The sequence below is a fragment of the Arachis hypogaea genome, chromosome 13, assembly GCF_003086295.3.
Source record: "Arachis hypogaea cultivar Tifrunner chromosome 13, arahy.Tifrunner.gnm2.J5K5, whole genome shotgun sequence".
NCBI lineage: Eukaryota > Viridiplantae > Streptophyta > Magnoliopsida > Fabales > Fabaceae > Arachis > Arachis hypogaea.
The window spans coordinates 59256442-59328530 of NC_092048.1; the positions used below are offsets into that span (position 1 = coordinate 59256442).

At 31.7% G+C, this 72089-nt stretch overlaps 3 protein-coding genes across 28 annotated transcripts in view; 1 reads left to right on the forward strand and 2 right to left on the reverse strand.

Annotated features, from left to right (window-relative positions):
• Window positions 1–13284: 13284 nt before the first annotated feature.
• Window positions 13285–26378, reverse strand: LOC112738425 (protein YLS7). 24 transcript variants are annotated; one of them, XR_011869764.1, is made up of 11 exons: window positions 26086–26362; window positions 25826–26006; window positions 25689–25724; window positions 25324–25408; window positions 24897–25039; window positions 24568–24691; window positions 23894–24079; window positions 22816–23065; window positions 14714–14779; window positions 14567–14607; window positions 14169–14449 (listed from the first exon to the last, which is right to left on the reverse strand). XR_011869764.1 is itself a non-coding variant. In XM_072211995.1 (7 exons), the coding sequence occupies exons 1-6, from the start codon at window positions 25771–25773 to the stop codon at window positions 14755–14757; spliced, it is 573 nt and encodes a 190-aa protein (XP_072068096.1). In that variant the 5' UTR covers window positions 25774–25922; the 3' UTR covers window positions 14513–14607; window positions 14714–14754. The 24 variants fall into 24 exon arrangements, 4 of the variants coding, with proteins under 4 accessions (XP_072068095.1, XP_072068096.1, XP_072068097.1 ...); XR_011869769.1 differs by adding an exon at window positions 13285–13563 and having other exon boundaries at window positions 14107–14779; window positions 22998–23065; XR_011869765.1 differs by lacking the exon at window positions 25689–25724.
• Window positions 26379–30841: 4463 nt separating this feature from the next.
• LOC112734695 (pentatricopeptide repeat-containing protein At3g26782, mitochondrial-like) lies at window positions 30842–31717 on the forward strand. The gene has a single exon (XM_025784126.1). It carries the CDS (start codon window positions 30842–30844, stop codon window positions 31715–31717), a length of 876 nt encoding a protein of 291 aa, XP_025639911.1.
• A 37831-nt stretch (window positions 31718–69548) lies between these two features.
• The window catches only part of LOC112738428 (uncharacterized), a 4393-nt gene continuing 1852 nt past the window's right edge, over window positions 69549–72089 (reverse strand). The window contains exons 3-4 of one of the 3 annotated variants that reach the window (XM_025788892.3): window positions 71596–71745; window positions 69549–70212 (exon numbers count right to left, since the gene is read on the reverse strand). In XM_025788892.3, the coding sequence (XP_025644677.1) occupies window positions 70102–70212; window positions 71596–71745 (261 nt within the window). In that variant the 3' untranslated portion in view covers window positions 69549–70101. Of the gene's footprint in view, window positions 70222–70450; window positions 71063–71595; window positions 71746–72089 lie in introns of those variants that run through there. The other 2 variants (XR_011869771.1, XR_011869770.1) reach the window with 2 other exon arrangements.

Below are 72089 nucleotides of genomic sequence, written 5' to 3' on the forward strand. Positions count from 1 at the left end.
TTATTTTTATAACCGGTTAAAAATTAATTTTTAAATTTTCTAACCGGTTAATAACCAGTTTTATCTTATAAAACTAATTTGGTTAATTAACCAAATTATATTTTTGGCTAGCCCAAAAACAGGTTCGGTTTTAAGATTAACCAAACCATGAATAGCTCTAGTTTCAGGTTACCACTCTCAGCAATGACAGTTGCTTATGTTTTCCAGTCTTTGGTAAGGTTTCTCAGTATTTTCTTCATTAGCACTTGTTCAGTGTGAGTCATCCCCATAGCATCCAAGCTATTTATGATGACAGAAAACCTCTCAAATATTTCATCAATTGTTTCTCCTTCCTTCATGGCAAACATCTCATATTCTTTTCTCAGCATGCCGATCATTGTTTCCTTCACTTGTCTTATACCCTCATGTGTGACTTGGAGTTTATCCTAAATCTCTTTTGCTATTTTGCACCTTGATACCTTCCAGTACTACTCAAAACTAAGTGAGCAGTGCATCATGTTGATTACTTTAACGTTCAGCTCCACCTTTTTCTCGTCTTCATCATTCCATTCAGCTTTTTCTTTAACTGTCACAACTCTTTCTGCACTTGTTTTGGTTGAAACTTGTGGACTATGCATGATTATTTTCCAAATGTTGTAGTTAACAGATTAGACAAATATCTGCATTCCTTTCTTCCACTAATTGTAGTTCTTGCCGTTGAAGAAGGGAGGTCCATTGTTGGATTGTCCTTCTATGAGAGTGTAAGCCACGACATTTGAACCCATGTTCTTGGGCATTTAGATCTTTTCTCCAAGCTGTGAAGCTTGATTTCTTGAGACCAAAGCTCTGATACCAATTGAAGGTTTGTGAATGGCCTAGAGAAGAGAGGGTTGAATTTATGGCCTTCTTTTTTTAACCTCTTTTTGCTTTTGCTTTTTGCTTCAAACTGGAATAGGAACTTAGTTGTTGATATGTCTGTTAAGTTAAACTTCAGGAGACAAATTTATTTTGTCTCTTCACGATACGTTCAGGAACAGAGGAACTCTTCTTTTTTGAATAGTTGTGACTTTTGAGAAATATACAATGCAGGAGACATTTATTTTGTCTCTTAACAAAATGAAACAAAAAAATAGTAGAGAAAAAAAATTACAAATCGTGTATCTTGGTTCAGCCACCATGTGCAATGTGACCTACATCCAGTCTCTCCCACAACAATGGAGGAATTTGCACTATCTTTCACAAAGATTAAAAACACCAATTTCTCTAGGATTCAACTCAATTTTATCTGGGACAAACCCATCTTATACCTAAGCTAGATTTGGCTACGTTCAATCCCTAGACTTTCAACCACTAAGTGCTCACCCAACTTAGTAAGGGAATCCCCCCAAAATCATGTGTACAAAACAAAAAAACATATAAAAGAGTTTTGACATAATTTTTTGGTTTTTTCTTATAACTCTCTTTGCCTTTTCTCTCAATGGCTTTATTGATTCGTCACTTAATGCTTTTTTTTCATTGAAAAGAAACAAAGAAAAGTGAACAATGAAGAACAAAAAATTTAATGTAAACTCATGAAGGAGAAGAAGGATAGCTTAAATGCTGTGAAAATCTAAACTCGTGTACTCACTCCTTGATTCAATCTCTGCCTGTTTACCCTTTTAACAGAGGAGTAAAGCTTCCAAATCTTGAAGCTTGGCTTGAATAGTTGACTTCTTCTTTTGTAAATACAGCTGCAGCAGCACAGAAGAGAGATGAGACAGTAAAAGTGAATAAAGCTTACATGCATTCTTACCTAGCTATTTCTCTTTCTTCCTTTTTCAAATTTCTTCAAAGATCTGAGTCATTCATCAATACTTTAGCTCCAAGTTTGATTCTTGACCCTTGATCTATAGCAGAACTTCATAACTTCCAATTTCCTCAATTTTTCAGTTCGATGCTTGAGGGAAGATAGCATATTCAATAAGCTACTTAATGAAGCACAAAAAAGGAAATTATTTTATGAATCACATTTGATTTTATTGTTGCTTTTTGTTGCCCTAGCCTCTGACTTTCTTCTTCTTTTCCTTTTGTTTCTTAATTTTTGTAATCACTTTTTCTTTTTGACTTGAACCATAATCAGAACTTCCTTTTTCTTGCTTGTTCTTGGAAGTAATCACGTGGGTGAAGAAGAGAGAAGAGAGAGAGTTAGTTGAGTTACTTTGGCTTGGTTCAAATGGAAATGTATTGTTATGGTTAGAGATCAACAACTATTCCCTTGGGCCATGATTGATTAGAATGAGTGTTTATGGGCCTGAACCATTTTAGGACTTTTGTTAGCTTATTATTGGGCCTGTTTTAATTTCAATAATCTCCTACACAATAAACAAACTAATCAAACACTGATAAATCCATATTTTATGGTATTTATTTGCTTTAATTGGATGGATTTTATTGATTTTTCTTGCATTTATTTATTGAAATAGCATAGTTTTGTGAATTTCTCCTAATTGTGCTTAGTGATGAAAACGATGCTTTTTATGCATAAAATTACTAATTTTAATTTCACTTTTATTTCATTCGATACCTTGATGTGTTTGTTTAAGTGATTGAAGTTTTAGAAGACAAGGATGGCTTGGAAGGATGAAGGAAAAGCATGCAAAAGTGGAGAATTAATGAAGAAGTGAAGGATTTGTAGAGTTGTCAATCCTGACCTCTTCGTACTCAAGTGATCATAACTTGAGTTATAGAGCTCCAAATGAGGCAGTTCTAGTGGCATTAGAAAGCTAACGCCCGGGGCTTCAAAATGATATGCAATTGTCTATAGTGGAAGTGAGTTAAAATGTCCATGTACACAGTCAAATGGTCATGTACGCAAGACACCAAAAACATGCTTCATTAAAGAAACACGTGAGGGGCGATTTCTGGAGCATTTTGGACCCAATCCAACTCATTTTTTATGCTATTGAACCAGGGATTGAAGAGAGAATGAACCAAGTAGAGTTATTTTAGGTTTTTATCATATTTTAGGAAAAAATTTTAGAGAGAAAATCTAACTTCTCTCTAGAATTATAGGTTTCTTAGTTTAATTTTTCTCTAATTTTAGGTTTTGATCTTATTTTGGTTTACTTTTCTTTATATTTTCTTGTTCTAGTATCTTGATTTATCTAGTTTCTCTTGTTAATTTCTCTATTTTACCACTTTTAGTTTATGAACTCTCTCAATTTCCTTTAATACAATTTGATGTTTTATGTTTTTTTTATGCTTAATTGAGTTGTTGTTATCAATTTCTTGCATTTAGGAGCTATAGATTTTACTAATCCTTGCAATTTTGATGCTTTTCTTTTATGCCTACCATGTGTTTGATAAAATGCCTCTTTCAATTTTAGATTAGAATTTTGTATTCTTGGTTTGGGTTGATAACTTAGGTGACCTTGAGTTACTAATGTCCAAGTTAATTGATAATTTGGAGATCTTAATCACTCTTGTTTCCATTGATGCTGATCTTTTACTAATTCAATTAGTAAGTTGATAGGACTTATGGATTAGGATTAATTAAGCCCATTTGACTTTCCTCCAATATTGGGGATGACAAAGTGGGATTGCTCTTTATAATTATCATGTTATGGTTAGTAACAAGGATAATGATCCTTAACCACCAAGCCTTGCCAAAACCTTTCTTAGTTGATCTCTTTAATTGTTTTAGTTTAATTGCTTTTGATATTTAGTTATTATTTGCTTCTTTATTTTCTTGTCATTTACATTCCTTGTTATTGCTATCTCACCCCCGATTTTCCTAATAGTCAATAATTGAGCACTTGATTATAATTCCTAAGGAGAATGACTCGGGATTCTACTCCTGATTATTTTGGTTTGTATTATGACAACCTTTTTAAACTTTGATTAGGGTCATTTGTTGGTTTGGAGCTATACTTGCAACGCAATTCTTTTGAGAAAAATTCCTAATCGACGTTTGGCCTTTGTCAAACACATAATTGAGTTTTTAACCCAAAATAATAATGTTTGGTCATCATCCATTAATTATTATTATTTTCTTAAACTCAACAATTGAAAATGCTAAAACAAAGTTATTAGCAAACCATAAGGCTCCGTTGCTCATACTGATGTCCAATAGATTGGAGTGAAGTGTTCTAATGAAGCAATCCTACATTGATGGTTGTCTTCAACTCTGAAAGTTTCCCTGACACCTGACAAGTTTGTAATGTACAATAATTATTATAAGTGGTTTATCCACTGTAAGGCTATAAAGATCATGAACGAATTTTATAAGTCAATTTTTTCTAACAAATATGCATCTTGACAGTAAGTAATGTACCTCTGTTATCATCTGAAATTGTTTGCCTAGGTCATCTGAGAAAAGATAGCAATTTGCCAAAGGTAGTTTGTTATTTGCCAACCAAGAATTAGTTTTGGAAGCTTGAATAACCTAATGTGTTTGTCAATAATAGGTTGATTGCACAATATGTTACGAATCAAGGTAAGTACGAATGAACTTTAAGTGACAAATTAAAGGGCTATGGATATAAATTTTTTGATTTTGGTCCAGAAGAAATTACAACACTCTGCACAAGGGCATAAGATTTCCTCTTCTTACGGATTTTCAATAGAGTAAGCAAAGTTTAAGAAGTCATTAACATCGTTACTAAATTCATCTTTATCTCTCGGTAAACTCATCAAATCTTTCTCTAAGTCTTAGAAAAACCTAATTTTTCATATATTGTTACTACTATTTAAGTAAGCATGTAAATAATAATGTTCATGCATATTCAGTATATAAATTCATCAAATAACACACAACAATATCATTATTAAAATTAAGAAAAAATTATATTAGTTATTCAAAAGTATACTAGACATCAAAAGACTATCAATATGAAAAAAATGCACAAAGGTACATAATATACGTATGAAAGCAAACAAGTATAAGCAAGATAAAAGAAAAAACTTACGGGGTCATGGCTCAACAAATTGCAATCTTCAAGTCCTAGAGTATTCACCAATGTTTCTCAAACTCTTCTGAAGCAATTTCTCTCTATAAAGAAGTAAAAAATAAAGTTTACATTATTCTCTATGAGCTATTTAACTCAATCAAAATGGCCAACAGAACAAACAAATAAAAAATAATAATCAATTCTCTATGAACTAGTTAACTCAGCAAATTACAGAAATCAATCATTTTGTAATTTACATTGAAAATGAATAAATCAAAGAGAAAAAATACTAGAATCAGCGTGGAGAACCAGAGATTTCTTAATCAGTAACAACTAGCATCAAGAAGCACACCTCAGTCGAGAAGCCATAGAGAACCTAAAATTCAATAGAAAATCAATCAAGCTAGTCCAAACAAATTGAAATTTCAGACCTAAGAATTATAATAGAATGCTTAATTACTATGAACTAAGAAAAATGCGGCAAAGAAAATTCTAATTTTAATCTAAATTAACTTAATCAGCAAAAACAAGTTTGACTAAAGAAAATTACTAAGTATGAATTAAAATCTAACTAAACTGTAATGAATTGAAACACAGAAGATCAAAACGAGTTTCCAAAAATCTGAAAACTGAAGAACAGAGAAATAAGAAGGCAAGGGAGAGGAGATTGCAGCTGGGGTGGTCATCAGAATGCGTCAGAGCTCACCAACAGAACAGGGGTTGCTACGGTTCTGCAGTCTCTGGTTTGCAAAGATGAGGAGGTGAGAAAAGAGAAGAAGAGGAAGAAGGAGAAGAGAAGGGAGAGAGGGGTTGCTCACCGGTGGTGGTTCGGCAATGGTGGAGGAGAAAATAAGTGGTTCAGAACAGAATAAAGAGCGCACCACATGCAGTGTAGAAGCGTGTGTGGAGAAGAGCATCGTTGCATGGAGGAACGCACCGCGCCGTGGAGAAGTGCACTACACAGTGGAGAAGAGTCGTCGAGCTACGCTGTCGCTATTAGGTTCATTGATTGGAGCTGTGCAGTGGAAAATTGTAAACTCCGGATAATTGGTAAATAATTAATCAATAAATTAATTATTATTTAAAGAAATTAGAAAATTAAATTTTATAATTGGAAGAAGTAGAAATAATTAAAATATAAATTTTAACACTAATTTTAAAAATTTTGACCCAAAAAGGGCTACAGGCCGAACCAGTTAGACCGGCCCCAAACCGGACCCAAGGCCCAATATATAAATGTTAGCACTCACCCTTCTCCTCCCCAAAATCAAATGAAAGACACTGCAATTGGGGAAAAGGAGCCGTGGAACCCTAACTCAAATCACCTCCAAACTTCAATCTTCCATAACTTTCAATCCAGAGCTCTGATTGACAAGTCATCAGTGGCCATGCGTTCTTCTTAGAATTCTCTACGAAACCATCTAAACAATGAGGTAAGGGACTCACATTTTTTCATCCAGCTCTCCCCTTTTCAGTTTCTAAAATCTTATGTTTTGATATTGAGAAATTGAATAATTTTGGTAGTTTAGGTGAACTCTAGCAGCGGGTAATCATTAGATTTTTGCCCGTTTGACTCATGGGTAAGGTAAGAACTTGTTAAACCCTAGTGAATCATTGAATTAGTGAGCCCTATAATGATTATAATGATGTTGTGTGAAGTAGATTGTATTCTTTTTTATTTGGAGTTCAATTTGGCGGTTTGAAACGAAATTCGGGTGATTGGGCTTGCAGAAATGGAAATTGGAGCTTTGAAGCTTATGGAACGAAGGAATTTTGAGGTGTCCGAGCATTCAGGAGAAATCGGCCAAGGTATGATTTTGGTTTCTCGTAGATAATATAAAAACGTAGGCTAGTTGACCATAGGTTAAGTTGCACTATGAGGACTTGTTAAAGCTTAGTGACTTTGGTGAAAATGTTGAAATTGATTATGAGCATGTGTTGAATAGCGATGATTGTGATGTTTGATGATAACAATGAGTTGATGAAAGATGATTTTGATAATTGATGATGATAATGAATTAAGATGTTGGTAGCTTGATGAATAATGAGTTATGTCATTTTGAATTTGGATTGTTTAAGGTAAAAATGAATATATTTAGTAAATGGTATAATGTGGAAGAAAGGAAATGGATATAGACTTGTTTTGTACACAATAAGTATTGTTTTGAGGTGTAATACCTTGGTTTTAAAATGAAAGTTTGGTAAAAATAGAGGTTTGGCATTTTTGGTAAAACTTGATTTTTGACCAACTTCGGTGTGCCCCAACTTGGCTTCCGGACTCTCAGATTCTATCAAACTTGTTTCAAACAAAAATTGCATCTGTGAAGTTTATGCCACGGACTAGAAATAATTTCTAACAAAAATGTTATGCGCGGCTAAAGTTTGGTGTACAAAACTGATTTCTGTAGATTTAGAAACTTTTCTGAAAAATGCAGGGCATGCATACGCGGACACATGCATGCGTACGCGAGAATTTTCTCTGTTTTAACACATTCGCGTATGCAAGGAGTGGATGCATACGCGAGTTTGTCGAAATTCCCATCCATGCATATGCATAAGGTGGCATGCCTACCCATGACCACACTGTTTTAGAAAATTATATTTTGTGATTTAAACATGTTTTCTAGCTTCTAAACCTATATAGTTACCTTCTAAAGTCCTTAAATTTAGTTCCTAACCATAGAAAAAGGGGTAAAGCTAAAAAGGGGAGTAACCTGGTAGTGAAAGAGGATGATGAAGCAATGGTTTATGCTTGAGAAGTGCAGATATGCTAAATATGTGATGAATGCAGGTTGTAATGATAATGAAAATGATAATGAATTCTTGAATGTGATACCTAGGTAGTAACAAGGGTTATAGTTCGTCCCACTTGCTCCGGATCAGTGATTGTGATGCCTAGGTAGTAGCAGCAGTAGTAGATTATTCAACTTCCTCCAGGTTGAGTTGATAAATACCTGCCTGGATAGCAGTAGCAATAGTGGTTTATTCCACTTGCTCTAGGTTAAGTGGGTAGTAGTAGGGGATTGTGGCTCAAACCCACTTGCTCTGTAATAGGGTATTTCTGTCCAAGGTTAGCTATCAGGATATTTCGGGTTTAGCTATATAACTGACAGATGATATCATCAGCCATAGGACAGGCATGCATCATATGCATTTGTATGTTTTGTTTGAGTGTGCATTGTTTTGGTTTGCCTAACTGTTTATCTATGCTTATTTGCTACTTGCTTTACTTGCTATACATGTACCCTATTTGTGTTTTATTTGCTTGTCTTGTTTCTCTTTGCAACTGAGAGATCCCTCATGCTGGCGGAGGTGACGCTGAGGGTAGTTCCACCGTTGTTTAAAGGGTTAGAGGAGACGGAAAGTGAAGTGTTAGGTTAAAGATAAATTTAGAACTTGAACACCTTAGATAACTTAGCTAACTTATGGTTTAGAATACTTTCTTAAGTTTAATTCTGAGTGTCAGAGTTCTAAGAATGCCTCTGGCTTTCCTGGGACTTTATACATTATGTATGTTGGCACCTTCACCATACTGAGAACCTCCGGTTCTCATTTCATACATATATTATTGTTCTTCAGATGTAGGTCAGAAGGCACCACACTGATCATTCTAGAGACCTTGTGAAAGCGAAGAGTTATATTTTGGGTTTAGCATTATGTTTCTGCTTGTATATATATGTACATAGTTGTTCTCCGCACTTTGTATTTTGAAGTTTGTCCCTCTTAGAGGTCGAAATGGAGAAGTAGGTGTTCATTCTATAATTCGGGATGTATTTTAGGTTATATATATAAATATGTATATATTTTATACTCTGGCCGGCCTTAACTTCGCAGGTCGAGCTTGGAGCTTGTTATTTGTATCTTTGGAACTCTGATCTTATATATATATTATCTTCCCTTTCAATCTTTATATCTATTTTAAGCTTATCCAATCATGAGTGATGCATTTTTCTGTTGGTATTTGTATTTAACTTCTTTTTCAAGGCTCCTAGTTACAATTTCTTTCAACTACATCATATACGTATCTTTACTTTTAGAGGTCGTAGCGTCTCGCCGCCTCTAATTTACGTCCTAGGCATAAAGCTCTGTGTGGTTGGGTGTTACATTATGGTATTAGAGCAGTTCGTTCCTGTAGAGCCTGATGAATGGACCCACTATGCTTCCGGGCATACTCTATGTTATGTGTATATGCTACTTTGGATATCTGACTGATATGTGTGGCATATTTGTTCATGAGCATGCATTTGGGAGTTTAAGGCTCTAAACCTGAGATATTGAGACTGATCATCTTGATATCACTTGTTTGGTGTGAATAAAAACCAAATGGCATCTCACGGATCTAACCAAGGAATTCAGAGAGTGCTTCCATCTACTTTCCTTAGTAACTGAAATTTTCGAGGGCAAAATTTTTTATTAGGGGGTAGGATGTAAACCCCGGATAATCAGTAAATAATTAATCGACAAATTAATTATAATTTAAAGAAATTAAAAAAATTAAATTTTATAATTGAATGAAGTAGAAATAATTAAAATACGAATTTTAACATTAATTTTAAAAATTATGGGCCAACGGACCAAACCGGTTGGACCGAGTCCAAATTGGGCCCAAGGCCCAACATATAAAAGTTAGAACTCAGCCTTATCCTCCCTCAAATCAAATGAAACACGTTGCAATTGGGGAAAGGAGGCCATGGAACCCTAACCCAAATCACTTCCAAACTTCAATATTTCGTAACTTTCAATCTAGAGCTCTGATTGACAAGCCGTCAGTGGCCACGCATTCGTCTCAAGATTTTCTACAAAACCATTTGAACAATGAGGTAAAGGAATCACATGTATTCACCCAGATCTCCCCTTTTCAATTTAGAAAATCTTAGGTTTGGTATTGAGAAATTGAATAATTTTGATAGTTTAGGTGAACTCTAGCAGCACGTAATCACTGAATTTATGCCCGTTTGACTTGTGGATAAGGTAAGAACTTGTTAAACTCTAGTGAATCATTGAATTAGTGAATCATGTAATGATTATAATGATTTTGTGTGAAGTAGAGTGTATTCTTGTTGATTTGGAGTTTAATTTGGCGGTTTGAAATGAAATTTGGGTGATTGGGCTTGCGAAATTGGAAATTAGAGCCTTGGAGCTTGTGGAAAGGAGGAATTTTGAGGTGTTCGAGCATTAGAGAGAAATTGGCTAAGGTATAGTTTTGGTTTATCGTAGATAATGTGTAATATAATGTGAAAACATAGGCTAGTTGACCCTAGGTTAAGTTGAACTATGAGGACTTGTTAAAGCTTAGTGACTTTGGTAATTATGAGCATGTGTTGAACAGTGATGATTGTGATGTTTGATGATAACAATAAGTTGATGACTGATGATTTTGATGATTGATGATGATAATGAATTAATATGTTGGTAGCTTGATGAATAATGAGTTATGTCATCTTGAATTTGGATTGTTTGAAGTGAAAATGAATATATTTAGTAAATGGTATAATATGGAAGAGAGGGAATGGATATAGACTTGTTTTGTACACAATAAGTGTTTTGTTTTGAGGTGTAATGCCTTGGTTTTAAAATGAAAGTTTGGTAAAAATAGAGGTTTGACATTTTTGGAAAAACATGATTTTTGACCAACTTCGGCGGGCCATAACTTAGCTTTTGGACCATCAAACTTTGTCAAACTTATTTCAAACAAAAATTGGGTCCGTGAAGTTTATGTCGTTTGAAGAACGGACTAGAAATGATTTCTAACAAAAACGTTATGCACACCAAAAGTTTGGTGTCCAAAAGTGATTTCAACAGAGTTAACAGCTTTTCCGAAAAATGCAGGGCATGCGTACGCGAGAACTCCTTCTATTCTAACACATTAGCGCACGCATGACCACCCTGTTTTGAAAAAGTTGTATTTTGTGATTTAAATATATTTTATAATTTCTAAACCTCTATAGTTACCTTCTAAAGTCCTTAAATTTAATTCCTAACCATAGGAAAAGGGGTAAAGCTAAAGAGGGGAGTAACTTGGTAGTGAAGCAAGATGATGAAGCAATGGTTTATGCTTGAGAAGTTCGGATATGTTGAATATGTGTTGAACGCAGGTTGTAATGATAATGAATTCTTGAATGTGATACCCGGGTAGTAGTAGCAGTAGTGGTTTATCCCACTTACTTTGGGTTAGTAATTGAGATACCTGAAAAGTAACAAGGGTCGTGCTTCGTCCCACTTGCTCTGGGTCAGTGATTGTGACGCCTGGGTAGTAGCAGTAGTAGTGAATTATTCCATTTGTTCAAGGTTGAGTTTATAAACACCCGCTTAGGTAGTAGCAGCAGTAGTGGTTTATTCCACTTGCTCTGGGTTAAGCAGGTAGTCGCAAGAGGGTTGTGGCTCAGACACACTTGCTTTGCGATGGGATGTTTTTGTCCAACGTTAGCTACCAGGACATGTCGAGTTTGGCTATATAATCGACATATGATATCATCAGCCATAGGACAGGCATGCAGCATATGCATTTGTATATTTTGTTTTGGGTGTGCATTGTTTTGGTTTTCTTAACTGTTTATCTATGCTTATTTGCTACTTGCTTTACTTGATATACATGTACTCTATCTGCATTTTAATTGCTTGTGTTGTTTGTCTTTGCAATTGAGAGATCCTTCATACTGGCGGAGGTGACGCTGAAGGTAGTTCCATCATTGCTTAAAGGGTTGAAGAAGACGGAAAGTGAATTGTTAGGTTAAAGATAAATTTAGAACTTGAACACCTTATGTAACTTAGCTAACTTATGGTTTAGAATACTTTCTTAAGTTTAATTCTGAGTGTCGGAGTTCTAAAAATGCATCTGGCTTTCCCGGGACCTTATACATTATGTACGTTGGCACCTTTACCATATTGAGAACCTTCAGTTCTCATTCCATACATATATTGTTGTTTTTTAGATGTAGGTCGGGAGGTACCGCACTGAACATTCTGGAGAGATTCTCAAAGTGAAGAGCTATATTTTGGGTTTAGCATTATGTTTATGCTTGTATATATATGTACACAGTTGTTCTCCGCACTTTGTATTTTGAAGTTTGTCCCTCTTAGAGGTCGAAATGGAGAAGTAGGTGTTCATTCTGTTGTTTGGGATGTACATATTTTGGGTTATATATATAAATATGTATATATTTTATACTTCAATCGGCCTTAGCTTAACAGATCGAGGCTGGAACTTGTTATTTATATCTTTAGAACTCTGATCTTATATATATTATCTAATCGTGAGCGATGCATTTTTTTGTTGGTATTTGTGTTTAACTTCTTTTTCAAGCCTCCTAATTACAATTTCTTTCAACTACATTATATACGTATTTTTACTTTTAGAGGTCGTTGCACCTCGCCACCTCTGATTTACGTTCTAAGCGTAAAACTCTGTGTGGTAGGGTGTTACAAGAATGGGTGAGTGGGTTAGGGCTTCTGGTATTTGTTCAAATGAATTGATGATACATAAATGTTTTTTTTCTTTTTCTAAGTTATTCGGAGCGAAAAAATATATAGGTGGGAATATGATTAAAAGTTTTTCTCTAAAATTATTAATTACGAATAATTTTAGGCAACTTTTTATAAATATTATTTGTTAAATTTTTTTTACAATTCTTATAAAATATTATATTTTTATTTAAAAATATTCTCTTAAATTTTTTATATTGCAATATTTTGTTAGTGTAGTTTTAGATATCAAAGATAAGTATTTTTATGCTATTTTTGTCTATTTAAAACAATTTTGTTAAATATCACTACAAAAAAATTTGGTTAAAATGGCGGTTTTTTGGGGTATTTACGGCGGTTTGAACCGCCATTATTACCAAAAATGGCAGTTTTAGAAAACGACGTAATTCTGGACGCCATTCTGGTTATTACAGCGGTTTTCAGAAAACTGCCACAATTTTTTGGGTTAAAACGGCGGTTTTTGGATAAGTTAAAACGGCGGTTCAAACAGCCATTATTTCCAAATAAAACGGCATTTTTTGGTTGGTTATTTCTAGGGTTAACATGGCGGTTTTGGTTGGTTAAAATGGCGGTTCAAACCGCCGTTATTTCCCGTATAAAATGGCATTTTTGGTTTGTTAAAACGGCGTTTACAAACCACCATTTTTACCCTGACAATGTAGCATTTTGGTTGGTTAAAATGGCATTTTTAGTTGGTTAAAATGACATTTGAAATCGCCATTTTTACTGAGTTAAAATGGCATTTCATGTTGTTTAAAATGGCAGTATCAACCCACCATTTTTACCGGATAAAAGTGACATTTTTTTATCATTTACAAAGATAAATTTTAACCGTCATTTTTATCGCATTAAACAAATAATTTTTTATTAGACTTTCTCAATAACAAAAAATCAATACTCAAACAAAATATTATATAACTCATAAACAATGTATTAAACATAATATATTATTTTTTAGTATTAAAAATCAAAAGTAATAACCCCTATACAAATAAAGTATCTAACATAACATAATTTTTTAATTATAAATATCTTAACATGTAACTCTTAATACATAAAATCTCTATCATAGTTTTTGGTGCACTTTGTCAAAACAATCTCTGTCCTCACTCCAATCCTTCTTTTGTCTTGATTATTTGCTTTTAGAGTGCTTAGTTTTACGCCCAACTTTTGCCTGAAAGAAAATCATGTTCATTTTAATTAAACCAACTATGAAATCCACAATAACAAGGGTTGGATTCATTAAACACAAAGCAGAATTTTTTTTTTCTTTTTTAACAATATGACACATGATGAAAATTTGGCAAATAAAAGGAATTTATGATCAACTGCTTATAACAGAATGATGAGCAATGTATTGAAGCAACATCGCATTAATTAGGATTATGATGCTGAAAGTGAAAGGGAAAATCTTCTGCCAAATCATGCATTTTCAATTCTCATCAAAATCAACCGACAACTACCAGAGCTTCTCATCTATCTATCCCTTTCACTTTCAGTTACAAATAGTAATAATAATAATTTAGAAAGATTCTACCTATGACATAACATTCACTACCTTAGCTTCCACCTGTCATAACACTACTCATTACTCATTTCCTAATCATATTCATATATGTTTTCTTGTTTGTTCCACTACTACCTTTGCTTTCTTACCCTTGCACAACATTATTCTTAGCTACTACTGAATTACTATTTGTTAAAATGAATGTGTTACCTTAATCCTTAGCATATTATTTGTTTCAAGAAGCGCCATTTCTTGCATCACAGTCGGTAAAATAATTCCAAATTAAAGGTGATATTAATTAGGAACGGACCATACATATTAATTAAACAAGAACACTAAGATTTAGTGATGCCCGATGGGCACCGCAATTAGCACATCTATCATTCCCACACACTTTTTGCAATACTTCAATAGGCTTCTCATTCACTGCAGCTGCAAACTTCTCGAGTTGCGGTCCACATTTGCTGTAAGAGGATTTCTGTCTGCTACAAATTCTTCAATAGCTGTGTGATCGAAATCTGGACTTTCAAAAGAACTACTCTCACTGCTAGACCTGTTATGAGCACTTCCCATTGGACTTACAGGTAATAAATGAAAAAATTGGGCACCATTAATCAAAATTAACCGAAGTTCCACTGAAACATATCAAGCAAAAGTTTTTGGCAGTTACCCTTTCAGGAATTTGAGAACTCAACAATGAGGCAATAACACCTGTGATCTTTTCAATCCAATCATTTAGGAGTTCGAAGAATGGGATATTCGAGTGTTGAGTGTGAACATAAGTTGTCCCAAACAAATAAGACATACAAAAGCTTACTTCTTCTAGGACATTGGCTACTTCACTTTTTGTGCCTTTTCTCAATGACAGAAACCTTTCACGAGTCTGCAAAGATTATAGATTTGACAATTATTAGGAAGCAACTTGATGCTGAAGCTTAACATTGTTGTCTCTAGTTTAGTACATGTACTTTTATATTTAAGAAGTAAAGAGGTTACAGCAAACTAGACACTTAGAAAATTCTGAAAATTATGTTCTCAGAGACTTCTATTTCAAGTCTAGGACCATTTTATAGTAGTGTATCAAAAATTGTTAAAATCTACCATATGTCCTTGTCCTTCTGATAAACCACTATTTTATGGTTTATCTTGTACTCAATTGAGTAGTTTTTATCTACTCTTTACCCACTTATTCATACTATTTGCATGGTTTTATATTTCCTTCCTAATTATGTGTTTTGATTGAAAACATGCTTCTTTGATCTTATATTTGCTTATTATTAATCCTCTCTTATTACCATTAGATGCCTTGATATGTGTGTTAAGTGCTTTCAGAGATTATAGGGTAGGAATGGCTTGGGGGATGGAAAAGAAGCATGCAAAAGTGGAAGGAATACAAGAAGTTGGAGAAATTGCTAAGCTGTCCAGCCTAACCTCTTCGCACTCAAACGGCTATAACTTTAGCTACAAAGGTCCAAACGACGCGATTTCAATTGCGTTGGAAATCTAACGTCCGGGGCTTCGATTTGATATATGATATGCTATAGTTCCCCTGACGCTAGGCAACGCGACCGCGTGATCCATGCGGCCGCGTCGCAGTGACGAAAAACCAGCATGGCAAAATTCGAAACCAGCGAATTATGGACTGTTTTTGACCCAGTTTGCGGTCCAGAAAACACATATTAGAGGCTATAAAGTGGGGGAATGCATCCATTCATGAGGAGGCTCTCATATTCACAATTTTAGGAGTAGATGTAGTTTTTAGAGAGAGAGGTTCTCTCCTCTCTCTTAGGATTAGGATTTAGGACTTCTCTTAGTTTTAGGAGTGACTCTCAATCCAGGTTCAATGTTCTTTTATTTATTTTTCCATGCATGTCTATGTCAGATTTAAGTTCTTTTGTTAATGCAATTTAAGGTATTTCAGTTTAATATTGCTTTCTTTTATTTACATGATTATTGCTTCCCATCTGAAGGCATTCTTATTCCAGTAGATTTACTTTTCTCCTTTTGGTCTTGGTTAAGAAATCAGTAACTCAGAAATTATCCAACTTAATAGCATAATTGTTAATTGTTATCTTGCCAATTGAGTTGAACTTCAATAATCCCAAGCTTTTCTTAGGAAATAAATAGGATTCGAAGATCAAACCAATTTGTCCCTTGACTTTCCTTTGCTTTAGCAAAGGTTAACTAAGTGGAATTAAGATTCAACTTTCATTGTTATTGATAAGGATAACTAAGTCTGGACTTCCAATTTCTTATACCTTGCCAAGGGATTTTATTATTATTATTTTATTTTACTTGTCATATAACATATTCCCACCTTACTTCCAAAACCCCCAATTTACAATCTTCATAACCAATAATAAGAACATACTTCCCTGCAATTCCTTGAGAAGACGACCCGAGGTTTGAATACTCGGTTATCAATTTAAAAGGGGTTTGTTACTTGTGACAACAAAAACGTTTGTACGAAGGGATTTCTGTCGGTTTAGAGACTATATCTACAACGCGACTGTTTTTATGAAATTCTTTACTGGCAAAAATCCCGACGTCAAAATGGCGTCGTTACCGGGGAATTGCAAACGTGTGCCTTATTATTGGTTATTGTAAATATTTGCTTTTTACTTGTTTATTTGTTTTTATTCTTGTTTTTATTTTTGCTTTTTCGTAAATTAAGAGGTTATTGATTTTTATTTAGTTATAAAAAAATTTCAAAAATTTGTTCTTATTGTTCATATTAATCTTCAAGCTGTTCTTCGCGTTCATCTTGACCTTCAAGCTGTTCTTAGTTGTTTTCTTTGTTTTGATCTAAAAATTTGAAATTTGGTGTCATTTTATTGTTGTTCTCTTTCCTCATTAAATTCAAAAATATTTTTAATTAATTTTTTTCGAAAAAAAAATTCAGATTTTTATTTTTAAAATTTTTATCTTATCTTATCTTATTTCAAAAATCAAATTTCAAATTTCAAAAATTCAAATTTCAAAAATTTAAATTTCAAAATTTCAAATTTCAAATTTCAAAATTTAATTTTCAGATTCAAAATTTAAATAACCTTTTAATTTAAATTTATTTTTTTATTTTTATTTTTAATTTTTATTTGCTACTATGAACTCTCATCCCTTTGGCTATGAGTCTGGTTACAATAATGTTGCAGGAAGAAGAAATTACAATGAGAACAGGCATCAAGGTTGGAACAATCAAAGATGGGAGGAGTCACAAGGATTTGATCAACCCTCATGGCAACAACCACCTCCAGTGAACTATCAACAACCACCACCATATGCCTATGAACCATTTCCTCAACATGACTTTGGAGAACCATACTCACAAGCCAACTACCACCATTCACCTCCATATGACCCTAACCGTCAACCACCATACCAACCACCTTATGAGCCATATGAACCATATATAGAACCACCCCAATTCCAACCCAATTACTCCCAAAAACCACCACTTCAATATTCATCATCTCTATATCCATCAATCCAAGAGCACTATGATCCTACTTATGAAAGCCGAGTGCATCAAGAGACAAAGGATCGTTTCAAGGAAACAGTAATTAAATTTCAGGCAACCATTCAACAACTGGGGCAAGTATTAATTCAATGGGCTTCTAGACGCTTAAATACACAAGGATCAGCCACAGCCCCATGTGGACAGTCTAGTGAAGAGCATAGCATGAAGGAGATACCAGAAACCCCAGTGGACAAGATAGAGAATGAATTCGTACTAGAACAAGTAGAAGAAGCTGTCATTGTTCAAGAAGAAGAAAAGTTGGTTGAAGACTTAGGAGATGCAGAACCTCCATGGGAAAGTCCAGTCATAGAACCTCCTTCCAAGACGGTTAAAATTGATGCTGAGGAGGGTGTACAACCTCTAAAGCATATCATAGTTGAAGACTTGGAAGAGGTTGATCAAGAGATGGAGATTCAAGAAGAAGAAGCACAACCTCCCATGCCCTTGGAAAGCAATGAAGAGGAGATTGAATTGAAAGAAAGCTGCCAAGAGGAAGAGGTTGAAATTGAAGAAGCTTGCAAAGAGGTGGTAATTATCAGAGAAGAGCACAAGGGAGTGGAACTTGCAATTTCATTAAAAATACCTCCCCCTAAGTTACCATCATCCTTCACAACATTCAAGTGGGTAAAATTCATATCCCATAGCTTTCTAATCCCACTTGAATATGGGCTACTGGAGACGGATGGTCAACTTAGAGCTCTTTGTGATATTAAGAGTAAGAGGAAGATGGCCAGTGGTAAGAATTGTCCTGCAAAGTTCATCATGGTTGGAAGCCTTAAGTTCAAACGCAAGGGTTGGTATAAAGCTCAACTGAATGGGTCTAGGAAGCTATTTGGTCGCTGCAGTGAGAATTCAATTTACTTATCACCCAGCTGGAAAAATACAGATCCCGACAAAAATTGGTGTAAAAGCAAGGTTTGGGATCCTGTAATCTGTTCTGACATCCAACACCCCGGGAGCCTAAGAATCCTTTTGAAGCTGCTCAAGGGTTTTACATGCCTAGTTTGGGACCCCGGAGGTTACTGGAATCATAAACACTGGTGGAGATTTCTGGATAAGTTCAAGCATAAGCCACCATAACAGGAAGCTCATCAAATGTCCAACTTAAGGACTTTAACTAAAAGTGCTAGGTGGGAGACAACCCACCATGGTATGATTGTTCCTTTTTCATTTTTATTTAGTTTTATTTGTTTTTGAGTTTCATTTTATTTTATTATATTGAACCTGGAGTTTTGCATCAAATTCATATTAACACTGCATTCTGCATTTTTCATACCAAAAAAAAAAAGCGAGCATGCGACGCGACCGCATCAGCGACGCGTTCACGTCGCAAGGAGAGAAGAGAAAATAAAAACGAACAGAGAGTCACGCTGGAGCGAGGCTGGAGGCGTGCCAGTGGCACAATTCGTCCCACGCGACCGCGTCGCTGACGCGGCCGCGTTGCAGGGGAATACTGGCCTCCCACGCGATCGCGTGCCCCACGCGGCCGCGTGACCTGAAAATCGACGTCAACCAGGTGCATGGCCGAAAGTTGAGCTGGAGTTGGGCTGGACTCGTGCTAGTAGCCCAAGCCTCACCACGCGAACGCGTGCCCCACGCGTCCGCATCATATCCCCATGATGGTCACTAACGCGATCGCATGCCCCACGCGATCGCGTCACCCAGAATTTTGGCAAAAAAGAGTTTTGAACAGAGAGTTGTGCGACTGCGAGGCTGCACTCACGCCACTAGCACAAATCGAGTCACGCGATCGCGTGCCCCACGCGTCCGCATCATCTAACCTTATTTGCACACCACGCGACCGCGTCACCCACGCGACCGCGTCGCCAGCATCGCACAACCTATCCAGATTAGTGCCAATTTTCTTATCTTTTCTTCTCCGAATCCTTATTCTTCTTATCTTTTCTTATTTCTTTCTTCTTCCTTTCTTATTTTCTTTCACCTCCATTTTATTTTACTTAATTTATTTGCATATTTCATTCATTGCATCTTAATTTTGTGCATATTTTTATTTTCTTTTCTAAAATTTATTATTTTACTATTGCTGTTCAAATGTTCTTATTCAAATGTTATTTCTTTTCTGGTATTATCTTGGTGCTTATGACTTGTTTTATTCTGGTTAGGTAATATTATTTAAATCAATGCCAATCTTTTATACCTGTATTACTTTTGTATTGATTTTTAATTTATATTATCTTTTCTTCCCCACTCTCTTCCCCATTGTTGCATATTCTGCACCAATGGTATGCCATGGCTTCTATTGTTTTCTCACTTGCATGTTGTAGCTACCATGTAATTGGGACCCTTATTATCTGGCATTAACCAACCCATATTTGTTTTCTATCTTTCCTTTGGGTTACTTTCCTTCCCTTTTTCTTTCAGGATGGCCACCAGGAAGAGAACCGGAAGACGTTTACATGGGGAGACAAACAAGTCCATCAGCACAATCCTTGGAGAAAAGCATCAGTTGCAGAGACCCGTCCACTTGTACATCTTAGCATGCACCAAGGACGGTGCAATCTTTAAGTGTGGGGAGGTCGATACCGATCTCCATGGGTTAGTTATTTCCTATTTTAACACCAATGTTAATTTGTTCATTATTGCATCTGCATATTTGATTGCATGTTTATTTGATTTTGTGCATTTAGTTACTACTTGGTTAAAGTAATAAAATTCTTTTTAGGACCCTATTTTTGAAAAATTTCACTAATTTAAAATGAAAATTTTTATGTTAAAACTTGTTTGAAGTTGTATTTGGAACATGGTTTTTAAGCCAAAGAACACACAACCTGTGAGATTTGAGCTTATTTACATGGTTACATTATTTAACCATAAATATTTTATTCCTGTGTGTTTCCTTCTCTATGATTGTAATCTGTATTTTGTTCCAGTCTATATGTCCTTTGTTTAGTATATTTACATGCTTGCGTATGATTGAGGCCATTATTTGATTTTAGCTCACTTATCCCAAATAAGCCTACCCTTTAAATCACCCTTGTCAGCCACTTTGAGCCTTTTAACTTCCTCTTGTTCTGTATTTTACCACATCACTAGCCCAATTGAATCTTTGGTTAGCTTAAGATAGTGTGTTAATTAAGTATGGGAAAACTGTGGGAACATGGGTTAATAAGGGAATGTATCATGTTTCTAATTTATTTGAATATTGGGAATTTGGGAACCTACTCATGAAAAACCAAAATAGAAAAATAATGAAGAATCCATGTGCATTGATAAGTTATGTTTAAATTTATGATTCAAAAAAAAAATATATATATATATATATATATATAATATATAGATAAATAAATAAGGGGACAAAATTACCCCAATGTTAAGTTAACGAAAAATCAATGCACATGTGATAAATCAAAAAGAAAAATTTGGTACATGAGTATGGGAATTATACAAAAGTGGGAATTATGGGTAGCTAGGCATGAATTTAAAAGTATATAGAGTATATGTATATTAGGTGAGAGCTTAGGTTAATTGAAGATTCATATTATAGCTCATTTGGCCATACATATATCCTTACCTTTACCTCAGCCCCATTACAACCTTGAAAAGACCTCATGATGTTTGCATTGGTACATTAAATTTTTGTTGATTGGTTAGATGAAGAACAAGGTTTAGAAAACATGACTAGAGAAGAGTAGAGTGAATAACCCTATACACTTGAGAGATTATAGTGATATACACTTCCAGTGAGGGTTCAACGCTTAAATTCTATGTTCCCTGCTTTCATGAGCTGTCTTCTTACAAGTTCACTTGCTTTTTATTGTATGATTTGAATTAGTGGAAATTGGTTTGTATTCGTCTTGGAGAACTTATTTACTCTTAAACAAGTAAGTCAAAGCATTTAGCATGTATTTGCATTCATAGGTTGCATTTCATACCATTCATCTTCATCTTTATAGCTTCTCTTGAGCTTAGCATGAGGACATGCTAGTGTTTAAGTGTGGGGAGGTTGATAAACCACTATTTTATGGTTTATCTTGTACTCAATTGAGTGGTTTTTATCTACTCTTTATCCACTTATTCATACTATTTGCATGATTTTATATTTCCTTCCTAATTATGTGTTTTGATTGAAAACATGCTTCTTTGATCTTATATTTGCTTATTATTAATCCTCTCTTATTACCATTAGATACCTTGATATGTGTGTTAAGTGCTTTCAGAGATTATAGGGCAGGAATGGCTTGGGGGATGGAAAAGAAGCATGCAAAAGTGGAAGGAATACAAGAAGTTGGAGAAATTGCTAAGCTGTCCAGCCTGACCTCTTCACACTCAAATGGCTATAACTTTAGCTACAGAGGTCCAAACGATGCGGTTTTAGTTGCGTTGGAAAGCTAACGTCCGGAGCTTCGATTTGATATATAATATGCTATAGTTTCCCTGACGCTAGGTGACGCGACCGCGTGATCCATGCGGCCGCGTCGCAGTGACGAAAAACCAGCGTGGCAAAATTCGAAACCAGCAAATTCTGGACTGTTTTTGACCCAGTTTGCGGTCCAAAAAACACAGATTAGAGGCTATAAAATGGGAGAATGCATCCATTCATGAGGAGGCTCTCATATTCACAATTTTAGGAGTAGATGTAGTTTTTAGAGAGAGAGGTTCTCTCCTCTCTCTCTCTTAGGATTAGGATTTAGGACTTCTCTTAGTTTTAGGAATGACTCTCAATCCAGGTTTAATGTTCTTTTATTTATTTTTCCATGCATGTCTATGTCAGATTTAAGTTCTTTTGTTAATGCAATTTGAGGTATTTCAGTTTAATATTGCTTTCTTTTATTTACATGATTATTGCTTCCCATCTGAAGGCATTCTTATTCCAGTAGATTTACTTTTCTCCTTTTGGTCTTCGTTAAGAAATCAGTAACTCAGAAATTATCCAACTTAATAGCATAATTGTTAATTGTTATCTTGCCAATTGAGTTGAACTTCAATAATCCCAAGCTTTTCTTAGGAAATAAATAGGATTCGAAGATCAAACCAATTTGTCCCTTGACTTTCCTTTGCTTTAGCAAAGGTTAACTAAGTGGAATTAAGATTCAACTTTCATTGTTATTGATAAGGATAACTAAGTCTGGACTTCCAATTTCTTATACCTTGCCAAGGGATTTTATTATTATTATTTTATTTTACTTGTCATATAACATATTCCCACCTTACTTCCAAAACCCCCAATTTACAATCTTCATAACCAATAATAAGAACATACTTCCCTGCAATTCCTTGAGAAGACGACCCGAGGTTTGAATACTCGGTTATCAATTTAAAAGGGGTTTGTTACTTGTGACAACCAAAACGTTTGTACGAAGGGATTTCTGTCGGTTTAGAGACTATATCTACAACGCGACTGTTTTTATGAAATTCTTTACTGGAAAAAATTCCGACGTCACCTTCTCCTTGTCTTTGCTGCGGTCTTTATCTTTGTGACAATGTTTGTGCTTCTTATGCTCCTTATCCTTGTTCTTATGCCTATCTCTGTCTTTGTGTTTTTTATGTTTCTTCTCCTTGCCTTAGCATCATAAAGACTGAAAAAAGTAAATCATATTCTAGAGAAAAGGAAAATGTCACTAACCTGATATGTTTGATCCTCTTCCAAGAAGCAGGGTTAACAATGTTTGATCCTCTTCCAAGAAACATCAACTGCAATTAATAATCAAAACATAGAAAGAAAACAACATTCCCAATGCTGCTACTGTGTAATTCAAGCAACCAATAACTTATCCAGTTTTAAACAAGCAGAATTCAAGTTAAATCATGAAATCCTTGAAACTCAGATGCAATAAAGAACAAACTCCAAGCCTTAAACCAGGAGCTACAACCAAATACAGAACTAACAGAAGCAATTTCTAAGAAGTAAAATAACAAACACATAGAGTGCAATAAGGGCATTATTACTAAATGTTTGTAATAAGAAATTGTTCACCCTTCCAGTCCAGTCTCTTGAACCAAACAAGATTGAATACTCTGATTATTATTTGTTGTTTGTTTCGTTTTTCTTTTAATCAAAACTATAGATAGAAGTACTTAATTTCTGTTAAGAAAAAGTTGTAAAGAACAATAATTCCATTAAAATATAAACCAGCATTATCAACATAAGTAAACCTTACTTAAACAGTTAAAAGTGGGGGTCGCATTAATTTCCTCAAAAGTTAGCATAACCTTTATATGATGCTTGCATAAACCATGCAGAAGTTTCCACAATCTAAACGAGATGATGCTAAGATAAGGATTCTGATCATGGAAAATAACAAAATTCTAAAGTGTAGGTTATAATTGATGCCCTTAATCATTGAAGAAAACAACAAGGAAAATCATAAATATTGTAAAAACCAATGGACACCAAAAGAATGGATACAAACTCTTATTCTCTTAACCAAGCAAATAAGACAATCCTAGATTGATAGTTAGAGCAAAATCCATATGTGAAAAGCTAATATGCTATTTGCCAGTGCAAAATAAAACATATACCGTTGAAAGAATGCATATCAACAATTGCACATGATTGCGGGATATGGAATCGCCAATCAACGCCCACACTTTTCCATGCATCATGTTGAGAAACTTTCCTGCATCAAACAGGGGTAACTCATAGCCTCTTGGATCCCATCTCCAATACAGAAATTCTCTATCAGGCCTTCCATTCTTCAAACAATTCTGATGAGATTTAATATCGCTGCAGGTTTCATTGGTATAAAATTGTCTAAAAGGATTGGGGACCCAGTCCCCACTAAAATAATCACATTTTTCTACACACAAAAATTTAATTTTCAGCATCCATTCACATTCTTAGCTAGTAGTCAATTACTCTAGAACTCAATTTTGGGTTTAGCTAACAAGTTAAAGGTTGCTAGCAATTAAAAAATTTAAATAATTTACTTCAATAAATGTAGAACAAATGCTTTAAGAATTTAAATTTTGCATCTTTTTTTTAGGAAGACTTGGATAACTTTATCATGTGTCAGGGCACATCAAGAAAACAAGCAGCAGCAGCAGCAAACCAATAAAAAGCAAATAATAGGTTTGGTGTCTTCAAATTCCTTAGCCTAAAAGTACAAACATGTCAAAAGCATGGTCAGAAAATTCAAATTTTGGATTTTGCTTTACATAATAAACATGTTCTAATGGTAAAAGTTACAACTAACCTCTCCATGTTTCTTCAACCATCCTTCTCTATTAAATTGAGGATCATAACTAAAGTAGTCACCATACAAGAGATCAGGAACTACAACCAAGAATCCAGCTGCTGCTATCTTGTCTGCTAGTTCTCTTTGCAATGAGAAAATGTCAAATCTAAATCAGTATATAGAATTATAAAACCAAGACTCAAAGCATATTTTACTAATAAGATTATCGCTTGCCGCTAATACTCAAGCTGAAAATTAAAGGAGAATACTACTAAATAGTCTATTTAGTCGAATAAGTTCAGCAAAGAGATACATTTCTAAATTCACAGACTCAAAAGTATATGTACATTTTACTAACTGATATTATTATATTAATCATTCCCCTACTAGATGCCTTTGAGTTGTCTTCTATTCTATGAATGAGAGATCGTGTAAATTCTCCATCTAATTCATGCCTGGTACTAAGGTATTTCTTCAAGTGCTCAAAAAGCTGTCAAAGCATTAAAAATATATTTTAGAATCAAGCCATAGTGTTACCTGAGTTATTTTTGTCAGTTTCATAAACTTAAACTTGACACATCATTACAAAAAAAAAAAACAAGAAGAAGATCCATCAATTAATTAATTAATCGTTATACTTTTTTCTTTTTTTTTCTCTTCATTAACATCAGTCCTCAAGGAGAAAATTTCAGAATTTAAATAAACAATTATATCACAAAAATGAAAGAAATTAGTCATAATAAACACTTTTAATTGAGATACTTTGGCACTTACTTGAACATTGTGTATTTATTATACACAGCATCATGCATTATATGAACATCTTCAATTTCTATAATGCTCAATTGTTCTCGCAGCACTAGCAGGTTTTGGGAGATACGGCGGAAAATCACATAGAATGAAATAAAATAATTTAGTAATAGAAGTACCTATATATTTGATCAATTACAAAAGTCAGAAATCAACATTATTAAAACTAACAAATATACAAATTTACAAGATATCATCATATCATCATAATAGAACAGAGGGAAGAAGAATAGAATAGAGGAAGGAGCTCAAACAAGATATCATCATAATCCTTAATCATCTAACATACATACAAACAAAATTAGAAGAAAATTTAGTGAATGCCTCACCTCCAATTTCTTCTAACAAGAAAGAAAATAAAAAACCTAGAATTAAAGAAAAAGACGTAGTCATTGTTAGCATAGAACATGACATATTTACTAATCATGAGTAAACAGAAAAAGATAATGCAAATTTGTACACTAACCTAGATGCTCAATGAAGCTCGATGGAGATGGAAAAATTGCAGAACACAACTCGACGTTGTAGGAAATACTTGCGCAACAGATCTCGTCAATGGAAGAGAAGCGTTGATGGAGGAGATCGCCGCCGAAAAAGATCGTCTGAGGAAACACTTGTGCAACAGATCTCGTAGTTTTATGAAGTTTCTGCAACTTGATTTTCCATTTCAAGCTTTTAGGTATTTTTGACAACAGTAGAAAATTGAGAGAGAGAAAGAAGATTAACTTTGTTGAGATTGTAGCAGGAGGCGAAAGTGCCGCCGGAGGAGAACCAGCTAGAGGAGATCGTCGCTTGAGAGAGTACACAATCTCGTCGGCGGATAATGCCGCTGAGAAGATCGTCTCCAGATTAGTCACTAGAGCAGATCGCCACCGGAGCAGCTACTGGAGCAGATCGCCACCGGAGCAGCTACTGGAGCAGATCGTCGTCGGAGCATACCACAGGTCTTTGTTTTTGGGTTTGGTGGCAACACGCGTTAGTTTCAGGAATGGGTTTTTGAGTTAGGGTTTTCTGTTGTTGGGGGAAGGATTTTATTTGGGCCTTCTTTTTCAAATGATGGATTTTGATAATGGCGGTTTAAAACCGCCAGAATCACCAAAAACGCTATTTTATGCAAATTAATTATGGCATCACCATAAAATACCATAATATCCAAACATTACGGCAGTTTTTAAAACCGCCGTAATATAAATACCATTTTAAACTCTTTTTTTTGTAGTGAATGTCGCTTCAAGTAAAGGTTTTCTTAGGCCCAAAAATGTTGTAGTGTTCCTCTCTACTTTCATTTTTTCCTTCGGAGCTTCTTGAGTTTTCATTATTTTTCTAATAGTGGATTGTTCATGTGCTAAAAGTTTATTCCTGGTTGATTTGATGCTTCTTGCTTTGTGTGCTTGATCATTATCATATTCTTTTTTCATTGTGATTTCTCCCTGGATATAGTGGAGTGTTGTGTAGATTGCTCATTGTTGTGCTGGTTTTAAACTTCAACTCTTTTATGTTTTGTGGCAATTTGCTGAGTTGGATTCTTTGGATGATCATATGCGATCATTATGAATTTTAGTTGGATATTACCAAAATTGATAAAATTGTAATTTATGATAGTCATTTTCTACTCCTTGTTTGTGTCTGTAGTGTCATATTGTTGCTGTATATATACTGGTTGGTTGTTATGTTGCTGGAACTAGTTATTTCTTACCCGATGCTCCTTAATGTTGGTATTGGAATCTCTTACATATCAGTTTTGTTTCAGATTGAGTTGTTGCGTGGGTGACTAATGCCCTTTTTTATGGTTCTTGTCTTCTCATGGATTACAATGGCTTGAAAGTTTTTGAACATTTAGATATTTGATTCATTGCCATGAATTGAATTTCTAGGTGCGAAAAAAAGAAAAATAGAGTTTGCACATATTGTTACGTGAGGTTAGTTTATTGGAAGCAGTTTAAAATTTTTTAATGATGATGATTCTGAAGATGACGACAAAGAAGAAGGATTATGGTTTATTTTGTTTTTATTTTTTTAATTAATAAAAGTATTTAAGTAATTTTAGTTATTTCAATCATTATATTTATTTTAAATCAAATAGGATATTTTACTACAAGAAACATCGTTAAAATCGACGGAAAAATCGACGGCTAAGCCGTCGATAATATTAAAAATCGACGGCAAAATGGACGGTGGTGGTTGTCGCTATTAAGTTTGTCGATTTTTCAAAATTCGAATAAAATCGACGGCTTGCCTAGCCGTCGATAATAATTTAATAAAATCGACACCATTTTCGTCTATAATATGAGTTTGATAACTTTACCTTCTTACTAAAATCGACAACGTTGCCGTCGATTTTATATAATAATATCGACGCCTTTTTTGTCGATATTTGATTCAATAAAATCGACAACATTGTCGTCGATATTATTATATAAAATCGACGCCATTTCTGTCGATATTTGATTCAATAAAATCGACACAACTGCCGTCGATTTAATTATTTAGATACCGACAAATTCTTTGTCTATATTTTGTTTTTTTTTTTTTGTCTATTTTAAATTTAAAAAGCGACAACGTTACCGTCGATTTTATTAGCTATATTTTTTTATTATTTTTTTATTTGAAAAATAGTAAACAATCAATGCAAATAAACTTTTAAAAATAGAAATAAAATTTATATAAAATATTAGATAACAAGACAAATAAATTTTTAAATATAAAAATAAATCTATTTGCTCATAACAGCGAGAAAAATGTATCTTGACAGGAATTGGAGACTAGTCTCTGCATGTCAACCATAAATTACAACAATAATTCAGATATGTTCAAACTGATCTCTCTCTCTCTCTATTTCTCTCTCTCTCTCTCTATACTTCACCACATTGAAGCATATCTTGCTAACACAGATAAAAGGTAATTTGTCTTACACCTGGAGGGGGCATATCCATTTGTTCAACAATCTTCCTTATTTGTGGCTCAAAAACCCATATCCAGCATCCTATCTGCCTCATCTAGTGCAAGATATCTGATCATCTGAAGTGAAACTCTAGCTCTCTCCAGCAAATCTACCAGTCTTCCAGGATTTGCGACGAGAATGTCCACCTCCTTCTCAAGATCTCGTAGCTGAAAAATTCATAACTTATTAGTGAGATATATATATATATATCTACGACAAAAATTGAAGCATCTATCAAAAATAGCATCAATAGTAGCATAATTAATCCTAGGTAAAAAAGAACAGAGAACCAAAAAAAGATCAACAATTGAAAAGAAACCTGATGGTTTATTGGAGCTCCGCCATAAGCAACAACCACCTTAACCCCTGTTTGATATGCAAACTTCCTAGCCTCTTCATGTATCTGAAACCAAATCACAACATTTCCCATATATTTTCACTGCAAAACTGCACCAAATTTAAATATGTCCAAAACAAAGCTCAACTCAATGGCAATAAGAGATGAGTGTTTGCTCTTCATCAATGAGCTTATACTCAATAAATGATGTTATGCTCAAAGGCCATGCTCATCAAATTTTTATGAGTAGCAGCATCTGTGGAGTTAGGCCTCAAGAAATAGGAACATCAAATTCATGTTCCTTCAACTTGTCTCCTGAGAAATCACAGATAAATCATGTTACTGCTCAGTCTATTTCCACAACAATATTGTCTAGTTCCACTATCATGGGGAAACATAATCATTATGTGATTTCATTGGCATGCCAAAGTATGAACATGAGGCTTTTGGTACCTAAACCAAAAGCAATACTCCCTAAAGTTAAGAGTACTATGGGATCTATGACTTGGCTAAGTGGCTTTCTTCTTGGATTTCTTGTATGTAATTCAAATTCTAAACCTACAAATTCTGATGAGTCTGAAGATGATGGGAATGAGAGAGATGAGTTTAATGAGTCAACTATCAAATTCTCACATGTCAAGAAAGTTTACACAGATTATTATGTTATAGGAATAAGCTGCACATTATTCTGCCCTATATACAAATGAATTAATAGACTAATAATTAAGAACATAAGCATATACACATTTAATAAAACCAAATTATTCCCAGAAGTCCATCTAAAATATTAGGAACAAAATTAAAAATGTCTAGCCATAATTTTGACACAAATCGAAAATATTATTCACAAAATTGAATAAAATTAAATGTTAAAAAATAGTTTTGAGGAAAATCACAAACACTATAGAACAAAAAATCTATTTTATCTTTTATAATATTTGAGAAACATTAAATTTTATACCAATAGTTTCTTTAGTACAGAGTTTTGAAGCAGATCATAGGCATCTTCACAATAATTATCCGTGAGAATGGTGCACTGAGATCCAACCTAGATCAATAACAATACAAGGCAGAAAATGAACGAATCAATTAAAAATAAAATTGAAACCATCCTTGCATTATACTGTAATAACAATTGTTTATTATTATTGAATCTAGTTTTTTTCTAATTGATGAAGTATTTATTGCTACCTCGCCGGTAGTGGTTAGGATATCTTCTCCAACCACGAGGACAGTCACTTGGCCAGTCACCAAAAGATTTTCCATGTCCACCTGCAAACAAGGTTCAGCTACCTTCCTTACTATATCAGCAAAGTAATCAAAATTCAATTGTCAAAACCCATCCGACTTACTGTTATGCATATGATTATATTCAAAATTAAAGCTATAGATCATTGAAACTTTTGCAAAACTACAATTCCTACTTGTCATATTCTGCTTCACTTATAGTGAAAGTAGTCTGTCAATGCATGTTTATTTTCTTGTTCAAAAGATAAAGTCAAAAGGTAACCTCATCAGCGAAAAGCAATGCAGAAGCATCAAGACCAGAGTGGTGAAACAGCCATGCAGCTTGCCTCAGCTTCAACATGGAGCTTCGCTTCACGTTCTTTGTCTGATAATTTAAGAACATAAGCATATACAAATGAAGTTTGTGATAATGTTGGCAGAGCTGGATGGCAAAAAGTGCATGAACTTGGACACGTACATAACAAGATTGCTTGCATTTGCAATATATACTAGGTTCTCCAATACCTCCACCGCTGTAATTTAATTAATTTCTCATGTATAAAGTATCTAATAATTTTATTAGAAAGACGATATATATTATGACATCAGTAAAAGTAACTAACCTAAAACGAAGGAAGCTGCAAGCATTCCACCATGAACTCCTCTTATGGCAGGTCTGTTCCTCCAATCTGTGTACCCTTCCCATACCTGCACCTGTGCTTCATCCTAAACAGTTTACAATATATATATATATATATATATATATATATATATGGTGTTAATTATTATAATAAGAACTAAGATATAAGAGTAAAGGATCCATCAGCGATGGTTTTGAAGTGTGTTACCATGGCTAATATATCTGGTGAGTTTATCTTAATTAATGTTTATGAAGCTAATAATAAGGAAAAAAGATATAAAGTGGTGGCATTGCACAATTATAATACTGCTACTTCTAGTACTAGTTCTTTGCTGAAATGGAAGCACTAGGAGTTATCCCTAATGACATAACATGCATTGCAGTTCTTCATGCTTGTAGCCATACCAGATTGGTTCAAGAAGGGAAGAGGCTGTTTTGCAGAATGGTTAATGAATTCAGTTTGGTCCCAAAGATTGAACACGATGGCTGTATGGTAGACCTTCTCGGTCGAGCAGGATCACTCGAAGAAGCTCAAGAACTAATTAAGGACATGCCTATGAGGCCAAACTCGGCCATATTGGGATCTTTTCTTGCTGCTTGCAAAGTTCACAAAAATGTGAACCTTGCTGAATGGGCTGCAAAACAGTTTCTATCATTAGAATTCGAAAAATATGGATACAATCTCCTAATGTCAAACATCTATGCTGCATCAAACAGATGGAAAAATGTTGCTGATATAAGAAGAGCTATGAAGGATGCAGGGATTCATAAAGAACCAGATTTCAGCTCCATTGAAGTGCATGGAACGATTCATGAATTTGTAACGGGAGATAGAGAACACCCAGAAACACCAAAGATTTATGAAATGATTGCTGAGATGAGAGAAAAGCTAGAACATGCTGGATACACTCCAAATATATCTGTTGTTCTGAAGAACATATATATGGAGGAAAAAGAGAGTGCAGTAAATTATCACAGTGAAAAACTTATAATGGCTTATGGTTTGATTAGCACAGGTCCTGGAATTCAGCTTTGGATTTTGAAGGATCTCCTAACTTCAACTGCAGAGAGCAAAATATTTCACATAACAGAAATGCATGATAAGATCATAACAATAAACAGAAAAAGTCTGGAGATAGAATATGTAAATTTTTCTATGAAACTTAACAACAGCAGACAAAATAGAATATGTAAATTCTTTTATGAAACTTAACAACAGCAGACAAAATAGCCTTGTGATGGTATTTTCTAAAAGAGACAGGTAAATGTTAAAAGAAATATCCTATCTATGCCAGATTACAGAACATACCTTGCTTTATTTCTGTCTCCCATGTGATAGCATCTCATAAGTCCTGTGCTCTATAACTTCCATCATCAAAGTATTATCAATTAACGCTACTAGCTCACAAACCCCAATTTTCAATTCCTAGATTGCTTCATAATTTAACATGGCAATGCAAAAACAATGAATTGATTGAAGTTAATTTCAAAATACAACCCCAGCAGAACATGCAAAGAAAAATTAACACCAATCCAAACGAACACTTAGAGATTAGAAGAAACAAAAAATTGAAAAAACTAACCACTCGTATTCTTGAGAGGATAATATACTGGCAACTTGATCGGAAGCTCACAACGAATCAAGCAACCATTCTCCCACACATTTCTCCGAATGTTCTTCTTCAACAACTGAATCAACCTCTTCAAGGCTATTCGATTTTCCACTCTCCGACACGAAAAATTTCAGCTCGCCAGAACCGGTGGCGACTGTTCCAATCACCGGTCGATTATCCCCTTCGTCTTCACCATATAGAAGCTTCCTCAGTCTGCGAGCAGCATGAACTGCCGCTTGAGCGTTGACGCCGGCTCCGTAAGCAAGCGCTCCAATTACTTCAAAGCCTTTAGGAATCAATGTCCGAAACTCCTCTGTTTACAAATTCCAAAATGCGAGACAGAGAAAAAGTTGAAGTGAATTTAAGATTTGAAATTGATAGAGAGAGAGAAGGAAAACCTGATTCTTTGTGGAGATCATCGGAGGAGAGGCGGAGGAGGAGGGAGAGATCATCCTGATGCGACGGCGGCGCGGCGAAGGAAGGTTGAAGTATGCGAGGAGTGAGTAGGGGAAAATAAGGGTTAGTGAAAATTGAAATGGTGAATTTGGGGAAATGAAGGAAACGCAGGGAGTGAGTGGGAAAAATTTTATTTTATTGATAAAAATCGACAGCATATCCGTCGATTTTAATTTGAAAAAAAAATGACGTCTTGGCCGTCGATTTTATACATTAAATCTGTGCCATTTATTTAATTTTAAGAAGCGATTAATACCGTTTAAATTTATCGACGACAAAATGTGTCGATATTTTAAATAATAAAATAGACGCTACGTTCGTCGATTTTAAAATAAAAGTATTTTCTGCCCACAAATCGACGACTTTGCTGTCGATTTTAATATTTTATTTTTAATTATTTGTTTTAATAATATCGACAGCAAGCCGTCGAAAAATATCGACGGGAGAGATAACCGTCGATTTTTATCGTCGAAAAATACACTTTTTCTTGTAGTGTTTAGATATAATTTAGTCATGTACATTTTATATATAATAGAAACTTAATCCAGTCTTTATCTCTCAGTTTCAATCTCTCTTCTAAATATAGTTTAAATATTTTGTCTTAATAGATACACAATAATTACATTATTAAAAATAAAATTTTGCACAATTTTCTATAATAAATTTCTTAGATTAGTAATTTTAATTAACATGTGTCTGTAGACTGCGTTTAGTAACAATAGACATAAAGTAACGGACAAAAACGCAAAGACATATAGACATAAAAATACACAAATTTTAGACCATATTTTGTAATAATGCACAAAATATATTTACCTACTAACTCAAAAGTCAAAATTTATCCCAAAGTAAAATTACTTCATCACTACTACTACTACCATCACTACTGATTTCTACCACCACCACTATTTTGATTACTGATTTTTTGTCCTCAACGACTCAAATAATTAAAATCACGAACTCTAATTAAAACATCAGTTAAATAATTTAAATTAAAAAAATAAATAATTTTTTTCTATGTCTTAAAAAAACAGCAAATGACAGGTAAATTGGTGCAAACTCACAAATCTGAGAACGTAAAACTAAAAAATGAAAGAGATGAGGAAAAATCGCGATAATAATGACGATGATGATGACGACACAGAAGAGGACGCAAAGAGAAGAAGATGAAGGTATGAGGTGATGCGAAGAGGATGAGGGAGAAGTGAATGAAGGAAGGAAGGAAGAGCGAAAGAAGAGAAGAAGAAAAAAAAAAGAGGACGAGTGAGCGACGGTAGAAAGAAGGGACAATAACAAAAAAAGGAGTGAAAGAAAAAAAAGAAAAAAAAAAGAAAAGAAAAGCTATGTGGATAGAAAATAAAAAAAAGTAAATTAAAATTAAAAATAAAAATAATATTTTATATATATATATATATATATATATTATGTATATTTATGTATAGTTATATCTTTTAAAAATTAATATCTCAAAATTTAATAATATGTATGTGTAACTGTGTTCATGTCCCCTATAAATATGGATATGAAACAGATGCAACCTGAAGCCTAAAGACTATGTTAGCTAATTTTTTTAAAAAACCTAATTTTTTATATTAAACGGGGCTTGATGCCCTTTTTTAAGCTCGTTAATTAAATGCTATCTTGCAAATTAAATTTGTTGTAAATATTTTCTAGTGCTATATATGGTTTAAAAAGTTCTAGTTTCTTCTACACTATATCATTAGCAAAAGATCTTATGAAGTTGTATGGCACACTTGATAATATGAGGAATCGGTGGCACTCTTTTCAACCATCTTCGTTTTCCTCCTTGTTCAGAAACTGGGACACGTACAATCATATCTCTAAATCTCTGTGGCCTCAATTAATACTATCTTAAATGACCGGCAAAGTCATAACCAACAACGTGTGCAACCATGCATTTTTACGCTTTCAAGATTATTAACTTCCATATCCTTTCTTTTGCAACTATTCAATTGTATAATATGCCTTGGATTATTAAGTTTAAAACATCAAAATCAAAGTTAGCGCACACGAATATATAGATATAACTAATGCTTGCGTATCTAATTCCAGCACTTTTTTTAATATTTTTTTTATTTTTTCTTTTAAATATAAGTGGTTTTAGTAACTAATGCTCCATAGATGACCACACTCAATATTCAAAACGATCGAATTTTACACTTACATATAGGTACTTGTTCTAATTTAACAGTCTAATTTTTAGAATAAATAATTTTATAACATACAAATATAGAATAGAGTTTACAGACAATGATTAATGGTACTAATGATAGGATCAATCATTTGAGAATTATCTCGTTGAAAAAGTAGTAAAAATATATAATATAATGTGGCATTATTGTTCGTTACTCCAAACACCTGCTTTGAAATCTAATAACATTGATGGAACCTGGCCATCCATAGCCGATTCACAAGATATACATTATTATTATTATTATTCTTACCGAAACAATAAGATTGATGATAATAATGTTTCTGAAGGTGCTACCTGGTACCATAGTTGGGTTCCAACTCGGCAAACGATATTCAAGACGATGACACGCTTAGTCCTTAAGGTTATCGATCACCAACAAAATGGGTGGTATACTAGTATATCTGCAAAAAATTCGAAGCTTAAATCAGAAGGATATTGTGAGTAGATATTATTAAGATTAATTATTATTGTGCATGTATATCTTGAATTGGGTGTCTTATTATATGTTGGCTCGTTATTAAATATTTTTTTGTTATGTAAAAAATATTATATTTTTTTTAAGAGTTATGTTAAGTAATCAATGATTTTTTTAAATAATATGAACAATTACTAATTAAATAAAAACACATTATACTTCTAAATTATTTACCTAAATCTTAATATTAAAATAAATATCTATACACTTAGTGAAATGAACATCTAATATATCTATTATTCACATTGTTTAGTATTTTTATTATCTACCTATATTTTTTTTTAATCAAATAATTTTTTTATTTTTTATTTATTATATTTTATATTAATAATTTAAATTTAAAATTTAAAATTTATATTAAAATTTAGAGTTAAAAGAAATACTTTTTTTTAAATTCATTCGTCCTTATTGCTCTATATAAGAAAAAGTGTATGATTGAATCCAATTTTTTAATTTATATAAATATATATTAGGTACCCTCAAATATAGACGATGAATTTTATTTCAGATTTCTTTTTGAGATAAGGATTATTATGGAAAAAAAATTAAATAAAAATTTATTTGATTATATTTTTGAATTTGCAGTTATGTTCTGGTCAGAACTCAGAAGCATATTAGATCAAGTCTTTTTTTGTTGGTTCGTCTCTATATTTTTTAATTTGACAAATTAAAGTTTAATCTGTTCTAAATTTAGGTTTTATTTAATAATTTATTATTAATTAATTACTACATACATAAAATAAAATTTAATATTTATTTAAATAAATTAATTAATTAATCACTCCATCAACTTAAATTAATTTTAGACCAAATCTATGTACGTAAGAATTTATTATAATTTTTTATTTATTATATTTAAACTACTACATTCGTTTCTACACTCTTCTCTTCCCCGCTATATATATGGCTCCAAAATAATACTCTCTAACCATAAAAACATATACAAGAGCTTCTCTTTTCATATTCCTTTACACACACGCACGCATAATCTCTCTCTCTCTCTCTCTCTCTCTCTCTCTCTCTCTCTCTCTCTCTCTCTCTCTCTCTCTCATACATGGCTTTCCGTAAGGTTCTTATGCTTTTGTTTTGTTTGGTTGCCATAGTTACCAACCTTGTTAGTTCAACTAGTGCCAGGCAGCTAAATGATAATAATGCAGCAAAAGATGAGAAGGGAGCAAATGAAGGAGATCATGAAGTAGTGAATAATAATCATGTTGGTAACAAGGAGACCAAGCCACCAATGATGGGGCTAGGTGATCAGAAACAAATAGATTTTCCACCAATATTTCCATTTCCATCATTTTCATTTCCACCATTTCCAATGCCTCAAATCCCATCATTTGGTGGCATTCCTGGAATTCCATTTCCTTCTCTTCCAGTTCCGGCAATGCCTTTCCCTACATTTCCTCCACTTGACATCCCTGGGATTGTCCCTACTCCACCTACTTAATTAGCTTATGTATAGTTTGATATTTCTAAATGACTCTTGAAAATTTATATAAATTATCTTTAGATAAAGTTGTTGCTAAAAATTTACATGTAGTTGCATGTTTTTATATAAATTTAATAGTTAAAAATTATTAAATAATATTTTATTAAATTATATTAATTTTTACATAAAAATAATTATATGTTAATTTTTATCAAAATTGATAATTAAAATTATTAAATAATTAAATTATTTAATAATTTTTAATTATCAATTTTATATAAAAATAATTATATATAATTTTTTATTTTATTTTATTTTAAGATGAAAAAGTTTGTAAAATGAAAAATTAATTTTTTTTATTTTACAAATTTTTTTTCACTTTATTAGAGTCAAATGTCATAAATATGCGTGTACCTTAGTGTTTTCAGTACATGTAATTAAATAAAATATAGCGTGGATGATGCATAAATATAAGGTATAGTAGAAGTTGCTAATGAGCATTTGAAAGATCTTTTAATTTTAATAATATATTTTCATGTTCTCATGTGACATTTATTCTAAATTCTTAAGGAACATATTTAAATTACTTATTAGTAAAAAGTGGGTAAACTTAAACATGATTATCTATAAGAAATAAAATGTTATGGTTTACGCCGTTGCAATGCAAGTTTGCCTTTAATTTGTGCTTGCTTTAGTTTTTAACTAGTTACTGGTTACTACCACAGATCCCTTTCACTATTAAAATTAAGTGTGCCTTAGCTTGTATATTTCATCAAATCTAATAAATTATAAATTATGATATTGTTTTAATTCTTGTTGCATTATATATTGCGGTTTTTACTCTTTTTTTTTTTTTTTTATGTTCAACTTGTAATATTTTATAGCCAAAATTATCCGTTTCAAAAGAAGGTAAATATTCGCTAAGATTTAGAAATAATACGTAAAATTTTCATTTTACCCAAATAAATAAATAAAAATTGAAAATATATGAATCTATAACTTTACTCTACAGAGTTATTAATAAATAAATGTTTCTTTATAAGATTTAATAACAGATTTTAGTTTATAATTTTCTCTTCTTTGCCTTCCAATGTCAAAAGTTTGGTTTCTTGTTTCGTTCTTGGCTCCAATAAATCGATAGCAATATTAATTCATCAATTACATTATTCTTTTGTGATCAATGCATGTGATCACAACAAGCAATTATATTAAACAAAAGGAACAAAGAAAAATAAGGTAAAGAAGATTTATTAAAAAAAAAAAAAAAGATGAAATATGGCACAAACGGGAATTTCATTTTACTAAATTTAGTTACTTATTTTGAATTCTTAAGATATTACAGAATAATAGAAATATACTAATGTCACATGATGTGGTGCACACATATATTACGAGATACATGATGAGACATTTTGGTACAAGAACCTAGATTAAATATAAAATAAATGCAAAAATAGACCGGATAGAATAAATTCTTTTCATATTATATGATGAGAAATTTTTCGTACACCTCTATGTGACTTTGTGTATATATTTGTTACCCACTTGGTTTTTTTTTTTTTTTTTTTTTGTGACTAGTTACACACTTGGTTAATTACCAAACATATTCTTCATTAAGATAAATAGAAACATAAATATTTATCACTTGTAAAAAATATCAGAATCTAAGTGTACTGTTATTAAAACATAAAAAAATAGAATTTAGTATTAAAAAAAATGAAAACATACTAAAATTAAATATCACTAAAATATTTTTATAATTTATACATAGTCATTTCCCTTTATAATATGGATATTTATCTTTTTTATATAAAATATATTTACAAATGAAGTGGGTATATATCTCAAAGCTATTATATGATATGATATAAGAAAAAAAAGAGAAAGTATGATAGGAGTGAGCATGGGTCAGATTGGTTCGGTTTTAAAGTGAAATTAGAATTGAACTAATAATTGAATTGTAATTGGTTCGATTTGGTTTGGATTTATATTTTTTTGTGCATGTACTCAAATCAAACTAAACCAATTAAGAACGAATTAATTCGGTTTGGATAATTGGGTACGAGATGAAATAGAAATTCATAAAAAAAGGAACGAAATTTTTATCTTAAAAATTTTGTAAATATAATAAACATGTAAAATCAATAGAAATAATCCAAACATGTTAAATTAAACACCAAACACCAAATACATTAAAAACTAAATTCATTAAAATTCAAATATATTAAACACTGAACACATTAAAATCTAAACATATTAAACACCAAACACATTAAAAGCTAAATACAAAAGTGCAATAGAGAGAAACTCAAAATAATTAAAAGGCATATATATATTTTAAATTTTTATTATTTTTATTTAATTAATATATAGTCGGGTCCACGGGTTGGTTTGGGTTTCGCACCCCCAGAACCGTTATCCGGACCAATTACTAGAGAGAGTCATTGATTTGGTTCGGATCGAACCTGATTACTCGATGGTTTCAAAACAAATTTAATTAGTTCGGTTTGGATTCGGACGGTTAATCGGGTACCCGCTACCCATACTCACCCCTAAAGTATGATATGATATAAGAAAAAAGAGAAAGTCTAGAAACCAACCAGGATACCCGATAACTCTACTAATTATAATATAGATTGTAATAAAAAAGTCCAATAATACAAAAAAGAGAAAGTATGAGGAGCCAATAAATTTAATGTACAATGTGTACAATAGGGGTAAAATTGCAATTAACATCAAATGATAATTAAGTTAATTAATTTTTAATAATTTTCAATTTGAAATTTAAAATAAATAAGGATTTGCAACAGTTATGTACGCCGCAAAAACGGCCTTCCTTTCTCCCATGTGATGTGACTTCCTTCTCACCTAGTTTCTTCCTATCTCGCCGGTGCCGCGCTGTCACCGACAGCAGCCGCCGTCGCCCATGGCTCCACCGTCGCTCATAACAATTAAACCCATTCACAATATGGACGGTTACTCTTATTCTCATCATATGCTCCCAATTTTCGGTGCCTCTCTTACTGCCGCAGCCTCACCTACGATGTTGCAACGCCTCTCGGCCGACTGTGCTGCCGACGTTGCCGCAGACTCCAGCCGACGCTGCCGCAGACTCCAGCCGACGCTGCCACGGGTTCCCGCATACGCCGCTAAAAGCTCAATGACGCCACTGTTTGAATTAACCGTTTGAGCATGGTAGATGTAACGCACGCGTGCTTGAAGACAATATCAAATCAAACACTTAATTGCTTACTTTTAATTCTCACTCATGTCTCTTCATCTATTCAAGCTTATTTTTTTTCTATTTTTTATTTCTTCAGTTTTATGGTTAAATCAAATCATAAGACTCATGTGTCAAATTATACATTTTTTCTTTTTTAATAAAAATTAAATTGTTGGATGATTATCGTTGCTTTTTCTGTTTATTCATCTTCTTCTTCTTCTTTTATTTTAATGGTCAATTTCGGATGGTCATTTTAGTAGGTATGCGGATGGTTATTTTAATTTTTATGTAGATGAATATTTTGATTGGATTAGGTTTAGTTATGTATAATTAAAATATATTAGATGTTCAATTCATTAGGTATGTAGATGATTATTTTTATCCTTAAGTGGATGGTTATTTTTACTAAGGGTGAGTGGCGTATGGCAAGCCAAGCAGCGACGGTGAAGTGGGATGATTATTGACGAAGGTGGGGGTGGCTGCCGGTTGAAAAAGAAGAGCGTATTAGAGTGAAATGCTTTAGTAAATTAGAATTTCAGATGGTTATTTTTTTGAAATAACTAACTGAATTTTTTAAAAATTTGAAACTTGAAATTAGAGGAATTGGAATTTGAAATTTTGTCTTTATTTTTTGTTGTCATTGGAAGCTTTTTGTTGTTGTTTCTTTTTATTCTCATTGGAAGCTTCTTCTTCTTCGGTTGATGTGGTTATGGATGTGTTATTGTCAGTACTAATTTAGAAGATTTATTGTATTGTGGTGTCGTCGAGTCTGGTGGTGGTGGCGATGGTAGAAAAGGTTGGAAGAATATGGAATGTAGAGTAAAATAGTGGTTAGGATCAATAAGGGGTGATGTTGCTTTTGGATCCATTATTGCTTTGATTGGAATAAGGGTGCATTTGATTTTCTTTTATTAATTATTTGTTTATTTTCAAGGTTAGGTTTTTCTTTTCTTGAGGTTGTTTCTTGCTTACAAAGGTGATGTATGTGTGGGAAGAAATTTAAAAGTTCATAATAGTTTGAATCACACAAAATAGAAATTAAGAAATTATTTTAATATTTTTATTTTTGTTCAATTTTCTTTCTTATTTCTTTTTGTGTTTTGTTGCTTATGATTTTGATGTGTAAAGTTTGTTATGGCTAGAGCAACAACAAGGACAGGAGTGTAGACGAAGAACAAATGTGAATACAAAGAACAAAGATGAAGATTTGGGGGTTAAGGTTTTATAAGTCAGAATTGGATCAATTGGGGAGTTTTAATCAAATTTGGGATACCAATTTGAGTTGAACTCATTTTGTGTCTACATCAGTGTGCAGCTTGCCAACTTGGCACCTAATTGTACACCTCAGCGCCGTTAAAACGTTTAGTAACTTTTAGACTAATGGAGATTCACGATTCTGAGAGTGAAGGACTTATTTGGTCATTTTAAAAAGTGAGGGACTAATCTGAAGCGAGTTGAAAATTTCAGGGACTATTTTAGGCATTACTTCATCTTTTTTTATAAGGAAACATATGTTATAAAAGTGAAAAGAGGTGCTTCATGGCTTTTAGAAAACTACCTCATTCATCTGAGACGATGGAGGGAAGGTATAATAATTGAAGAGGATGACTTCCCAAGGGTTTCGATTTGGATTTAACTCTGGGGCTCCCAGAATATTGTAAAACATTGGAACTAGGGTAAAAGATCAGAGAAAAATTGGGAGATGCGATAGAGGTTACCTTCTTCAATGTAAGAGGTAAGGAGGGACATATTGTGAAGGTAAGTGTAATAGCCCAATTTTCAGCATGTCTAGATCATACCAAAAACTAAGTACTACTAATTTGTTTTCCTAATTATTATATCTACAATTTAATAAATATGAGCCTAATCGTAGTTAACACGTTGTCAATTTACGGATAAATTTTTGTTTGAAAACTTTAAGTCATTAATTCAAAGACATACGCGGCATAATTATAAAAGACTAGCAAAAAAAGCAAGTATTAATAATAGTAACATGGTCATTTATATCAAATATGTACAGAAAACTAACCATACAGTCATACATTGTCAACCTCGTACAGATCCGGTTAGAAACATTTCTAAACACACACATTTCCTAGCTTGTCCAAAAAATTCCTAAACTGGAACCTAGGATAGCCTAATTTTCTCTATAAACCTAGTCCCCTCTAAGGTCACAAAAGTAAGGGGAAAACAATGTAGGTCTTTAAATGTGACTAAATGGGATGTCGTCAAGAAACAACAACCATATGGTCTTCTCTTCTGGTGAGTCATGGAACATATACACGCATATGAGATCAGAGTCCTCATAAGCAAAAATTTCTGGTAGATCATGTAAAGGTTCTTCTGTCTCCATTTATAGGGTGGAAAGAGGGGGTAAGAACTGGAGAGTGTTTAGTAGGGTCAGGGTAGTTAATTAGGTTCGTTTTATGCTATACTTAGCTAACTGCAACAAATCCTAAAATACAAACAACTTTAACAAACCACAAAATACAGAGAGATCACAAGTCAAGAAGCACACACACCCAATCACAAAACACATATCATAGAAAAGTATGTGCAAACAAGTATTTTTCGCAGCAACCATATCCCGCATAGCCATAGCCATAGAGGACATAACAGCGATGAAGATAGTTGCACCCTGTACCGATTTGTCATTTAAAAGTCCTCACCCAATTACTATGCCTATTTGTAGCTATTGAGGTCTTATCCGCACCAAACAATCAACATTAAGGTGATCAATATTAATATCTCAAGTTAAGTACGAACATTCCCAAAATAAGCGCTCATAGACATTCATGCAAAATGTATCTCAAGGATACCCTAATAGCATGAGACACACAACAGAGTATATAGTAAAGCATGATTCAGTCCATTCTCCATGCTCTAACAGGAACGAACTGCTTTGATACCAAATTGTGATAGCCCAATTTTCAGTATGTCTAGATCATACCAAGAAAGTATTACCAACTTTTCTTCTTAATTATTATCTACTATTTAATAAATATGAGTCTGATCGTAGTTAACACATTGTCGATTTACGGTTAAGTTTTTGTTTGAAAATGTTAAGTCGTTAATTCAAAGACATACGCGGCAGAATTATAAAAGACTAACAAATAAAGCAAGTATTTATAATAGTAACATGGTCATTTATATTTATAATAGTAACATAGTCATTAATAGTATTTTTAGTTATGTGAGATTATATCTAATAGTATGGGATTACTCACTTTTTTTTACTAGTTGAGTGCTGATCAATTTTAATAAAAATGACGACCCTCTAAATTTTCTCTAATACAATATTGATACATAGTTTATTGGTGTATAAAATATCAGTTTTAATTGTTGGTTAAGCACCTGTTTTGAATTTGATAGATGTATATATGGTACAATTATAGAGAGGAATGAAAGTAGGTACAAGTGGTATGACAGAATTCGAATAAAGAAAAAGTGTTTGAGGTTATCATAATTTATTATTTTTAGTAATTAATATTTAAAAGTATAGAATAAAGCTAAGTATGTTGTTGGATTTAAGAGTGGCAAACGAAAAAATCTGCCTGCCTCGCCAAAATCCTTCCTTTGGCTAGCTGGCTGGCCCATCCTTCTCCGCCCAATGAAGTGGTCCTAAAATTTCATCCTATCCCACCTAACAGTAAACTAGCGGGCTGGTGGGCTCAAATTAGGGATGTCAATGGGGCAGGGCGGGAGCGGAGAATGCCTCCCTGCTCCCCATCTCCGCCCCCAGATTTGCTCTCCATCCCCACCCTCGTTTCCCGTCGTGGGGGAATATTGCTCCCATCCCCATTCTCCACAGAGCTCCATTTTCCGCGGAGACCCAATTCCCCATCTCTCTGATAGTTCTAACTAATTATTAATTTCTATATGAATAGAGATGCAAGTATCCATCCTATACACAAACAGCAAGATTTTATACAAAAAGTCTAAATGACAAGATGGTGACTTCTTTCGAAATGACGCAGTGGGGGACGCAATGGCGAGCCAGAGGACAAATTAATGGATGAGGTGGGAGACGCGGGAATAGAGAGGAGAATGGACATGACGGCAGAGTTACGAAAAGGAACACCGCAAATAGAGAGCACGACGCAGTGAGGATGATGGCACAGTGAGGTGTGACAATGTGGCAAGAAGAGAGAGTGGCGAGGGGGTTGTTGCAAAGAAGTTGGATGGAGTATGGACAGCGTTAGGGATCTATGAATTGAAGAAGGGTTATGCAAATCAGGATTTGGATAATTCAACTATTAAAGGGAATTCAATAAATTTATAAATTTCGGGGATTAACGGGGATAGGGCGGGGATCCCCGCTCGGGTCGCCACGCCTGCCTCGGGGGAATTGTGTCCCCGTCCCCATCTCGCGGAAAAAATTCCCCACAGTCGGATCCCATTCGGGGCAGTCCCCGCAGGGACGCGTCTTGGGGAGTTTTGCCATCCCTAGCTCAAATCACCTTTTTTTATTTTTTTTATTTTTTACTATTAATAAGTATTAAATAATATAAATTATCAAAAAAATATTAAATAATATATATAATTTTACAATCATTTTAGTAAATTTATAATTTTTAAAAATATAAAAAATTTATAATTTCTAAATTAACAAACATTAAAGTCTTTATAATTATAAATATGTAATAAACATAATCATAAACCAAATTTTTTAAAACAAAATAATAAAATCAACATTGTCCAAAGTAAAATAAATATTGTCCAAAATATATATATAATTAAACATCTACAAGTTTAGTCACAAAAATAAACATTTACAAGTTTATAACATAATCAATCAAACATAAAATATAATTCAAAACACTAAGTTAGAACATCTTCAAAAAAATTCTAAGCCCAACGAGGAAGCCCGTCCGGCCCACCAAAACCCATGATTTAAGCGGTGCGGATTAGGCGGGCTTTTGATGTATGGCGGTCTCAATTTTTCAGTCCTGCCTATCTTTTTTGGCGAGTTATGTGGGTCGACCTGACGGGTCTAGGCCCGTTTACCATCTCTAGTTAGATTATTAGACTAAAAAAATTGAATTAATAATCAAGTGATAGTCAAAAACAATAAATTCTGATAATCTTTTAATATTTTTTCTCCGAATAAATCCTATACGAAGAAATAAGGAGTTTAGCATGATGGAATAAATCCCATACAAAGAAAGAAGGAGTTTAGCATGATTCACGAATCCACTCCCGTCCACAAGTCTCTTAGGCTCGATTTAGGGCAAAGATTTTCAAGTTAAATGCTTTTACAAAATGTCATGAAAATGACGATATATGAAAATGATGAAGATATGACGCGTACTTAGGTGCTTTCATACCAAATTTTTACTTTGGTTCATAATTATATTCGCCGTCAATCACAGTTTTTGATTCCTTGTTGGTTTGTAGACATCTCGATGAATAGGTGGGAAAATTAACCTGTAATTTTAAAATCTATTCTATTATATAAAAATCGAATTTCTATACTTAATGATGGAGCTGACGTGGCATGCTTCTGAGAGTGTTTTCTGATTTATTTCTTTTAATTTTGTAAAGCAAATCCATTATAACTAATTAATGATATCAATTAATTAATTTGATTAGAAACTTAAATCTCACAATTAATTATATTAATTAATTAATTTAGTTAATTATATTTGAAGGTTGTGGTAGGCTTAGAGAAGGGGGTTGAATCTATGCCTTCCATTTAAGTTGCAAATATGACCCTTTTAAACAAACTTTCAATTCTGATTATGTTTGTACTCAGCATCGGAAATTTATGAGACAATTTATTTTTGTCTCATGAATATCAGAAAACAGAACATTGCAGAGAAGAGAGAAGCTAACACCAGCATGTATCCTGGTTCGGTTGCCTTGTGCTATGCAACCTACGTCCAGTCTCCTCCACAACTATGGAAGAATTTTCACTATAGTTAACAGTATTACATACACCAATTCTACAGAATTGACACAATCCTTTCACACTCAAGTTCTAACCTAACTTGACGTTGGCTATGCTAATACCTAACTTTTCACTCTTAGTGCTAACCCAAATAAGAAAGGGATACCTTACAAGTACAAGATACAAGACATAGACATACCTAAAGAAATTAGAAATTAACTCTAGGCTTTTCTCTCAAGTGTATCACTCAGCCTTTTTCCAGTCATGGCTTTTACTTGAGCTCTCTCAATATGTCTTTTCTCACAAGAAATTACAGAAAGATAAACATTGAAAAGTACATTACAATCTGTAAAACATGAAGGAGATTGACTTCATCAATAGCCTCTTTGCTTTGTGATAAACCAGATTTGCATGTCTCTGATTCAGTTCTTCATTTTTGGCAGAATGCTTCTTTGAAAGAAAGCACTGTCCAAGTAGATGAACTTCTTCAAAGAGCTCTTCACAGAACAAATCCTCAATACTCTGGGTTATCTCTTCTTACCCCTGAATGAGCAGAAAGTCTTCTTTTATCTCCTTGCATATTGCTGGGTTCTTCTTCCAAAGTCAACACCTTGAGCCTTGAGCTTCACCAACCCCCAGATTCACTTTTTCTCATTAAACCTTAGAGTAGAAACTTTGTTTTTGACTTCCCCATCTTGACCGAAAGCCATAAAGCAGCAACCACAAGAGTCTTCTAATTGTCAACTTGATCTGAGCCCTTGAAAATCAACTTGGTCTCCAAGACATGTTTGAGACTGTGGATTTACAGCAGAGAGGAATATAAATCCTCTTTTCCATAAAACCCTAAATGGAGATACAGAGAGTTGAAGATGAAGAGAAGAAAGTGCGTTGCATGTATGAGGAAATGGGTTACCTTTAACCTAAGCTTGATATGGTTTGAGTTTGCTAATTAGACTTCTGTGTTTCAAGCTTGGACTTTCTCTTTCTTGCTTCTTTGATAATCACCTTAGGGAAGAAGCTTTCTCTTTCTCTTTCTCACTTTTTTTTATTTTGTGATTTGACTAAGACAGAGGAGAGAAGAACGTTGATTTGGTGACAGTAAGTGAGAGGGAGAGTGAAGACTTCAATCTTGTATAAGAAGCTTTGTGGGATCAACTTGGATTTATGGACACGGGGATGGATTGGGTTTGATTTGCTTGGCCCGTTGGTTCCTTTCTTTGTTTTCTTTTGGGGCTCGTTTGAGTTGTCAACCCATCAGCCTTGTTTCATTTTCCATTTCATTTGGGCTGCAGTATTACAACAATAAATAATTAGCTTCATATAATTATAAACAATCAACATTTAATTATTTATTTTGCCCAATTAAATAATGTTTGTCACCACTAATTAATTTAGTTAATTTCTTAACTCAACAATATTACTTATTTGATATGATTTGATGGGAGTAAATATTAACTCTATCAACTCTATCACCAGCAAAATCTGCATCACAATAACCAACTGCAGAAAAATCATCAATCTTAGGATACCAAAGACCAAAATTGGATGTGCCATGAACATATCTAATGATCCTCTTAACTGCAGAAAGATGTGACTCTTTTTATTTGGATTGGAACCTAGAACACAATCCAACACTTTGCACAATATCGGGTCTAGAGGAAATTAAGTACATAAGAGAATCAATCATTCCTCTATACCTAGTCTCGTCAACATCGTTCTCAGTTTCTCCCTTATCAAATTTTGAATTAGGGTGCATGGGAGTTTCCATAGGTTTGGCATTTTCCTACCAAATTTCTTAACTAATTCCTTGGCATACTTCTCTTGATGAATGAAAATACCATTTTCAGTTTGTTTAATTTGTAGCCCAAGGAAAAAATTAAGTTCACCCATCATACTCATGTCAAATTCACTTGTCATGAGTTTTCCAAATTCAGAACAAAGGGATTCTTTGGCTGATCCAAAAATAAGGTCATCAACATATATGTGGACTAGAATAAAAGAATCATTAGAATTCTTGATAAATAGAGTTGTGTCAGTAGTGCCTCTTTGAAAATCATTTTTCAAAAGAAAAGAGCTAAGTCTCTCATACCAAGCTCTAGAAGCTTGTCTTAAACCATAGAGAGCTTTAGATAATTTGAAAACATGATTAGAATGCTCTTTGTTTTCAAAACTAGGAGGCTACTCCATATATACTTCTCTATCTATCACACCATTCAAGAATGCACATTTCACATCCATTTGATATAATTTAAAACCACAAAATACAGCATAAGCTAAGAGAAGTCTTATGGCTTCCGTTCGGGCAACAGGGGCAAAGGATTCATCAAAGTCTATTCCTTCTTCTTGGCCATATCCTTGTGCCACTAGCCTTGCTTTGTTTCTTGCAATGCTGCCATCTTCTCCTAACTTGTTCTGAAATTTCCACTTAGTTCCGGTCACTTTTTTTTCACTTGGCCTTGGAACCAAAGTCCACACTTGGTTCTTCTCAAACTCAAGAAGCTCATCCTCCATAGCTTTAACCCAAGAAGGGTCACTAAGGGCTTCCTTGACATTTTGAGGCTCCATTTGTGAGAGAAGGACAATGTTTGTTCCTTCATTTGCCTTTCTAGTTGAAGACCGAGTTTTCACTCCATGAGAGATGTCCCCAATGACAAATTCCTCAGGATAATTCTTCAAGAATCTCCATTCACGAGGTCTGGTGGACTTGGAGGCAGATTTAGATACCTAGGGATTCTGGGTGCTGCTGGCTTCAGGGTTTCCTTCAGATTGAACAGAATTTCCATTTTCTTGATTTTGCACAGTTTCAGCGTCCTTTTGAGCTTGATTTCCTACATTACAATCTTCCAAAATACTTTGCACCAAATTAGTATCACAAAATGTAACATGTATTGACTCCTCAATAATCCTAGCATCTTGATGATAAACCCTATAGGCTTTACTAGTTGTGGAATATCCTACAGACAAACACTCATACGCCTTTGGATCAAACTTATCCAAATTTTCTTTGTTATTTAAGACAAAACATTTGCATTCAAAGATATGCAAGTAATCTAAGTTTAGTGGGTAACCTTTCCAAAGTTCATAAGGAGTTTTCTTCAAAAATTTTCTTATGATTGTTCTATTCAAAATGTGGCAAGCTATGTTAATCGCTTCAGCCCAAAGGAATTTTAGAACATTACTCTCACAAAGCATAGCTTGTGTCATCTCTTGTATGCTTCTATTTCTTCTTTCCAAAACACCATTTTGTTGTGGTGTTCTTGGACAAGAGAAGTTGTGAGATATTCCAAATTCCTCACAAAAGGATTCAAATAAATTATTTTCAAATTCAGTTCTATGATCACTTCTTATAGAAGAGATTTTTAAATCCTTTTCATTTTGAATTTTCTTGCAAAAAGGTTCAAAGGCCGAAAAGGCTTCATTTTTGTGTGCAAGAAATAAAACCCAACCAAACCTAGTATAGTCATCCACAATTACTAAACCATAATGTTTACCACCTAGGCTTTGAGTTCTTGTTGGACCAAATAAATCAATGTGTAGCAACTCAAGTGATCTTTTAGTAGAGATGTCTTCCTTTGGTTTAAAAGAAATTTTTGTTTGTTTTCCCATTTGGCAAGCATCACAAGTGATGTCTTTGTCAAACTTTATCAAAGAAAGGCCTCTTACTAATTCTTTCTTTACAAGTTTGTTTATTTGAAACATACTTGCATGACCCAATCTTTTGTGCCATAACCACTTTTCAGATTCTTTAGAGTGAAGACAAGCTACGTTTTGATCCTTTAGTTCATCAAGAGTAAGTCCGTACATATTATTAAAACACTTGGCAACAAACATCACTTCATTTATCTTTTCATTAACAACACAGCATTTAAGTCTTTTGAAAGTCACTAAATACCCTAAATCACACAGCTGACTTATACTCAAGAGATTGTGCTTCAAACCACATACCAAAAGTACATCATTAATGAAAGTAGATTGCTTATTACCTACTTTTCCAACAGCAATGATTTTACATTTACCATCATCTCCAAAGGTCACAAAACCTCCATCATACTTATTTAGTTTGATGAAGTAAGTTGACCTTCCAGTCATGTGCCTTGAACATCCACTATCCATGTACCACATGTCCTTTTTGTTCTTTGATGCTAGGAAAATCTGCATGAAGAGTTTCAAGTAGCCTTAGGTATCCAAATTAATTTGGATCCTTTGAAGTTAATCCATCTTGGTTGCCCAAGTACATTGAAATCACAAACAACATTGTAAACTTTGTTTCCTACAACTCTCTTTTCAATGAAACATTGTGTATATGAGTGACCAAATTTCTTGCAATTAACACAATGATTTTCTGATGTGTGTCGCTAAAATTGAGGTGAGTTATATTGCTTGAAATGATTAAAGGGTTGAAATTTTCTGGTTTTTGGAGGAGATGCATTTCTTTTAACAAACTAATTTTTATTAAAATTATTCCTCTTTACAAAAAGATTTTCACCAGAATTTCTTTGAACATTTGGACTTTTCGAATATGAGGTTTTGTTGTAAAATGGTGGTTTCTTGAAAACAACCTCATTTTTCGAAAGGTATCCCAAACCTGGCCTGTTTAGGCTTGGATTGGTTCTTGGTGAAGGCTCAGTTTCACTAGTGTATACTTCATCAAATTTTTCTTCAAATGTTGGAACATATCCAATGCTAGATTTGTTTGGTATGGATTTTGTATTTGATGAAGAAGCTACAAACTTTATAGAGGAAACATTGGAAACTGTATCTTCCTTGGCTATGTAACCTAAACCAGATTTTTCAAACAAAGGTCTTTGACTTGCAAGTAATTTGTCCAAGTTACCAGAACCTTGAGCAAATTTTGCTAAGTCACCATTCAGCCTTTTAATCATATCATTCAATCTTTCAATTTCAGCCATTAACTCATGAGAAGGATCCACAATGTGCTTTCCTTTTAATTTTTCAAGTTCAGATTTTAGAAATCTGTTTTCTTCAATGATGTCTAAAGCACATTCAGTTTCCTTCACTTTTTCTTTTAAAAAATCATTTTCTGCTCTTAACACATCTCTTTCAAATCTGCATTCATTGTACTTGTCAAGCAGTTTTGAGGTGTTTAAAGTGAGATCATCAATAATAGTATGTAAATCATCAATGGTCAAATCATAATAATTTACCTCATCAAGATTGTTATTTCCAGCCATGAAGCAGTCTTTATCTTCACCTTCAGGTTCTTCTTCTTCATTTGAGTCGTTCTCAAGATCCTCTCAAGCTGCCATGAGCACTATCTTCCTTTTCTTCTTTCCTTTGTCCTCCTTTTTGAGCTTTGGACAGTTTAACTTGAAATGTCCAGCCTCTTTGCAATGATGGCACGTCACCTTGCTCAAGTCGATCTTGTGCTCCTTTGAGCTTGAACCCTTGTAGTTGCCCTTGTTCTTCATCATCCTTCTAAATCTCCTAGCAAAAAACAAAAGCTCATAATCTGAAATACCATCACTAGACTCACTCTCTTTTGGTTCTATTTGTGACTTGAGGGCTATTCTCTTTTTCTTTGAGTCTGTATTTGTGTGTGTGGCTTCATAGGCAAGGAGTTTTCCTCTCAGCTCATCGTAGGTTATGGGACTTAGGTTGTTGCTCTCGGTTAGGACAGTGGCAGTGGTTTTCCATTCTTTTGTGAGGCTTCTAAGGATGTTTCTCACCAAGGTTTGTTCTGCATAGTTTGTACCCAGAGCATCAAGGTTGTTGATTATGATTGAGAATCTCTCAAACGCTTCATCAATGCTTTCTCCATCCTTCATGTTGAACATCTCGTACTCTTTTTGCAGCATATTAATCCTCGTTTCTTTGACTTGTTTAGTGCCTTCGTGTGTAACCTGAAGTTTTTCCCAGATTTCTTTGGCTGTCTTGCATCTAGACACCTTTCGGTACTCTTCAAAGCTGATAGCACAGTGAAGAAGGTTGATTGCTTTAGCATTCAGCTCCATCTTCTTCTTGTCATCTTCATTCCATTCAGCTTCTTCTTTTGGAGTCACCACTCCATCAGCACTTATTTTTGTTGGGATCTTGGGACCGCTCACAACAATCTTCCATATGTTGTAGTCAATGAATTGGATGAAGATCCGTGTCCTTTCTTTCCAGTAGGCATAGTTCTTCCCGTTGAAAAAAGGTGGCCGGTTGTTTGACTGACCTTCAGTGATGGTGTAGGCAACTGTGGTTGTGCCCAAGTTGTTCGCTATTGGATCTTTGCTCCAAGCGGTTAAGCTTGATTCTTGAGACCTTAGCTCCTGATACCAATTGAAGGTTGTGGTAGGCTTAGAGAAGAGGGGTTGAATCTATGCCTTCCTTTTAAGTTGCAGTTATGACCCCTTTTAAACAAACTTTCAATTCTGATTCTGTTTGTACTCAGTAGTGGAAATTTATGAGACAATTTATTTTTGTCTCATGAATATCAGAAAACAGAATACAGTAGAGAAGAGAAAAGCTAACACCAGCATGTATCATGGTTCGGTTGCCTTGTGCTATGCAACCTACGTCCAGTCTCCTCCACAACTATGGAAGAATTTTCACTATAGCTAATAGTATTACATACACCAATTCCACAGGATTGACACAATCCTTTCACACTCAAGTTCTAACCTAACTTGACGTTGGCTATGCTAATACCTAACTTTTCACTCTTCGTGCTAACCCAAATAAGAAAGGGATACCTTACAGGTACAAGATACAAGACATAGACATACCTAAAGAAATCAGAAATTAACTCTAGGCTTTTCTCTCAAGTGTATCACTCAGCCTTTTTCCACTCATGGCTTTTACTTGAGCTCTCTCAATATGTCTTTTCTCACAAGAAATTACAGAAAGATAAACATTGAAATGTACATTACAATCTGTAAAACATGAAGGAGATTGACTTCATCAACAGCCTCTTTGCTTTGTGATAAACCAGATTTGAATGTCTATGATTCAGTTCTTCATTTTTGGAGGAATGCTTCTTTGAAAGAAAGCACTGTCCAAGTAGATGAACTTCTTCAAAGAGCTCTTCACAGAACAAATCCTCAATACTCTGGGTTATCTCTCCTTACCCCTGAATGAGAAGAAAGTCTTCTTTTATCTCCTTGCATGTTGCTGGATTCTTCTTCCAAAGTCAACACCTTGAGCCTTGAGCTTCACCAACCCCCAAATTCACTTTTTCTCATTAAACCTTAGAGTAGAAACTTTGCTTCTGACTTCCCCATCTTGACCGAAAGCCATAAAGCAGCAACCACAAGAGTCTTCCAATTTTTAACTTGATCTGAGCCCTTGAAAACAAACTTAGTCTCCAAGACATGTTTGAGACCGTGAATATACAGCAGAGAGAAACAGAAATTCTCTTTTCCATATAACCCAAAATGGAGATACAGAGAGTTGAAGATGAAGAGAAGAAAGTGTGTTGCATGTATGAGGAAATGGGTTACCTTTAACCTAAGCTTGATATGGTTTGAGTTTGCTGATTAGACTTCTGTGTTTCAAGCTTGGACTTTCTCTTTCTTACTTCTTTGATGATCACCTTAGGGAAGAAACTTTCTCTTTCTCTTTCTCACTTTTCTGAGTTTGTTATTTGACTAAGACAGAGGAGAGAAGAACGTTGTTTTGGTGACAGCAAGTGAGAGGGAGAGTGAAGACTTCAATCTTGTATGAGAAGTTTTGTGGGATCAACTTGGATTTATGGACACGGACTTGGATTGGGTTTGATTTGCTTGGCCCGTTGGTTCCTTTCTTTGTTTTCTTTTGGGCTTCGTTTGAGTTGTCAACCCATCAGCCTTATTTTATTTTCTATTTCATTTAGGCTGCAGTATTGCAACAATAAATAATTAGCTTCATATAATTATAAACAATCAACATTTAATTATTTATTTTGCCCAATTAAATAATGTTTGTCATCACTAATTAATTTAGTTAATTTCTTAACTCAACAATATTACTTATTTGATATGATTTGATGGGAGTAAATATTAAATTATTTTAGTGAATAATATATATGATAACGAAATACATGAATTAATTTAATTAGTTTATTTTTTCACTATCATCTATTTATACGAAATCATAATGTATTTTATTACTCATTCCTTCTCTTTTCTCTCTTTCGTTCGCTCTCTTATGTTTATGGTACAATTTTTGTAATTTATTTAATTTTTATTTCTTTTATTACTACTTATACATTTCATTTTTTATATTTTTTAAAATTTTTTATCTATTTTAGTTGCTCAGTATTAGGCGCATATTTTTTCCCTTCTAGCTTTTGATTAACAAAAGAGATGTGTCTTTTTTACGGTATTTTTAAATAATCTTACTATAATTTTGTTTTGGAATATTCTCTTTTATCATGTGTATTTCATGTGTTTAAGGAGTTGACTTAAAGTTATAATATGATATATAAAATTATAGTATGATTTACAGTATGCTAAAATATTAAGACATTATTGTATAGATATTTTTAAATTTGTCCATTAAATTCAATTATATAAGATCTTAAAAATTATGCAATTATGTAATTATTTATTTTTTCATATAATTATTGTATTGGTCATTTACATTAGTGAGACTATTTTTATTATTAATATTTATAAATATACTATTATCTGTATAATTTATTGAGCCATCTTATTCGTTTAAGTTAATTCCAAAGTGTCATCGTTATTTCTATTTTTAAAGATTTTTTTCAATATTATTTAACAATTATAATAACATGATAATAGTTAAAAAAGGATAGAACAAAAAAAATTTTAATGTGAAAATAGGGCAAAAAGAATAAATTTATTTTTAATAACTTTTTCAGAATATATATGTTTCTTCTTTATAGATAATTATTATAAGGCATCAAAAACTCTAACAATTATTAAGAATAAATGATCGTTGTAAAAACAATGCCAATTTAAATGATATACAAATAAACCATGCCAAACATAACGTACAACTTAAAAGGATTATTTATGAAAGAATATAATTTATAACATTTTTTTTTACTATTTATTTCAAAAAAAATCTTAACTACTCAACAATCTTTATTTTTAAAATTCACTCACTCTCTCTCTCTCTCTCTCTATATATATATATATATATATGTGCAATTTTACTTTTTTTTTTGGATAAAATTCTACTTGTGATGCTAATTCTTCTAATGGTGTAAATACGGATAATTATATTTTTATTTTTTGATATAACCGATATATTATTAATAATGATTAGTAATTAACCTCTCATATTTTTAATCAAAGTATTTTGACGATAGTTTTTATTTATTGATGTTAATGGTTGATTGTTTCTTTAAAATAAAATACATTATAATTTTAGGTTATTTCATAATTAACAATAATGCTTAAATTTTTTTAAAAATAAATTACATTATGATTTTAGGTTATTTCACAATACAAAATTAATGTTCATAATATTAAATTACTCTAAATTTTCTATTTTCTATGGTTAGTAGTTAATCCCAAATTGAAAAGATTATGTTGAATTGTTGAATAGTCCAAATATAATTGGGGTAGTTAATTTAGTTTATTTGTTTGTTAATATATTTGATCGAAAACATGAATGATAATAAGATAAAAAAAATAATTAAAAAAATAAAATGTTAGTAATTACTTAAAATAAATAAAAAAAATAAGTTATAGTGTATTATTTTATTTAAATTATTAATAATTAAAAGAATAGAAGGTAAATAATTATTTTAAATAGATCTTGAATTCAGTTTTATGGTACTAATTTATTTAAATTATTAATAAAATTTTATAATTTTTAGATTTATGTCTATTAAATTTATGTATTTTATTTTATTTTACTTTAATAAAAAATTAAAACGTGCCTTTTTAATTATTTTTTTAGAAAGTACAGTGAAATAAGTTATATCAATTATAATTAATTATCTATAATTAAACTAATTGATTGTGTTAATTTGTAAGATGAATAACACATAATAAATGGTGTGAAATTAATTATAATAAGTTAATAATTAATAAATAAAAAAAACTTTTTTATTGTCTTTTTATAACTACACATTTATATTCGTTCACTTTTTTTTATCTCTTCCTTTCACATATATTTCGTTTAATTTATTGAACCAAATCAAGTATACTAATTATTTATATTAACTAATTCGGTATTTTTTTATGGCTCTGCTAACTGTACCCTTAGAGTATAAGCTAAAAATATTATAAAAAGAAATATTTTATAAAAATTATTAAAAAATAAATATTTTTAACTGTGTCTTTAAGAGACAAATTAGCTAAATTATTTTTTAATTTAGTATGTTTGATTCATTCAATTGTATTAATTATAACTAATTAATTATATTTATTTGATTTTATTAGAATAAATAATATTTCATCATTTAATATTTTATTTTATTCATTAAATTACATCAATCATAACTAATCAAATATTTAATTTAATTAGAATAGATATTAAATTATTTAAAATTTTGTTTAATTCATTAAACCACATAAATATTAAATGATTTAATAAATAATATATAAGACAATGAAATAAATGAATTTATTTAATTTAATTTATTATCTTATTATTATTATTATTATTATTATTATTATTATTATTATTATTATTATTATTATTATAATTATTATTATTATTATTATTATTATTATTATTAATTAATTGATACTTAAATGAAACGAGTATTAATTATTGAGAAGATAATGAGTTTCTACTTTGTATTAATTAATAGATACTTAAATAAATTATTTAAACTGATCACATATATTTTTTTAATTGCTCTCTTATTAGTACGATCCAGTAAATAAAATGGGTACTAATCATTGTAGTGAATGAATATTTATTATTTTTAAATAAATTTATTTAATTTATTTAAAAATATTTAAAGATTCTAATTCTATATGCTACAATTTTATTGTTATTAATGTATATATACCCCCTATATTATATATTCTATGATTCTTATATTTTCAGATAATATTTTTAAATTTTCTTTAGTTTAATTTATTATTTTTAGTCATAAAAATTTATTATTTTTAGTAATTATTTTAGACATCAATTCAATTTTTTAATTTAATAATTCAACAATATATTTTAATTATATATAATTAAAATGTGCTTTCTAACCCTTTTTCCTTTTTATTTTGTATTTTGGGTGTAATATTTGTAATTTCTTTATTTTTATTTTTTCTATCTTACTTTTGCTAAATATTTTTATAATTTTGTTTTATATCAATTATTTTTATGTATTTTGATTAATAGAATTATTTTTTTAAAGACATTTTAAATTTGTTATAATATTTTTTTATAAAAGTTGATTAATAGGTTCTTCAAAATTTTTTTCTTGAAATTTGTTTAATGAGATCGTATTTTAATTTTTCTCCTTTATCTGTTATATTCATTGATTATATTAATCTTTTATTACAATACATTTTTTATTTATTTCACACATTATTTGTTTACCTTCTTTTACTTCTTTTAATTATTTTTTTTATTTTATTTTTTATTTTTTATTTTATTTTTACTCCTCATATATAAATTTATTATATATAATTCATCACATGCATGTTCTTTTTGAAGTTAAATGACTTTTTTAGGATATATTTTACCATTGATGCTCTATATTATTTAGTGTGTTTGTTTTAAATTTTTTAGTTATTTGTAAATATATTTATAAAAGTATGATTTCATTTTGTCCAGTATTTATTACCACGTTTAGTAGATAAATAACAAAATTTTTATTTATTGTTATATTGATTGAGTTTGAAGATTTTATTTCTACTTTTATATATTTGTTTATATTGTATTATTTATATTTGTGTTAGTGACATCACCACAGTTCATACATTTTAATATTTGTGTAACAAATCTTATAAATTATTTTTACAAGTTATAATTTATTTTTGTTTTTATCTGAATATTCAATTTTTAATAATAATTTTTATTTATTTATAAATATATTATTTTCTATTTTTATTTTAAAAAATATAAAATTGTAAATATAATTTTTTTTAATTTTATCCTTAATATTTGGTTTTAGTTTTATTCTTGATATTTCAATATGTTTCAGTTATACTACTAAATAAATAACATTAAGTATAAATAATTAATTATACTAATTATTTGATTTGACCAAAATATATATATATATATATATATATATATATATATAATACTTTCTTTTTCTCTTTTTTTTTGTACTTTCGTTATAATATTTATAATTTCTTTATTTTGCCAAAATTTTCTATGATTTTGTTTTGTATATTTTTTTTATGTATTTTGATTAATAATTTTTAAGGGTGTTATTATTTTATGTGAATGATATAGTTTGAACTTGGTTATCTAAGAATTTATTAAGTGGCTAGAGTAGTTTCACGTCACGAACCAACAAATGCTAACAATTGGAATGATAAAAAAGACTAGCCAACCTCGGACTAAATGGAGATCAGTTAAATTTTTACAGGTGAAAATCTGGCCACGTGAAATAGATTGGGATGGGGACATAGGTACCCTCTTCAAGGGACCCGTTTAAACTCTTTTTTTTTTCTTTCTATACTCATCCTTAGCCTTGATTTTGTATCTACTCTTCCTCTAAGTCACTTTCTCTACCTCTTAAGTTCGTCATTATGTCGCTTAGTCTCGCTCTAAAATATTATATTATGTTATTATGTTGGAAGATGTTTTTATATTTTTTTAAATGTTCTTTTTTATAATGAATATATTATGAGTTGTGTTGAATTATATTGAATTGATTATTTTATTATTATAATATTATAGTTTTTTTTTTTTGTTATTTTTTCCAAAAATTTTTAAAGAATATCCATAGAAAATAGAAAATTTAGAGTAAATAGGGGACTTGCGACAAAGATGGAGAGCGAACGAGGGATATAATTTTTTTAAACGGGAGCGAAGGACGGGAAAAGGGGTCCGCCGCCGTACCCACACGAATATCTATTACTATATCTAACTAACAACGAAAATTCAATTTGAGCCGATCTAAGATAGGACACGTGAACTTTATCTGCATCGGATTTTAACACAATAAACATAATTTGAATTTAGGATCCTAACAATAGACCTAGGTTAGATCTTATTCACTTGATTTAATATTTTGAATCATTACTGTAATAAATACTATACTATTAAATATGATTATATTTAGTATATATAAAAGTTAGGTATACTTACAATAGATTTTATAATTAAACTAAAAAAATTCTAATTATCTTTTTTTTTAATTTTAAATATTATTTACTATCTTATTGAAAAAGTGAATAATAATAATCACTTACATAATTAAAATAGATCATCCCAATATATACATGACACTACATATATCAAGAATTATTATATATGATAAATTATTTCTTTATTTTTCTAAAGATAATTTATATGTAAATTAACTAATTTTTATAACATACGATCTATTGCATAATTTTTCTCCTTTTAATATGGATAAATTGATAAATTTAATATATAAAATATAATTTATATTATTTAACATATGAAATAAGTAACTTAAGCCATTATCTAAATCAATAAATATAATAGTATAAATACTTACATATTTATTAATATTAAAAAAATATACAAATAAGATAAACATAATTTTTTTGGTAGAAAAACAATAATAAAGGTTATTAATGAAGTTAATTACATAATAAAAAATTATGAATAATTTTTTAAATAATAATAAAAAATAAGATCACTATTTTCACATACTACAAAATTTATAAAAAGATTTAGACAATAAATTAATCTTGAATAAATTATACATTAGTTATATATATATATTAGGGTAAAAAACAGAAATAAGCCAAGGGAAAAAATAATTTACGTGAATAAGCCAAAACGAAAACTGCTTCATGAATCCACCAATGCACGTTTATATGTAGTTTGAACCAGCTTGGTTCGAACTTCATTTCTATATAATTCGAACCAGCTTGGTTCGAATTACACACAAACACATGCACACACTAATTCAAACCAGCTTGGTTCGAATTACACACAGTAATTCATGGTATAATTCAAATTATGCTGTTAAAAATTTAATAATTTATTAAAAAAATTTTATTAAAAAATTTATTAAAAAATTAATAATTTAAAAATTAAAAAATATATATTTTATTTCATACGTTGAAAAAAGCTAACAAAATATTTAATTACGAGACTTTTTTAAAATATTAATGAGTTATCGATTCGAATTCCATACAATACTTTTCTGTCTATTTTTAATAGCTCATGAATATTTTTTAATAAATTTTTTTAAATTATACTACAAAAAATATTTTATCCTATGCAAAACAATTTAAAAAAATGGCTTAAAAAATGTTAGGAGTACTATAAAAATTTGTAATGTTATAATAACTTAGGTAAATACATGCATGTACTCAAATTTTAATTAAAATATTCTAGATAGTCAATAATAATTTAGAAATGAAAGAAAATATTTTATTCCATACAAAATAATTAAAAAATATATTTTATTATATACAAAATAATTTTAAAAAATGGCTTAAAAGATGTTATAAGTACTATAAAAGTTTGTAATATTCTAGTGATTTAGGTAAAAATATGATAAAAATATTTTTTCTTTAATTTATAAATTATTAGTGACTATGTAGAGTATTTCTTTAATGTCCTAAGTCATTAGGACATTATAAATTTTTATAGTAGTTCTAACATTTTTTAAGCCATTTTTTAAAATTATTTTACATAGAATAAAATATTTTTTTGTGGTATAATTTAAATAAATTTATTAAAAATATTCATGAGCTATCAAGAATGGGCAGAAGAGTATTGTATAGAATTCGAATTGCTCACCATATAATTTGAATCAGAGTGATTCGAACTTCCCTATGCGTAATTCGAATCATGTAATATCTCACCATATAATTTAAATAATTTTATTAAAAAATTATCATGAATATTACAAACTTAAAGAAAAAATACTTTTATCATATTTTTACTTAAATCACTACAATATTATCTCACCATATAATTTAATTATCTCTACATAATCAATAATAATTTAGAAATTAAAGAAAAAATATTTTTATCATCTTTTTACCTAAATCACTAGAATATTACAAACTTTTATAGTACTCATAACATCTTTTAAGCCATTTTTTAAAATTATTTTGTATAGAATAAAATATATTTTTAATTATTTTGTATGGAATAAAATATTTTCTTTCATTTCTAAATTATTATTGACTATCTAGAATATTTTATTTAAAATTTGAGTACATGCATGTATTTACCTAAGTTATTATAACATTACAAATTTTTATAGTACTCCTAACATTTTTTAAGCCATTTTTTTAAAATTGTTTTGCATAGGATAAAATATTTTTTGTAGTATAATTTAAAAAAAAATTATTAAAAAAATTTATTAAAAAATATTCATGAGCTATTAAAAATTGACAGAAAAGTATTGTATGGAATTCGAATTGATAGCTCATTAATATTTTAAAGAAGTCTCGTAATTAAATATTTTGTTAGCTTTTTTTTAACGTATGAAATAAAATATATATTTTTTTAATTTTTAAATTATTAATTTTTTAATAAATTTTTTAATAATTTTTTTTATAAATTATTAATTTTTTAACAGCATAATTCGAATTATACAATGAATTACTGTGTGTGTAATTCGAACCAAGCTAGTTCGAATTAGTGTGTGCATGTGTTTGTGTATAATTCGAACCAAGCTGGTTCGAATTATGTAGAAATGGAGTTCGAACCAAGCTGGTTCGAACTACATATAAACGTGCATTGGTGGATTTATGAAGCAGTTGTTTTGGCTTATTCACGTAAATTATTTTCTCCCTTGACTTATTTCTGTTTTTTGCCCTATATATTAAGTTATAATTAATTTTTAACTCAATTTTTGGTAATTAAAATTTAAATGATTGAAATTATTAAATGCTGAATATTTTGCAGTTAAGTAATTTTGTTTTTGTTATTAAAATTTTAAAAAAGATGAGTTGTTAATTAATTCTGAATTTAAATTTAAATTTGTATAAGAAAATATTTTGAATTTTTTTTCACTAACCAGAATTAATTTTAAAATAAAAAAATATTGTATACATCATATTATAAAATAATATAGTCATTCATTTTTTCTTTAATGAAAATTATTGTCAAATAAAATAATATACAAATAGAGAAAAAATATATTCCAATCTAGGAATAATAATTCATTTTTCAATAGAATAAATTATATATTGAATAACAAAAGTTATTATAGTTTCTTTTTACACAAATTAATATACTCAACTACAGTGTTTTGGTAATATTACCAAAAGATATTAATCAATCTAATAGCTTTTGTAATGACATAAGTTTATAAGTTTAGAAGTTTGAAAATCATGTCATAAAATATAAAATTTTAACCGGTAATAACGTTGATCATATTGTTTGACTTCCTAAATGAATATGATACGAGTAAATAAAACTGTCACAATCAAATTTTAACAAAGGCAATCTCCATAAGTATTGCTATCATCAATGAGAATTGTTTTACTTTCAAGACAAATACTATTTTTTTTCACTGTATTTTCCAACTTGGCAGGTCGAGAACTAATCCTCCACGAATTGAAGCTCCATTAATTAAGGGTCTGCCACTAGCCAATGAGTTATTACATACACAAGGCAGGATTCAAAACGCTAATACTTACTTAGATAGACGAGTGAGATGACCACTCAATCAATCCAAATCAGTTAAAACAAATACTAATTATTTTAAATATTTTTAACATTAAAAATAATTACACTTTAATTTTAATTATAACTTTATAAAATAGTTATAGTAATAATTATTATATATATTTTTTTGTTTAATCTCTTTTAATAAAAAAATTATATATTTTTATTAATTATCTCGTACATCATACGGAAACATACACTAATTTTTCTATTATAACCAAAAGTAGAGTGCAAACCCTCAATCAACACGTGATTAAGAAGGGATGAGATCTTTCTACTCAACTACTACAGTCAAATTTCTTCCCCATTATTTGTAGCAAGACATAGACTAACAAATTAAACAAATCAACCGCATAAATTATTAACTCATAATTTACATTGACCTTGGAAGTCAAGTTCATACCTGAAGCATGAATGAAAAATTAGGTATCAAGTAGAAGTACCACGTATATATGTTGAAGCTCAATCACACATTAAACTAAAAAATGTATGCATTCTACTTTTTACCCACATCTATCTATATTAAAAAGTAACAACACTCTTCATCACCAACACCATCACCATCACCAGCTATATAAATTTCAGACTCTTCAATTATCTATCCCATCAATCTTCAGTCATCGCCATATTCATTACCAATAAAACATGGCTTTCAATTTCAACAATAACCTTCTGGTAATCCTCATTGGTTTTGTACTAGTTCTCTTCCACAGCAACAACATCAAATTTACCTATGCAACAAGCAGATTAGTATTATTAGATGAAAACAATAATAAGCCAGAAAAATTTTCTTCACTTCCTCAACAACCCATTTTCCCAATTGCACCACTTCAACAAAACACACCTTCATTTATGCTCCCAACATTGCCATCTTTGCCACAACAACCAATCGGTAACAATAACATCAACAATGGTTTCATGAACACACCAACTTTTTCACTTCCAACATTGCCACCTCTACCCAAATTGCCTCCTTTACCTTCTCTTCCAATTATGCCCTTTCCTACTTTACCATCTAATAATGCCATTCCTTCATTTCCTTCTTCTGTTGCACCTCCAAGACCTTCCCCTCTTGGCTTACATCATCATGGAGGAGAAGATGATACAAATTAAATTTCACCCGTGAACACTCAACAATTAACAAAATAAACTTTTTAGAGTTTACTTCATATATTGATACGTTTATATATAAACTAATATTTGTTTAGATACGTCAAACGTACTAAAATGCTAAAGAAATAGATTAAACACAAACAACTTGAAGGGAGTATTTTATGTTGCGTTCGATCTAATTAGAACTTTCTCGCCATATTTTTTGTGACAGTTAGTATATTAAGGACGGAGATATTGTTTGCATTATTCATGTTGTAACTGTATTTCCTATGTATTCTGTGATTAATAAAAACCAATTTTATTCATAGCTTTTGTTGCTTTCAGAAATATACAAAGTTCTGAAAATCGATCAAGTTATGGAATTAGTAGAATTAGTAGTTTAAAAGATTCAAAAAATTTAATCGAGATTTGATTCGAATCAAATTATATATAATAAAATAATATTTATTTATAAAATATATAATTTTTTTAATTCATTATATTTTAAATTGGTTAATCGTTGAAAAATTGTATCGATTCGACTAAATTAATTTAATAATTGATTCTTAGTTAATCGGATCTAACTAACCAATTTGATCCGATTTTCATAACCATAATAATATATATCAAATATGATATGATTTTTTTCTTCGCAATTCGAGTATATCCATTATTGTTGGTAAGTGGTAACTAATCTTTTGAAATGTTAATTTCAAAATTTTTTCTTTGGCTTTGCTAGATAACTAACTAAAGTACTAGCCAACTTTTAAAAAAAAGGATTTTAAATAATAGGATTAGCGCTACCAAATTAGGATTAGCGAAATGTAATCTTTCACTGACTATCATTACGCGTAATCGCTTCATCAACGTGAAACCCCCTCTCATCATGTCGTCGGCCCGTACCTCATTTTCAACCATTCGTCGCGCTACCGTTGTGCCCTCCGCCACTACTCCTCTGTGTATCGTGTCGGGCCGACCTGCATTGAACAAAAGAAACATCTCAAGTTTAAGAAAAGAAAACATTTCAAGTTTAACAAAAGAAACATCCCAAGTTTACTAATAAAAGCATTCTAAATTTTACAAAAAAATATGCGAAGTCAAACAAAAAAAAAACACCCTCAGTTTAATAAAAAAAACATCCGAATTTTATCAAAAGAAATATCCCACAATTACCTTCGAATGTATTCGTTGCAATCGGCGGCGAGGGAGTTCTTTGTTGACCTTTCACGACAATCGACTCACAAAAGAGGGGCCGACTTAGGGCAGATGGAGGGCGTTGGGCGCGATGTAGCGACGAACTACTAGAAAGAGACGCAGTTGTTAACGCGGTTATTGATGCGAGTAGGCGTGGTTGTTGACGTCATCTTCGACGAGGAGGAGACGCTGTCAGTTGCTTCATTGGGAGAACGGTCGTGACTGGGTCGAGGGCAGGCAGTCGAGTTACACGGGACAGCAGCGACACATGGGACTCCCTTTGGGGGGCTGTGGTCATTGTCGCTGGTGAGATGACACGCAACCTTGCTGTTGTGGCGGAAGAGTTATTGGCCCCGATTGGGAGGCGGCGGCGCAACCGCGTGAACTAGAACAGCAGCGTGAGTCAGAGTGGAAGCGAAAGGAGAATGAGTATGCGGTTGTTTTTGAATTTTATTGTGTGTGAAAGTGAAAAGTAAAACTAAGATTAAGTTGGGGTAAGGATGTAGGATGATTTTTTTTTAATCCCACTAGGGAGACAATGAGGAATCTTGACAATGTGTACAATGGACTAGTTATTTAGTCCAATAGGGATAAATAATAAAAACTACTCTACAGATTATCTAAATTAAAAAACTCTCATTCAATTATTTCACAAAGCGATTACGTCGTCAGAAGAAGAAGTGAAAAATAACTACCCGGCCCATCGTGGTTCGGTTAACACCGGAACAAACTTCACAAACAACCGAAACAGAATTGAAGCACATTGTTTTCGGGATTGCCGCATCATCGAACTTGTGGGAACAAAGAAAAGAATACATCAAGGTATGGTGGAGACCAAAAGAAATTAGAGGTGTTGTTTGGTTGGATCAGAAAGTAACAACAACAAAAAACGAAGGGTTACCGGAGGTTAGAATATCCTTTAGATTAGTGTCAAGATGAACAACATCAACGAGGAGGAGAGGAGTGGAGACAAAGAATAAAGATGAACATTTGTGGGTTAGGATTTTATAAGTGAGAATTGGATCAATTTGGGTGTTTTAATTAAATTTGGGATACCAATTTGAGTTGAACTCATTGTGTATCTACATCAGTGTGCAGTTAAATGCCAACTTGGCACTTAACTGTACATCTCAGCGCTATTAAAACGTCTGGTAACTTTTGGACTAATGAAGATTCACAATTTTGAGAATGAAAGACTTATTTGATCATTTTAAAAAATAAAAAACTAATTTAAAACGAGTTAAAAATTTCAAAACCATTTCACACCTTACCTCAAAAAAAATTGGTATGTGTTGTCCCAACTCCGAATGGTCTGTCACTCTAAAGCCATTGGGTCTGCCCCAAATAACCCTAAGTGCAGCCTCCATATTCTCGACAAAGAAGGTGGTGTCAGCCAGGAGGCTTCCAATCAAACTTTGTTCACAATTCTCCACCCCTACCCGCAGATCCTTATAATTAAATGTTACTTCTTCATCCTCGTCAGCCACACGTCTATCCCTCCTCCTTCTTCTACCACTGTCCTAATCTACCATGCAGAGGCCACGTTACTATTGAAAAAAAAAAAAAAAAAAAACTCATGTAGATTCCTAGAAGCATTATATGCTTCAAGGGAAATTCTTATTTTTATGTAAAAATTCTATTAGAGTACATTATGAAATTCTCCAGGTAATAATAGTTAATATAATTAGATTTAATTATTCTCTCGATCCTAAAGTTTTATTAAATTTTTAATTAAATTTTTATACTTTTTTTTTTTCAGTTAATTTCTTATACTATATCAGATTTTGTAACTAAGTTTTTACCGTGACAAAAATATTAGAATTAACGAAATACAACAAACAACAACAAAGTCTTGTCCCACTAGGTGGGGTTGGCAACATGAATCAAACGACACCATTGAGATCTATCATGTATCATGTCTGCAGAGAGATTGTTTACATATAGAACTCATTTGACCATCTCATTGATGGTTTTCTTAGGTTTTCCTCTGCCTTTCATCCCTTGTCCATCTTCCATCTCATCCACCTTTCTGATTGGGTGTTCTGTCGATTTTCTTCTCACATGTCCAAACCACTTGAGATGCAATTCTACCATCTTTTTCCACAATGGGTGCTACTCCAACTCTCTCCCTTATATCTTCGTTTCTTATTTTATCCAATCGCATATGATCACTCATCCATCTCAACATCTTCAAAATTAACAGAATATTCTGTTAAATTATACAAAATATTCAGTCAAGTGTTAGGCATATTCATTTTGTCTAATGAAATATTTCGTTAATTTCAACGTTTTTGTCACGATAAGGACTTATTTACAAAATCTGATATGGTATAGGAACTCAATCAAAAAAATATAGGAACCTAATTGAAAATTCAGTAAAACTATAAACACCGGCAGAATGATTAAACCATATAATTAAAAGATAAAAAAACTAAAATAATATAATGTGATGTTTCAATAATAAAGTTAATTTAAATATGTTTTATAAAAAAAAATTGGACACTATCATCTAATCAAATTTGTTGTAAGTCAATTTTTTCACTTACAATTTAAGCAATTGTTTACAAATTTAAATTTGGCCGATTAATAATAATAAACAAAGTATACATTAATTAAAATTTTAATTAATTATATTTTAATTTGTTGTTTTATTTTGGGATTCAACCCTTTAAAATGTAAAAGGAAAAAAGATACATTAAAGAAAAAATTTTAATTATAATTAAAGAGTGTTTTATATTAATTATTGTTTATATAATTAGTATTATATAATAGAATAATATATAAATAATCAATCATGTTATATAGAATTTAAAAAACAGCCACTAAAATTTATATTGAAACATATATTTAAAAATTTGAATGGTTTGTTATAATATATTTAATTATTTTGTTATAAAAAAGTTAATTATTTTAATAATTATTAAATAGATAATTTAGACATAGCTGAAGTAAAATTATTTTAAAGATTGGCAAATTTAGCTACAGCAAAGTATTTTTTTAGTCTAACAAGGAATTACGGTGACTGAAATCCTAAGATAAGATTTATGAAATTCTTAAAAAGAATTTTTATAATAAATTTTTGTACTCCTAGTAATCTTTATTTATCTTTTTTTAATGTCTTTTTTCTTTAACAGAAAAAATTATGTGTTAGCTAATTTGATAACTAGATTTCTATATTATTATATAGTAAGTGTGCACAACAAACTTTCGGTAAAAAATTAAGAGGTATAGTACTAAATTGATCCCTTACGTTTGAGCGTAATCCTGTTTTGGTCTTTAAGATTTAAAGTATCTTATTTAAATTAAAAAAAAATTCATTTAGCTTCAATATAATCCCACTATAAGGTCAAAGTTAAATAATTAACGGAATGTCTTCTATGATAACAATACAAGAACAAAATCGATAATCTAAAAAACAAATACAAGTTCTAGAGGCACAAAATTAATCATGGATGTATCAATATATTTATTTATCATTTTTCTTACAATTTAAATAAAATATTTTTTATAGAATTAAGAAAAATGATAAATAAATGTATTGATACATTCATAATTAATTTTGTGTTTTTGGAACTTGTACTTGTTTTTCAAATTATCGATTTTGTTCTTGTACTTGTGACTGTTACATAATAGCAGCATCATCTTCATTCTTCAACCTTTCGACGGATGATTAGATCCAATTTGTGATCCACCCAATGAAAAACGGGTCAACAGTCATATCTCCTTCATTTGGCCATGATTTTTCATGTTCTTGGTGACTCTGGATTTGTCTCTGAACACTTTACAAAACTCATATACTATTCAAATATATATCGACTAAAAAATTTTTAATTTTTCTAAGCAAGAATAACAAAATACGGGTTCCACCATTGAAGCTTGATGCAAGCTTTCATTGTAATAAAAGTTAAACAAATATTTTAGAATGAAATAATTTCTCCAACAAATTCATTCTACCTACATCCAAATAAACAAAGTCTCTGCTTAAACAAAACAAGGGAAGCAAAAATGCAATCAAACAAAGATGAAGAGTGAGCAACGACATGGGAATCGACGTCCAAATGGGTTAGAGTTGTTATGTTTATTTCTCTTACTAGAATAAAATTTTTCAGTTTTAGAAAATAATTAAAATAACTAAATACATAATTTCACATTAGTTGTTTTTTAATTTAATTTTTAATTTATTGGTTAAAGTATTTTTTACCCTTTACTGTAGGTTGAAAAAGAGAGCATAATTGCTGGTGCACCATAAACTAGCAAGGAGGCATAGTGCCACCAATTTGTGAATGGCACCACAGAATTCATGACAAGTTTTGTTTGAGTTTGTATGGTGACAATTAGAACATTGGTTACACAAGATACATTACAAAGAGTTATAGTAATTGGATTAGCAATACCAGAAAAAAACAAATTATAATCAAATTTACCGATAGATTTTGGTTTGTTTATTAACGAATTTTTGTTTATAGACAAATTGATCAGCGGATTATATCTGTCAGTAAAAGTCTCGTTGAAAATAATTTATTGACAAATTATTTTGTGAGTAATTTACCGTTTTTTTTTTTTTGTTATTGATAAATTTTTCTTTGATTTGTCCAAAGATTTGGCCAAAATCATCCAGATTTTTGACGGATTTTTCTTCAGTAACGAGCGATAAATTTTCCATTAGTAATTATTGTCAAATTTTCTATTGATAATTTGTTCCGAAGAAACGTTGGTATCTATCAGTAAACAACACAAAGTCCATTAGCAAGATACAACAAGATTCTTTTTCCAATCACAAAATAAACATGTTTCATGCTTAAATTAGAATATATTCATAGTATTTCAAAAAAACAAACAAGTTAATCATGTTATCAAACTAAAAGAGAAAAATACTAAAAACTAACAAGTCAATTCAAAATGTAAAAATAAGTATACTGAAAACATATCATTTTCATCATCATCATAGTCCTCATTCGAAGAGGATGAGATAGTAGAATATTATTGGAACTACTTAATGCCGCATTAACCTGAGTTTGTTCTTGAAGTTGCGAAAAGCAGTAGAGGAAAGAGGCTTGCTTGGTGAGGGCATCTGTGACTTGAGAATGTGAGGGAACATGAACCACAAAGAGCTGTTTCTTGTTGACCCTGTCTCGAACAAAATGTTTTATTCGACTATGAAGTACTAGATTAGCTGCTAAGATAACAAACCGAGGTTGTCACGAAAGATAGTTGGTGGAATTGTGGGTGGTAATTTGAGTTCAGTGAGAAAGGTAGTTAACCACACAGTTTCAGCAGCAACATCTGCCAAACATCAAAATTTTGCCTCTGTGGATGATCTAGACACTCTTTTGTTTGCGACTTGACCAAAGGATTGGATTACATCCAAAATATAAGCAGTACCCACTAGTAGATCTCCGACCTTCCAAAATCACTTGTCCAATCTGAATCTGCAAAAGCTAAGATTCAAAAATCAGAACTCTTTGTAAAATGAAGACCATGAGTAATACAGCCTGATAAGTATCTAAGAATACGTTTTAGAGCAAGCCAATGAGATTGAAGAGGATTTTGTAGAAACTGACTAACTCTACTAATTGCATATGCTATCTCTGGATGGGTGAGAACAGCATATTGAAGTCCATCAACCAAGGATCTATAGAAAGGTTGGGTTATCAAAATAATCAGTACCTTGTTAATTTCAAAGTGCTAACCATAGGAGTAGGGACAGGGTTGGAGTTTAACATTCCTGCTCTCTCAAGTAAGTCCCTAACATACTTAGATTGAGTGATGTGAATATCATGATCAGATAAGATATTAAATTCTAAGCCTAAGAAGAAATTAACACTGCCTAGATCTTTTAATGCAAAAAAAAAGACTTTATATCAGCAATGAGAGTGCAGATTGTAGAATCATTATCACATGTAATGAGAATATCATCAACATATGCTAAGATATAGATTGTAGAGTATGAATTAAACCTTATGAATAAAGAGGGATCAGATTTGGTGCTTGAAAAACCAAATTAATGTATGCAAAGTTGAACATAGCTTATTATACCAAGCTCTTGGAGCTTGCTTTAAACCATAGATAGCTTTATTTAGTTTGCATACAAGAGAAGAATCATGAGTAATAAAACTAGATGGTTGATGCATAGAAACAGTTTCATGTAAGTCACCATTTAAAAAAGTATTATTAAAATAAAATTGCCTTAATGGCCAGCCTTTGGATAAAGCAATTGACACAATGGTTCGAATGGTGGCTGGTTTAATCATTGGACTAAAAATTTGTGCATAATCAACACCGTCTTGTTGATGACAACCTTTTGCCACCAATTGAGCTTTATACTTAACAATAGAGTTATCTGGAGCTCTTTTAATGGCAGAAATCCAACAACTGCCAATAACAGTAGCATTGGGAGGAGGATGAACTAATGACCATGTTTTATGTTTCATAAGAGATGCATATTCCTCTTTCATTGCTTGAAGCCAGTGAGGAGAGGTAAGTGCCTATTTAATGTTTCTGGGAGGATTTTGAACAAGATCCAAGTATGAGGAAATGACATTAAAAGCTTTTGGTTTTGAAATTCCAGACTTAAGGCGTGTTATCATAGGATGTATGTTAGATGATGCTGATGTAGAAGTAAGGGGTGGTAAATGAGTTGCAGTCCCAGAAATTGGAATTGTGTCAAATGCAATTTGATGAGATGATGAAAAATTAGTATGATGTGATGAATGATTAATAGTGGAAATAAAGGGTAACGCAGATAAAATATGATTATTGGAAGAATGAGCATGAGCAGAATTAACTGAGTCAGTAGAAGAAATAGGAGTTACCTGAGGAATTTGAGGAATGAAAGATGTACTCACTGATGATGCTGTAGAGCAATTAGTATTTAAAGAAGGAAACATACTAGATTCATCAAAAAGTACATTTCTTGCAATATACACTTTTCCAGTAGCATTTAGGCACTTGAAGCCTTTGGGCTGTGGAGCATAGCCAAGGAAAATACACTTTTCAGATCGAAAATCTAGTTTATTAGAGTTATAAGGTCTAGTATGAGGAAAGCACGCACAACCAAAAGTTCTAGGCATAGTATAATCAGGTTTAACAGTGTTTAGCATTTCAAAAGGTGAGTTCATGTTCAATGTAGGAGTTGGTAATCTATTAATTAAAAATGTGGCAGTGAGGAAGGTATCTTCCCAAAATTGTTTAGGTAAATCAGCAGTAGCAAGTAAAGCAAGGCCAGTTTTAGTTATATGGCGATGTTTTCTTTAAACTACACCCTGCTGTTGGTGTGTATAAGGGCATGAATGCCTGTGACTAATGC

What these genes read in the sequence shown, in the direction of transcription:
- LOC112738425 (XM_072211994.1), bottom strand. Translation starts at nt 25,773, where the DNA reads ATGTCATGTTCTATGCTAACAATGACTACGTCTTTTTCTTTAATTCTA. An exon ending in AATAAATACACAATGTTCAA is followed by an intron (nt 24,692 to 25,323) that starts GTAAGTGCCAAA and finishes CTCATTGCAAAG; the next exon opens with AGAACTAGCAGACAAGATAG. An exon ending in AAGAGGATCAAACATATCAG is followed by an intron (nt 14,780 to 22,997) that starts GTTAGTGACATT and finishes TAATCTTTGCAG; the next exon opens with ACTCGTGAAAGGTTTCTGTC.
- LOC112734695 (XM_025784126.1), top strand. Translation starts at nt 30,842, where the DNA reads ATGGAAGCACTAGGAGTTATCCCTAATGACATAACATGCATTGCAGTT.